General features: G+C 42.7%; 5 protein-coding genes across 6 annotated transcripts; 1 reads left to right on the forward strand and 4 right to left on the reverse strand.

Moving 5' to 3' along the window:
• Positions 1-8,284: 8,284 nt before the first annotated feature.
• pvalb7 (parvalbumin 7) lies at positions 8,285-9,658 on the forward strand (the record flags this gene model as incomplete). Its single annotated transcript, XM_084560168.1, has 4 exons — positions 8,285-8,348; positions 8,480-8,609; positions 8,704-8,813; positions 9,633-9,658. Exons 1-4 carry the CDS (start codon positions 8,288-8,290, stop codon positions 9,656-9,658), a joined length of 327 nt encoding a protein of 108 aa, XP_084416294.1. The 5' UTR covers positions 8,285-8,287.
• A 1,310-nt stretch (positions 9,659-10,968) lies between these two features.
• Positions 10,969-19,484, reverse strand: baiap2l2b (BAR/IMD domain containing adaptor protein 2 like 2b; the record flags this gene model as incomplete). The annotated part of the gene is made up of 14 exons (XM_084572950.1): positions 18,567-19,484; positions 18,247-18,322; positions 17,356-17,442; positions 16,377-16,438; positions 15,725-15,796; positions 15,356-15,445; positions 15,058-15,189; positions 14,481-14,585; positions 13,743-13,845; positions 13,393-13,600; positions 12,768-12,833; positions 12,166-12,517; positions 12,022-12,065; positions 10,969-11,044 (listed from the first exon to the last, which is right to left on the reverse strand). The coding sequence occupies exons 1-14, from the start codon at positions 18,618-18,620 to the stop codon at positions 10,969-10,971; spliced, it is 1,527 nt and encodes a 508-aa protein (XP_084429076.1). The 5' UTR covers positions 18,621-19,484.
• A 730-nt stretch (positions 19,485-20,214) lies between these two features.
• On the reverse strand, positions 20,215-53,631 carry LOC311507671 (extracellular serine/threonine protein kinase FAM20C-like; the record flags this gene model as incomplete). The annotated part of the gene is made up of 10 exons (XM_084572106.1): positions 20,215-20,653; positions 20,925-20,984; positions 21,118-21,199; positions 46,695-46,810; positions 47,094-47,274; positions 47,461-47,576; positions 47,758-47,850; positions 48,077-48,155; positions 51,826-52,001; positions 53,117-53,631. 10 exons carry the CDS (start codon positions 53,629-53,631, stop codon positions 20,380-20,382), a joined length of 1,692 nt encoding a protein of 563 aa, XP_084428232.1. The 3' UTR covers positions 20,215-20,379.
• Positions 21,625-42,822, reverse strand: dnhd1 (dynein heavy chain domain 1). Its single transcript, XM_084568092.1, has 42 exons — positions 42,673-42,822; positions 42,350-42,553; positions 42,138-42,248; positions 41,856-42,012; positions 41,440-41,667; positions 40,924-41,192; positions 40,709-40,782; positions 40,266-40,462; positions 39,927-40,170; positions 39,609-39,811; positions 38,827-39,012; positions 38,407-38,683; positions 38,076-38,203; positions 37,487-37,685; positions 37,310-37,401; positions 36,945-37,173; positions 36,725-36,874; positions 36,512-36,609; positions 33,394-36,421; positions 33,182-33,299; positions 32,894-33,053; positions 32,508-32,790; positions 30,930-32,418; positions 30,399-30,640; positions 29,706-29,870; positions 29,437-29,611; positions 29,030-29,132; positions 28,601-28,729; positions 28,223-28,414; positions 27,593-28,012; positions 27,070-27,493; positions 26,749-26,886; positions 26,489-26,665; positions 26,197-26,375; positions 24,371-25,396; positions 24,101-24,275; positions 23,915-23,989; positions 23,493-23,718; positions 23,306-23,397; positions 23,076-23,225; positions 22,249-22,871; positions 21,625-22,094 (listed from the first exon to the last, which is right to left on the reverse strand). Exons 1-42 carry the CDS (start codon positions 42,807-42,809, stop codon positions 21,672-21,674), a joined length of 13,395 nt encoding a protein of 4,464 aa, XP_084424218.1. The 5' UTR covers positions 42,810-42,822; the 3' UTR covers positions 21,625-21,671.
• A 13,396-nt stretch (positions 53,632-67,027) lies between the features above and the next one.
• Positions 67,028-70,565, reverse strand: LOC311509177 (dynein axonemal light chain 4). Of its 2 annotated transcripts, XM_084574256.1 has the most exons (4): positions 70,487-70,565; positions 69,882-69,961; positions 68,262-68,345; positions 67,028-68,103 (listed from the first exon to the last, which is right to left on the reverse strand). In XM_084574256.1, the coding sequence occupies exons 2-4, from the start codon at positions 69,951-69,953 to the stop codon at positions 67,939-67,941; spliced, it is 321 nt and encodes a 106-aa protein (XP_084430382.1). In that variant the 5' UTR covers positions 69,954-69,961; positions 70,487-70,565; the 3' UTR covers positions 67,028-67,938. The 2 variants fall into 2 exon arrangements, with proteins under 2 accessions (XP_084430382.1, XP_084430383.1); XM_084574257.1 differs by lacking the exon at positions 70,487-70,565 and having other exon boundaries at positions 69,882-70,131.
• Between the last annotated feature and the right edge of the window lie 250 nt (positions 70,566-70,815).

Below are 70,815 nucleotides of genomic sequence, written 5' to 3' on the forward strand. Positions count from 1 at the left end.
CACATTCGAATTCTGTTACCAAGAAATAAAATCACTTCTCACAGGGCACATAAAATAACTCCCAGTGATGTACTCTGTCCTGTCTGCTAAGCGCATTAAACACAGAATATTAAATGTACGTTTAGTATGGTATATGAATATGAATATAGCTGGTAACAAAAAATGACACCAGTGTGTTTAAACAGACTGTGTGGTTTGCCCTGAATTTAAAACCAAAATTTATCCTGTCAGATTTGTTGCACTTGCGAGTTCATTAGTTAGACTACTAGGGAAAATGAATGTACTCTGATATAACAGTCCTGCACTAAATCTAATAATAGCATGAATAATAAAGTGGTGATTTTGCATTTTCTAAAATAAAAACAGACTAGGATTAGGTTGAGATGAATATAGAGATCTAATACTCCAACGTCTACAGTACAGACATATTGCTTGTTATCAACTGCCTCTAAACATTGCACATACTAAACCATCGGCGTGACTTTCATCAGATAACGTGTAAAATCTGGCGTCTCGTTACTTAACACATTGGCTGCGTAACAGGCCAAACTCCCAACAACTTTGGTGCATTCCTTTAAAAACTCACCATCTCCCACACACTCCCACACACACCAGCCGCAATATGACTAAATATAACATGATAACCAACGCCTGTGGTGCTCAATTGGAAATCTGTGGGGCTTCCTTCCACCACTACAGTACTGTATAGCCTACTGTTCAGTTTGCCCTCAGCTGAACTCGTGATGCTGCGAGCGTTTTAGCAGTTAAAACAAATGATTTGCAAAAAATGGCACTTTTAATACAGCCTGATGTCGTTTATTCCAAATTAAGAGCAGCTTTACTTTAACTGCACTGAATGATTTGTTGGGCACTTGTGGGTAGGAGAAGAAGAAGAAGAAGAAGAAGAAGAAGAAGAAGAAGAAGAAGAAGAAAGAAGCTAGGCTAGCTCGTTTTATGTCTGTGAAGGGTCTCAGTCCTCCAGGTCATGGTAAATTCACAAGCATAAAAGAAAGGTAAATGGCCTTGTAGAGTTTCTTGAAGAGGTTTCATCGAGTATCTTCTTCCGTTCTAAAGGATTGGTGGAGGAGTTGAGGTTTAAAGAGGAACATCTGTGGCAACAACTTGTTAACAACCAGATACTTGCCTGTAGTTGAAGGAGACCGTTTGACCCTGTCCTCTTTCTCATATGAATGGCACTCTAAGGACCCATTATTGGTCACAGGCTTGGGGACAGATGTTAATACTGAACTGTAGATACAACAGACACAGTATCTACAGTTCAGTCTTAACATCTGCATTCGAGAAGTTTCATACCCATGCCTCTGACTGTCTGTTAATGGGTCATTACTAGAAATGCTAGTCATTCTAGTTTCTTTTGAGTACACCATACACATAACACCCACAGATGTTTGAATATTTAAACCTCAACTCCCCACCAGTCCTTTAGAACTGAAGAATCTACTTGGACGAAATGTCTTCAAGAAACTCTACAACTTCTCAGAAAAATGGACACTCAAATCTCCATACATCAGTATTATAGTCACTACCTAAAATGACCAAAACTATTTAGTTAAGTAGTTAATTAATTAGTACTTTTGCATTTTAGTTTGGCCCAAGTCCCATCCACTAACATAGAGGGGGTGGAGCTTATGACTTATACTGCAGTCAGTCACCAGGGGGAGCTGCTCTGCCGGCCGTCTTTATACAGTCTATGCTTTCTGCTCGTAACGAACCAAAAAACACGCTTCATGGGTAACTGAGCTGACTGACTCCATGTTGTACAAGAACACGAACGACGTTGCTGCTCTCAACAGAGCCTCCTATGCGTACAAACGCACGGGACCCCTGGGGGTATTTTTAGGGCCAATATCTGCTAATCTTTGAGTGCGCGGACAAGGGATATCCCAGTGATATCAATACCACACACGCACATATGCACACACAGCTGTGGCTTGTAGCTGCCCATGCCATGACTTAATGCTCCACCTGTTGCCCAAATAGCAAGTTGGTCATTAAAAACACATTTTAATTCCTCTCACTCTCTTCCTCCATCTGTCAGTGGCTCTCTCGCTTTACTTTCTGTATTCAGTTTGATTAATGGATCTATTTATGCATATTTACTGTAGGTAATGCTCATTTGTACATTGTCTGTTTTTCATTTTCTCTTCACGGCTATTTAATAATCCGACAACCTTCCGCCACACTCCTTCATTCTTCCCATTAATTGTCTCTGTTGTCTCCAAACTCCTTGTCCCTGTTCTCTTCAATCATCGCAGCATTCTCTTTGCATTAACCCGTCCATGTGTATCTGCTCTCTCTCTCTCTCTCTCTCTCTCTCTCTCTCTCTCTCTCTAGCAACCCTGCTTGAACCTCCTCTCCCTTCACGACAAATCCTTCCAGCATGTTGTCCTCGCCACTCCACCCCCTCCCGCTCCTACTGTTCTACAATGCAGGAAAGTGCTGATGAGGGGTAATTCAATCGAGAGGAGAAGGCTAAGAGAGTCTCAGAACAGGACACTGAGAGAACAGAGGGTCAGTGCAGGACATGAAGGGACAGAGACAAGCGTTTTATTTAGCCTTTTTTGTGCTTGCTGTTGTTGAGGAACACAGTTAGAAAAAAATCTATATGACAGATATGACTGTTTGAAATGTTCACAACCATTACTTTTTTCGTTCTCCCCTTTGGTGACTACTACCGTAGAGTGGTCAACAAAGAAAATTAGGTTTGACCTTGGAAGAACAATGGGGTTTTTTTGAATAACAAAAGTGAATTTTCAAGAAATGACTCCGTATTTCACAATACACAAGACTTTTATGTCTTGGTATCTGCACCGGAGCACCGACGGAGGAGGCTTCATCAAGAGAAACTTCATCTCTGATGGGCAGTTGTGAATTTACTGTTCTGCAGTCAAGGGACCATGAAATAAAACCGAGGAAGCATCCAAGGACGGTTTTTAAAAGCCTCCAGATAAAAAAGGAACTTGCCGTTCAGAAGAAGGAGGCGATCAATATGGCGGCAATCGCGGCTTTTCCAAATCGCTGGAGAGAGCTGAAAGAAGAGAGGGGACTTGGTTCATGTTCATGTTCATGTTATGCACATGCATCGACAGCGTTTGTGTAATTACGCTCACGGCCGAAAGGGGAGACAAATGTTCCAGACGGTAGCTCCAGAACAAGCTACACTCACATTTTCCCGATGAGGAGCTTCTTGTGGCAGTGAGAATAATGGCAGTCCTCTCTGAGGGAGCACAGGGGAGCACAGGTGCAGATATCATGATATTATTATAGTGGTTGGGCTGATGTTTATCAGATCTGTACACTGGACCAGATGTCTCATTGTGCTTCACCAAATAACAGTCGACACAAAAACCATAAGCAAAGAATTAGAGTTAGATTAGAAAACAGCTGTGTATGCAGGTGACTTCCATCTCTCTATCTCTTTCACATCAATATAAGAAATTCTTGATGTTGAATACCAATTACCAAAGCATTGTGTTTTTCAGTGCTCATAATAAAAAGTTTCTCTGTATTAAAAAAAAGATTTTAATATGTTTTGTTCAAATGCCTTCCTTCTATTTGCCTCTCATAAATGAATTCCTGTCTTGGCTTTGACTAACCAAGATGGTCTACGACACTGCTCAACAAAAGACATGTAAATAAAAAGAGGGGAAAAAAAGGGGAGACAAAGACATAAAAGAGACAGTGTTACATAAACTAAATGATAGATACTGATACGTGAATAAAGACGGGGGGACAGGAAGACCTAGACGCAGAGAAAAAGAAGCAAGATTGGTGTCAGAGAAGAAAATTGGAGCCGAGGAGACATGAAATAGAGATCAGGAAAGAGCGATAACAGGAGAGAGGAAGTGACAAGAGGTTGTTTGGGGTAAAATACAACTTCTGGAACACGACGGCCTCAAGAGAGTCAGAAATCCTGGCGGTGGGTCTAAATAAAAATTAAAATTATTTATTCAGAACAATACACACAGTGGGAGTCAATTAAGGTGCTTTACGTAGACTAATTTAATTAGTAATTCTAATACACATCAATCAGCCACAACATTAAAACCACTGACAGGAGAAGTGAATAACACTGACCATCTTGAGACAATACAATGTTCTGCTGGGAAACTTTTGGACCTGGCATTCATTCATGTGGATGTTACTTAGACATGTAGCACCCACCTAGACCAGACCAGGCACCCCCACCCCATAGCAATGACACTCCTTGATGGCAGCAGCCATCCCCAGCAGGATGCAGGAACAACTAAAAAAAAACATGAAGAACAGCACAAGGTGTTGCCCTGGCCTCCAAATTCACTAGATCCCAAACAGATCAAGTATCTGTGAGATGATTCACAGAGGTCCCTCCCCCTCGACCCGTGTTGAGAGAACAGGCTCGTGCAGTAATATATGGATTGCCTAAGCCACTCAAAGTCAAACGAATAAAAGACATAATAGATGTCAAATCCATTTTAAGGAGCCACTTTAGTTTTATAAGATCATATGAAGCTTTTCACGCAGTAGTTGATTTACTATAAGTTTTAGATACCACAGTCTTCACCTAAGAGACCTCGTCTTGTTCAGGTTTATGAAAACTTTCTAACAGAAGAGGTGACGGTCAAAGTGTGTGCAGGTTTTTCTTTTGTCTCTGGGTCACACATCGTATTAACTACAACAAAGATGGACTGATCGAACACAGTCAAACTGCCTTGTCAGTGTTTCCTTTTTGTCTTAAACCCCTCATTTTCCATCTTTTCAAAGCAGTGGCAGCTGGGACAGTCCCAGCAGTAAAAAGAAGAAGTGAGCGCTGAAACAAAAGAAGAGGAAGAGGGGCACACAGATAACGCGAGAACACCTGGGTGGAGATAAGGTCTAAAGGCACTTGGATGAAGCGGTATTATTAATAGGCCTATGTTGCGATTTGTTAATGCTGCAGAGAAAGCAAACACGCTCCTCCTGGGCCAACAGTGTCTGCGTCATGTCTTGACAGCCTCCCCACCCTTCTGAAAATAGAGAGATTACTGAGAGGAGGGGATGTGGTTGGTGCATGGGGGGGGGGTACGTGGGGTAAGTGTTTATGCATTTGGAGGCAGCTATAAAAGTCTTATTGTGTCCTACCCCTCAACTTGCTCCTCTCATCTTCCATCTCCAACCCTTCTCTCGGCTCCAGTTTCCCCTCCATAACCTTGCCTCCTTTGTCTTCTCTTATTTCTGCATTCATCCACCCCTTCATTCAGGTAAGACGGAAAAAACATGAAGTGAGAATAGTCGTTTGGAGAAGAAAATAGGGTTTAAGTCACTGTGAACTGATTACAGTAATTGCAGGTATTATGCGTGGCATTATATGTGCTGCAACCCAACGAAACACCTGTGCTGGTGTGTAAATAATAAAGAGGGATGCACTGTGCTGACATATTTTATAGCTGTGTAGAAAGTACAGTAGGAGTGCTTCTGTTTAACTTCTGGGTGAACGCGCAGAAACTCGACTGACTCAGAAAATCCATCAGGGGTATCATTGATTTAAATTCTGCAAGACCTCAAAAACAAACTTAAAATGCACCCACTACATCATATAATGTCAGAGTGCACCATGCTCACAGTATTAGAATAGGTATGTGTGTTTAATCTCTCGTGAAATGGAGGAATGGACGTTAAAATACAGCGTCAACAGAAATACAACCACTCAAAGTGGTCTCTTGGTTCGTTTGAGGCGTTTTGGGAGGTTAAAAATTTGCTCCAACGATGATTTTGTAGATGTGCCATCTCCCCCTTTATTGTTTTTGTCTCTTGTGTCAACTAAAAGGTGACGTTCAGGAGGCAGGTTTTGGTTTTCCTGGCTCGTGTGTCACCAAGAACAGGTGTCTGTGCACAGAACCGTGGCACAGTGGCACAGTGGCACAGTGGCAGTGACTTCAAGTTACTTTTGTAATACACGTTTGGGATGTTGTTCGTTGCTGCTCTTCACATGGGAGGGGGCCCAGGTGCTCAACGAGACTACCTGTTTCAATAAAATCTACTTTGTGAATAATACACATGCTGTGTCCAAGTCAGAGTTACCAGAACGACCATATTTTAACTTGTAGGATTTTGTTTTTGTTGAGCTGCTCTTCTTTCTTCCTCAGACAAAAAAAAAAATAATAGGGAGCATAAAATTGAAACTTAACACACGACTGCTGCTGTTTATTTATAGCACACTTACAGGCGAGAATTGTTTGCTGTCTCCAGCGAAAGTCTGTCGTTTGATGAACACAGCACTGAAGAATTACATCACTCATCCATGACTGAGGTCATATTTTTCAGTGCAGAATAAACAGCGGCGGTGTTGTGTCAGCAGTGCAGCTTTTTATTTTTTTATTTTACGGGGGGGAAGGATGCAAGGACCCTTAGGTTGCTGTGGAGATGATTTAGACTTTGGCTTTTCGATTACAAGGCAGTTTCTCTGACCAGAACTGTCATCTCCAAATGTCAAAGTCAAGACTATTAAAAACTCAAAAAGTGTGAACTTTAAATCAAGCTGAAGGAATGAGTGAATGCCAGGGATGACTGACTGAGACGGCTCCTTGCGAACTTTTACCTGTAACGACTCTGACAGTACATATGGCAGACTCTAATAAATATCTGAACCTTTCTGTCTTCAGCAAATAAAAAACACTTAAGACGTCTTACACAGAGGTCACCACGGCCTTCCATTTACACCATCTCATAGGTGAGAACTATTTTGAACATGTCAAGACGTCTCAGAACCACAAATAGATGCTCAGTAATTGGCGTTTGCTGCCAAAAGTCGGAGATGTAACAGGTGTCGAGAAAGTCGAGAAGATGTAGATTAGACAGAAAAAAAGCTTTCTGTTTATACTTCTGTCGTTCTGTCCTTCAGTCAGAGGAGGGTAGTATCATGTTGGGGTCAAGACGGCACGACCTGCAGAGAGGGATTAATGAAACTACACGGACAGACACAGTCCCACCTCTCGCAGATACACATGGGGCCTCGGTTTTCTTACAGACACAAAAACACATTCATCAAACATCTGAGTTGACGACTCAACACTCGTTCCCAGTGCTCTGAACTGGTAAACAAGGAGACTGGGATCATTCAGCACAGTGGCGACACCTACTGACATCTATAAGTTACTGCAGTGTTGACAGGACAGTGGACTCATGGCAACATGTTTCATTGACATACAAAAGTCTCCTCTTAGGGATGTGGAGTTTTGTCTCTGGAATGTTTCATGGATCAAACACAGGATTTGTTTTTGTATTAATCCTTCATTCATTAATTTTCTGTAACTGCTTGTCACAGGGAGGCTGGAGCCTATCCCAGCTGTAATTGGATGAGAGGCGGGGTACACCCTGGACAGGTCGCCAGTCTATCACAGGGCTAATGCAGAGAGACAGACAACCATTCACACTCACACCTAAGGCCAATTTAGAATCACCTAATGAAAATGTCTTTGGACGATGGGAGGAAGTACCCGGAGAGAACCCACGCAGACACAGGGAGAACATGCAGACTCCACACAGATAGGCACCACTCGACCTAATTCTTTGCATCCAAATACCATCGAATGACCCCAAAAGGCCAAAACTCATGTTACCTCTGAATGTTAACTACACAAAATGTGTTAAATTAGGAAATTATTTTCAAAAAGCACTCAGATATTGTTGTTTGGGGTTTCTACTGTGTGTCGTCAAAGAGAAACATCCCAGTCTTAATATGTACTCTACACATTGTGTGTAAAAAAAAAGGCCGGTGATAATCTGGTAAATGATGTGCAAATGCCTGCATCTTGTATGCATTATTATGTGCATTATTAAGATACAGTGTTTGTCCAAGAGAGAGAGGTAAGAGTAAGGTGGACATATGGTTCTAAACATATGTATTAGGATGAAAGAACAGATGAAAGTCTGTGTGGGTGTATGTCAGACTGTATTCATCTTAAATTCTAAGCCACAGCCTTTGATCAACCCCCTCCTCCCCCGTTGTGCCAAGTCTCACAGGAGTCGTCTCTTGAATACTTTAAGGATATCCTACAAGCCTCGTCAAGCTCAAACTTTTCCTTGTGTTCGTTTGTGTGCATCACCACCTCTTATGAACAAACTGTATTCGTTTACCTTGATTTACAGCAGTCACCGACACATGGGAACGTAAAGAGGTTCCGTTTGGGTTTTATCTTTTGCGCCAAGTGCTCCCCTGCTGTCGTCACTCACCTTTTGGAAATATTGCTCTTTAATTTCTCACTTTGTGTCTTTTATGTCCTCTCTGTCCCTCTCTGCAGCTGACAGGATGGCAATGACAGATCTCTTAAAAGCTGATGAGATCAAGAAAGCTCTTGATGCCTTTGCAGGTCTGTAGCCTCCATGTTAGCCTCAGTAGAAACAAACCTACAAAGAAAGAGATGTTAACCTTATGTTTACTATACACAGAGTTAATGTGAGGGGGAAAAAAATACTCTACCTTTTATTTTTCCTTTTACAGCGGACACATTTGATCCTAAAAAGTTCTTTGAAATGGTGGGGATGAAGGCCATGTCAGCCGAAAACGTCAAGAAGGTGTTCCTGGTTCTGGATGTGGACGGCAGCGGGTTCATAGAGGAGGAGGAGCTCAAGTAAGGGACTCACACACACACACACACGGGAAATATTCCCTCCTCTGCCGCGCGCTCCTTAACACCGTCACACAGATGCCTTCTTCTGTAACAGGTTTGTGCTGAAGGGCTTCTCCAAGGACGGCAGAGATCTGACTGACGCCGAGACAAAAGATTTCCTCAACGCCGCGGACAAAGACGGAGATGGCAAGATCGGCATTGACGGTGAGAGAGGGAAAGACATAAAAACATGTCTCGAAGCGTGACAAAGCTCCTGTTTAGAAAAGAAGAGGTTGAGGGAGAGACAAATAAGTGGAACGTGCAGTTCAGCGTGAGGACAGGATAAAAGCTCGGTGAAAAGAGTGGGTTCTGTCTCTCAGAATGCTGCTTTATAGTAAAACTGCATCCTGAAGAGTTAGGCTACTATGAAAGGATGCAGGTTTAACAGTATACATGAACGTTGGCTCATTCGTTTAAGGAAATTAAAATGTCTTAAAACAAATATGTTAATACATTTAAGCTTGAGATAGTTTTAAGTTTAAAACAAATCCAGCAATATGAACAGATTTTAATTTAAAAATTATAAGCACCAGCAATGCTCCAGCCCATCTCTTAATATTTCCAAACTTTCCACTCCAAGCTATTTATTTAGTGCTCATTATGATAAACTCTTTAGTCTCAAATACTGTATATAGTTTACTTTCATTTAAAGCTAAATCATATCCTAAAACAACTACAGTTATTAGCAAACATTATTTAAAGTATCCTGCATTAATTAGAACCTACTTTTAGAAGGGATTAGTATTTACAGAAGCAGCATGGTCCATATTGGGTTGACTCGAAATAGTAGAAATATGTCACCCAGGGCTAACTAATGCATTTTTAACAATGTTTGGGCAATGATGGAGCTCTATGGCACAGAATAAGTAGATACACCAGGCTGTGATTATACTTTAAGGGCAATACATTATTTTGTTGCTGGCCTCAAAATTGAAGTCTACATGTCGGCCTGCTTGCCTCATCATCTCGTTTTTGTTTTCCCAGAGTTCGAAGCCCTGGTGCATGAGTAAAGAAGGGGCAGCTGAACGCCCCCTCTGCTTCTTCTTCTTCTTCTTCCTGCTCCTCCTCTTCGTCCCTGCATTCATATTTTGTACCTGCCACCTTCAAACTCGTCTTACCTCCCTCTGGACCCCACGGAGTCGGACGTGGCCTGCTCTCTGCAAAACACTACCACAAACAGGCCAGCGGGGGAGTCGACATGAGGCGAAACATACAGGCATTAACAGGCACCAGTTTTGTTTTTGATTTTTCATTATTATTTTTTTTTATATGTATTTAACCACACATGCTGTAGGGATTTCAGAATCATTCTTAATGGTTTCATGAGGATAGTTTGTGGTCTAAAAAAAAAAACAGGTGGTACTAGTGTTGTAGATGGTGTAGATGTTATAAAGACTTCCTCCTTAAATCTTAATTTCCTTTCCTATGTGTATTTCAGGTAGTGCATTTTGTCTTTTTATTTCTGGATGTTCACCTATCAGTGCACTTCCCTCCCACGCCTATTCTCTCATCCACCTTCCTTCACCTCACCTCACCTCCTCTCCTGTATCCCCTCCTCCTCCACCACCTCCTCCTCCTCCTCCTCCTCACTCCCTGCCTCTGATGAGATGATGTAGTAAATAAAGTCATATATAAGGAACCCTGAGAAGAGAGACAAGATTCTCAGTAAGAAATGATAATAATAATAATAATTAAAAAAAAAAAAACTTGAGTAACTGTCTCTTTACTTATTCTTACTCACAGGGAACACACAACATCGAACTCAAAACATAACACACACTGGGCACATGGCAAAACATGTCAACCACAGGACGGTGATTACAAATTTACATCCAACACTTTAGGAAATGTGTTTTTCTTGCCTGTATTTAAATGAGAAAGTTAATACGACTCACATATGTGGAGGAATCAGGTAGCTTAGCGTTAAAAAAAAATGAATGAAAACATTAGGCGTAACTCTTTATGCTAAGCTTATCTTCTAACTCCTGGAAATGAGCGTCCAAAATGTTTAAACATTCATTTGACTACAAGACACAACATCTATTAAAATAAAAACTTAAATACTGTACAAAGTGTTATTAAAAGAAATCTTTTCGTTTATGGTTTTAAATATTCTACAATTTGTATTTTGTACAAGAAATGCCTCATCTTATCTAACACTGTACAAAACTCCCTTCTGGCTCAGATCCTTCACATTTTAAAGATGTCATAGCGCACTTCTGAAACAAAAAAAAACAAAACAAAAAGAAAGTGTATCCTGCCTTCCCCTGACGATCTCAAAGCCTCAGCTACAAAGCTTGCCTGCAGGAGTGCGAACGGATCAGGGGATCCGAGGAGAAGATCTGTCATTGGTCGTTGTGGGGCGAAGCTTGACGGTGGCGAAGGGGTTTGTGCCTCTGAAACGAGAGTATGATGGAAAATGTTACACAATACCTGACGTGCTCAACTGCTTCCTGCCAACACATATAAACTACACACACACAGACAGCGACACACGCACACTCTATCTCTCTCTAGGTTTGGAAACTAACACTAGAGACCAGTGTGAGGGTGATCACATTGACTGTGAGTAGGTTTAGCATCATTTAAAGGAAATTTTTCTAAAACTCAAAGTTCACTCAGGTTTATAGTTCAGGGTTCAGTCAAGATACACCTCATTTTAGATGCATAATACCCTCAAAACAAGAAGGTATTTACAAACTACACCTGTGACACACATAAACGTGTTCAACTATTGTTGTATTGCGTTATACACCGATCAGGCATAACATTACGACCACCTTCCCAATTTTGTGTCTGTCTCACTTGTGCCTTTCAATTGCTGCCTACAGAAAAAGACTCATCAGAGAATGGACATGGGCCTTCTGAGGGTGTCCTGTGGTGTTGTTAGTGGGGGGCCTTTGGGTCCTATGGGTTGAGAGGAGGGGCCTCTGTGGATCATCCCACAGATACTTGATCAGTTTGGGATCTAGTGAATTTGGAGGCCAGGTCAACACCTTGTGCTGTTCTTCATGTTTTGAGGGTTAGGGTTAGGGTTAGGGTTGTTCCTAAACTGTTTTTGTGTGTTTGTCTGTGTCAGGCTGCATCCTGCTGGGGATGGCTGCTCCCATCAAGGAGTGTCATTGCTATGGGGTGGGGGTGCCTGGTCTGGTCTAGGTGGGTGCTACATGTCTAAGTAACATCCACATGAATGAATGCCAGGTCTAAAAGTTTCCCAGCAGAACACTGAACTGTCACAAGATGGTCAATGTTATTTAGTTCTCCTCACCGTGGTTTTAATGTTGTGGCTGATCGGTGTATGGCCCCATAAAATGTTAAAAAAGTGAAATGAATCACACACTGAATTTTGTGAAAACAGATTTTGAGGAATTACCTGGGAAACAGTGGGTTTTCAGGTGGCCCGTGAGGTGATAACGTCTAAGAGGAACAAAAACAAATTGAAGTAGAAGTAGTGTACAATTAGTATTTTCTTTAGGAGAGAAAATAATGTAATATTTCCTTAGAATTGCTATATTACCTGGACGTCGGACGCTGATTCACCCTTCTTGTCAGGGAGGGGAGAGACTGGTCGAAAATCTACTGACGCCCTTCTGAGATTCAGACTTTGCGGAGGGGGAGGTGGTGGTGGTGGGGCAGGAGGTGGAGGAGGGTTATCGTTGTGGCTCTTCGTCTGACTGGGCTTTGCCTCCATGGGTGGCTCCGCCTTCTTCTCAGGGAGCGGAGAGATCGGCCGCAGGTCTACAGAGGCCCTGCGGTTGGGCGTGGCCGGCGGCGGGATGTCGCCGTAACTCTTGCTCTCCGACTGGTCGGTGTAGGTGTCGGTGGAGTCGAGCAGATTGTTCACACTGTGGCGTCTGAGAGAAACTCCGCTGTGGAGAAAAAGCAGGAAGTTTTAGTGACTCAGAACAATGATTTGTAATATTTTGTTGAAAGATAAGAGAATACATTTTCTTCTTACAAAGCAGAAACTATATACGGGACGTTCTTTAGATAACAGTACAGACGTTCTGTGGAGGGATATTTGTAAAACGGTTCAGTCTGAAATATGAAGGCAATAAAAGGAACATCAGCTGGTGAGATTAGTTTCTAACGTGTGCGGTCTTTATCAGAAACACCTACCTTGTTGCTAAAGTGTTAGATAAATCCTCGACAGGTGCCACATATGCTGCAGGGAACCAGCCCTGACTGAAGGAGATAAGACAGTATGGTTTAGGTAACAGCAAACTCCACATATCCTTCATCTTTCAAATAATACATAATCATTTTCGGACATAGCAGTAGTCTGTCTGTGTTCCTGCCAAACAGAAACCTATGTAAAATACTGGACATTTTAGATTTCTTCTAATAATTTAATGAACAGCTTTACCACTTGTTGAAGAAATTGCTGGTCAATACCATGAGTCATCTGTTGCATATAAGTTTTTGCTAACATTTTTGTTCTTTACAAGGTCATCAACCTACTGCCCATACGCATGAGTAATCAGCATTGTGAGACATTTGGTTTCAATGATAAATTAACAGTATTGTTAGCATTTCTTCTAAAAGTCTTTTGTCTAAAAGTTTATTCAGCTCCGCTCTGAAAAGGAGGAGAAAGAGGGTGCCACAGTCACAGGAATGAACTCATTCTGGTTAGTCATGCACACACAGCAGAGCATTTAATTTAAAAATCTGGTGAGAAATCATAAAACCGTGGCGTCTGCCTCTGCATACATGCACATGAATCTAACTGTTTTCAGCCACCCACCGCAGGCTGCTGTCAGTACGACCATACAGCCAGCCGTTGCGTGGCTCCTGAACCAGCACAGTGACGGTCTCTCCCCTGTTGAAAGGCAGCAGCTTTGGGTTGGATGAGGAGGGGTGAGAAACCAGGGCTCTCATGGCTCTCCCTCCTCCAAGACCCAGAGATTCTCCGACTGAACTGGAGCGAGAGCGACTAGGGAGGGGAGACGGTGCTGGAGGGAGGGGGGGAAATATTTTAGGCATGAAAAAATTAATGCACGTTCGAAAGCAAAAATTAGCACGGTTGATCTTATTTGGCTTCAAATTATTACATACTAATAAGCAACAGTTGTAATAAGTACAACAACATCCCACCTCTCGAGGGTACTCCGCCCAGCGCCTGCTGCTCCCTCCGGGCCCAGGACATATCTTCATCTCTGGCTACTGTCTGCAGCAGGGAGCTCACTGAGCCTCGAAGCTGAGTAGACACAACATACCCATAATAAATAAACTGCTGTATCCATCTGTTTAATTGGGAATATTATATTTATAGCAGCTGGTGGACCATAAACAATCTGGAGCTTGTGCTGGAGACTTCAGTAGGACGATGTGTCCGGAGCTACATTGACTAGAATCAAAACCATGAAAACATGCAATTTACTGCAAAAAAACTGCTCTCATTTAATAATGACATTCAGTTGTGACAAAATCAATTAAATCAAAACCGTCCTGTGGGAGGTTTTCAGTGAAAAAACTTCAGCTTAAATTAACATATTAAGCACCTTGTATTGTGTATTTACGCATGGAAGATTAGCAGCATTAGCAAAGACGATATTTAAGAGACAAATAAAGTTGACTGACTCGACCTGTGACACCGTTAACAATACAGACACTTCTTTGGATGCAGCAGAGGAACTTTCCGTACCCAAATTCCAAATTTGCAGCCCATAGCGAGGTGTGCAGCTTTTCATAAATCATGTCACCGAGTCTGAGTACAGACAGTGCTGCAGTAACCTCAGCTTCCTTGCAGCCAGTCTAGTGCATGGAATACCAAGAGTAATTTTCGTTAACTAGACAAAAAAGAATTGACTGAACCAGATAAAACATTGATACCTGTGCCTCTTGGTCTAAATGAGTGGGAGTCCGAGCTCTGGACCCCCGGGTCTCGTTCACTTTATCCTTCCACCCATCTGCCTTTTGCTGAAGAGATGCACCGGTCTGAAAGCAGATGAGCGAAGGTGAGCCACCTCATTACATCTCAACCCGATCAGGCAGCAACGAGATTAACATGTACGCTTCAGTAAACGAGATAATGGACACTGAGACGTGAGCTTCATCAGATAATCAAGCAATTAACATCCCATCACACGGATGGAATAAAAATGCGGTGCGGCCCAGTGTTTTCGCTGGCATGATGAATCACAAACTGAATGCTACACTTGGCTTTACCTTCGCTGCACCTTCACCCGCCGGTTAAATGTGCCGTGGAGTAATAATGTGAAGCGTGAACCGCGGTCGGGAGCATGCCAGCTTTGCGCCACGTTACTATGGTGACCGAACCATTTTAAACAAAAACAATTTCAAACTGATCCAGCATTACAACACCTACAGGGCACAGATAAGCCCCGAGTTCACCTAGCCTGAGGAATTAAAGTGGGTAAACTTTAGATGGCTGTCGATGTGCACATACCTTGTTTATGAGGAACAGTAGTGACTGGGTGAGGCCGCAGTGTTTCTCTGCTAGGAAGCGATACCTCCTCTCCTCCTCCTTCAGGATCTCCTGCTGGCTCTGCCTCAGGTACAACATGTACTCACTATTCTCCTAAAAACACACACAAACACAGAGAAGTACGAAGACATACACATGAAACAAATAAAATTGTACAAAAGTAGTGCTACTGCAATCTGTATATGCATGTTCATCATTTATAACAATATATCTGTGTGTGTGTGTGTGTGGGTGTGGGCATTTATGTTTACATAAGTACCAGAGAGTCTCTGAAGGTTCCTCGTCTGAGCTGTTTCTCTAAAGCCTCTGCCTGGTTTCTCACCTCCAGCTCATACACTCTGCGACTGCCCTGCAGAGCACAGACGAGACGCTCGTCTTACAGTGTAGTTCTTTACACTAATAACTACTATAGCATACTGTATTGATTGCCAAACTCATTCATTCATCTTCTGTAACCGCTTATTCCTGTTAAGGATCGCGGGGTCTGCTGGAGCCCATCCCAGCTGTCATCGGGCGAGAGGCGGGGGTACACCCTGGACAGGTTGCCAGTCTATCGCTGGGCTGCCAGACTCTTACTTTAAAACTTTAAACAATAAACCTAAAAAGAACAACGCTTCTGTAAACTCACTTCAATGTACTCCTCATCCAGCTTGATATTCTTCTCCATCGCCTGCAACACTTCTATCTGGAACCATCGAAACTGTGGCAAGAAGAGAGACAATGCCCCCAGTGATGTAGCCAGACCATTATGGAAACAGTTCCCTTGTTCAAACAGTAATTTTCATTACCAGGTTGACTGTATTGTTTGATCAAATTTATATGCAAATGTGCTCCTTCCTCGGGCCAACTTATTTAATCAGAGGCCATTGCTTTGGTTATTCACATGACTGAAAGCCACTACAGCTCAAGTACAAGGGTTTGTGTAGCGGTATGAATGTCAAACAAGCAGTGGAAGGGGAAAGGACAAACTGGTGTCCCTAAAAGCTTTTCACCTGTTTGTTATAGTGAAAGATGGAAGGTGATTCGATCAGGACCCCACACAAACTGAGCTTTTTTTAAGATTTTGGGAGGTTGGTGAAGTTGGGGAGTGGAGGAAAATGCTACTCGTTAATAGCAAGGCTTACTTCTAATTATTCCTTATGAAATATGGCTTAACCACCGCCAAGCATAATTACAAAAACACATAATACATTTACACGTTTTACTTTTCCATCATTAACATTTTAAAGACTTAGCTCACGGCTTCAGAAATCGTGTATTTATTGAGGAAATGCACTGACCACTCCCTCCATCTCCGCTGTGAGTCTCCTCTGTGTTTCTGAAATCTGGATCAAGACATCCCCTGTTTGAAGAAAAAGTTTTGACTCACATCAACACACACACACGTCAAAAATCAACAACAACGTATACTTTGACACAGTATATCATGGTTATAATTATGTAGTACTGCAAAAAATAGCCAGCTGGAGAAACTGAATCCTTTCATTTCATTCGTACAAGTGAATATGTGACATGTGACCATTTATGTAATGCTTTCATACAATTTGTGTGATTTTACATTTCATAGTGGGAATAAGAGTCATTAGATACAAGACTTTAACACAGTTCATCTCATCAGTGACTACTCAAGTAGTCGTCAAGAGAATCCTTTGATCCAACTAGCTGAACTGCTAAAATGATATAAGCCAAGCCTCTGGACTCGCCTATTATCACAGAATGTGGTTGAGCTAATGAAGTGAGTGCGGCTGAAAGACTGTCCTCATCTATAATTCAAGGGCCGCCACTTAATAGGGTTCCTGGTCACGCTGTGGCTCCCTGACATTCTCGGTTAGCCAGCCTAGCAGAACCACGTGTGCCGTGCCGCGCCGCGCCGCGCTAGCAGGCGATGCACGAGCCCACGCACTCTTAGCGGGGCACGTGCTAGCACAATGCTAATTACCACTAACAATGCTATGACGCATCCCCAGGGTCAGAGCGAAAGTGACACTCGTGAGATAGAGACGCGATCATGCATGGTCTAGTGCTGCACACACGGGAGAATGCACAAACACACACCAGGAAGAGAGGATGACAGAGAGCGGGGGTGACAAAATTTTAAGGTCAGTGGAGTGTACGTGGTATTTGATAATCTGAGATGCGTCAGTATGATTGATGGTATGATACTTGGCCATCGCTAGACTACAGTTTGTACTGAATGCAGTAAATTGTGGAGGAAACCTGAAATCACAAACTTAAACACACAATGACACACAGACTTACCAAATGAACGAGATGAAAGAGTGTGAAGTGCCTGGTCACCCATCTTCGCCACAGCGCTGAAGTAGGCTTCACTGCAAACGGCTAAGGCTGCGATACACACAAAAACACACACACATATACACATGTCAACATTATAACATCAGTAAGGCAGCCAAAATGCTCCCAACTGGGTCAACCAGTGTTCTGCTTTTATTGACCACAAGTCTCTCAGTGCTGACATGCGATACGTGATTTTGGTCTAGGAATAGCCCCATGCTAGTGGGGATAGTTTTACCACACTGCCCTGTTACCCTGTGACCGACGACCGGCTCTTGTTTTATTAGGCACATTTGAGAGGCACGTTAATTATGCATGCATCCTCACCCAATTACCAGTCTAACATATATGGTAAAGATTAGAGAAACACAGAACGTAGAGGAAGGATTTGCGATTCATTCCACATTAACTCATCCTCAATAACATTGTTTCATAACGTTATCAGCACTGAAATATTAACTAGACAGGATGATGCCAAATTAAATTTCAGCCGACTCCTCATGACAGAAAACCAGAAGACCAATTACTTCAAGCTTAAGGACGAATAAACTATGATTGGCTGGTGGATTAAAAAAAACAACAATCTATATTTGAAAAAACAAAACTCTTAAGGTCTTCAATTGAATTTACTCAATTTGTATCTCAATAATAGCTGTAATATCCTTCTCTAATATCTGCGCCACTAAATCCTTCTAGCCATCCACAATAATATCTCTGCTAATTGTTGTTGATAAAGTACATTAAATGGGTCAGTTTCTACTTTTGTGATGCCAAACACTCGGACTACTACGAGACACTGCAAACATCAAATATGCATAAGACACACTCTACCCAGCCACTCACTCGCTCACTCACCTTGGAAAGCCTTTACATAGCTGTTTCCTAGAGCAACAAGCTTCTGAAGGCCTGGGTTGAAGTGCTCCATCAAGTTCTACATTAACATACAAAACAGAAAGCAGGCAACACACATTTATGAAACTCAGCAGCAACTTTAAACGAGATTAAACCCAATAAGAGCTAAAATCCGGTTCATACTCACCTCCAGGTCACATAATAATACGGTGCTGATTAAAATTCTTCTTTCCGTTTTAAAATATTGCATCAAAGCCCACATTTTCACACCATGAACAGAAGCCACAGAGAGAACAGAGAACAAGGACACAAAATACACTCACCGAATAGACGGTTAAAGTTGATTTGTGCAGATGGTCGCTGCTGACTCCAGACATAATGATCAGTTTCAAAGACGAGGTATTAAATTCAAACAGAAAAAGCCTTGAAAAAATATTGTCAGAGACAAAATAAACTTGTGTAAAAAGTCCGTGTTCCCATTAAAACTTCTGAAGAAGTTTCCTCAGGCCTCCTTCCCGTATCAGCGTCTTAAAGGAGTTAAAGTCACCTTCAATGTAGTCCTACTGCTCAAACGACTGATACCACTGATAACACCTGTCTCGAAGAATGATAGCGCTTTCCCCTCTCTGTCTTTTGAAGTCGTTGGTTAATGAGCTCTTTTACCAACCTTGTCATCAGCAGTTTTCATGGAAAGAACGAGCGAGCAAGTTTGGGAAAGAGAAAAGGGAGCAGGTGCCATCGATATGACCGGGCCGAGTAAATTATTGATTGGAGCCCTGAAAGGAAAGGAGAAGAGGGACAGCCAGCTGCCTAACTAGCTGTGACGTAAACTCACACGTAAGGGAGGACCTCGCCAAAGTTGAAAGAAAACAGGAACAGTAGCTCAACTCAAGAGGAGACATAAAACAAAATCTAGTCTCAGCCAGTCATACACACGGGTGCAGATAGACATTAAATATCTGTGACTAATATACTGCAAATACATCTACAAGGTCACACTGAGGGCTCTTTGGGTCCTATGGGTTGAGGGGAGGGGCCTCTGTGGATCATCCCACAGATATTTGACCAGTTGGGGATCTAGTGAATTTGGAGGCCAGGTCAACACCTTGTGATGTTATTCATGTTTTTTTTTTTAGTTGTTCCTAAAGTGTTTTTGTGTGTGTGCCTGTGTCAGGCTGCATCCTGCTGGGGATGGCTGCTGCCATCAAGGAGTGTCATTGCTATGGGGTGGTGGTGCCTGGTCTAGTCTAGGTGGGTGGTACATGTCTAAGTAACATCCACATGAATGAATGCCAGGTCCAGAAGTTTCCCAGCAGAACACTGAATTGTCACAATATGGTCAGTGCTATTTACTTCTGCTGTTAGCGGTCATAATGTTATGGCTGATTTGTGTGGTAACTGGATATGTATTAAATTTTGCTTGCATTTTCTCTAAAAGGCATTTGAACTAAATCAGTCCAGATGAAAATGATTTAAACGATTTGTTAACACTGAAGAAGATTCTAACCGTCCCTGATAAAAGAAAAAAAACTAAAATATTGTCTGGCGTCAAAGTAACCTGGACGTCTGACATGTACACAGAAACCTCTCAACACACACAGACCCAAAATTTGAACATGTTTTTTAATATAGGAGATGAATACTGTGATAATAGTCAGTGTCATGGAGAAATAGACCCAGTGAGTGAAGAGGAAATATCCACGGCCAGGCTGTCAGTCAGATTGTGTCAGTCAGATTGTGGGTAGCTGTGTCAGAATAGTTTGCAAATGGCTTGCTTCAAATGAGCGAGGTCTCCTGGTCTGATTGTTTTTAACTGAAAGGAAATAGACTTTTTGTCTACATCTTTAACTTCTGACAGTCTGATTGAACCATCTGGCACAAGTTTAATTTAAAGTGTATGTTTGGATTCTAGCAGTGGCACCTTAAAGAACAATGTTCCCTTTTCCAACATCACCATATTACATCCTCATGTTGTGTCCTGCTTACACATGCTGGTTTTACTGTAACTGTGAATACTGTCAAGACAGGAATTAGGTTTCTGTGACGATTCATTTGGCATCAACTTCCTGCTATCACGTTGCAGGAGCTCGTGCTATCATGAACGTAGAAACCACATGATGAGGCGGTGCGGCCGCGTTACCCAGAAAGAGTGACCTCGTCTTTCAAATAGGCAAGGTCGTCATAAATGACCTCTTCACCGCCGCCGTCCTGCCTTTGTTGTTTCTGGCAACGACTTACGGTGTCCAGCACAGTTTTCAACCGGCGATTCAGAGCAGCGAGGTGGGGCTCTGCCAGCAGCGGGGCCACCTTGTGAAGGGGGTCACGGGAAAGTGAGGCCCTCATGACGTCGCTAATGCGATACTGCGGCAAAGACAGGAGGCGCAGGCGTAGCCAAGTGGACCGGCGGATTCTGGAGAAAGAAGTGGAGAAAGGACACGGCGTGGTGGTTAGGACGGGAGAAACGAATGGCAAACACACAATAGATGAACGAAGAAGAATGAAGCATGTTTATATTGGATGTTTGCTTTCACTTCTTGAACTAAGGCGAGGAACGCCCTTCTTGTATAATATCAGATGTGTGTGATATAAAACTGATGATCCATGTTTGACAATATACTTGAAGAAAAAAAAATAGGGTTAAGAAGTCCAGTAAAATAAGGTACATTTACACTTCTCTTTACCTGCAGCACTGCTCCAGTGGAGCCAAGATAGAAGGCTCATCTTTGGAGTGACGCCCGAATCTACAGTGAGGAGGAACCCAAATTAAGTCGAGCACAATGAAAGTCGTACCGTCTTCAGAATTTAGACAACTTTGGCACATACTGGCAACACATACTGCACAAAGACACACAGAAACACAACAGAAATACTCACGCCCGCCCGTTGTCAAGGTGTAGTAGAGACGTATCGTTGCCAAACTTCTCAAAAGTTTCATAGTGGTGCCTGTCCATGTTACCTGGAGGAAGAGAAAGATGGATTTCGGTGCCATGCTTTGAATATATACTTTGAACCTTAAACATATTAGATAATGTGTAAACATATTATATATATTCTTACATAAACATCTACAGGTTTTAAAGCCTGTGGATAGAAGATGTGTAATTCTTCTGAATCTGTGCTGATCTAACACCAACATTGAGTCACACTACATCCATTGTTGAATACTACCTGCACATCCAGACAGCACTTTCCAGACTTATATGAAACCCCGCTGCATTAGACAAAATACTACAAACTGCCATGAGGACATTGTGTGACAAATTTAATGTAAAACGAAATGTCAAAATGCACGGGAAAAACAAACACAGTGGAACTGAAAAATCATTTGAAGGTTCACATAAATTCATCTGAGCACAAATGATGTACTCCACCTCTCCGTAGGACAGTCAATAAGATGCATCACAGCAGGTGAAAGCAGCTCAGTACAGTCAGAGAGTACTCACTAGCCTCACCCTTCTCAAACTACACAGAACAGGGTTTAACTTGGCACGAAGTGGGACCTTAGTGATAATGTTAACATCGGCCAGTCCCCAGTTTCCACTCTCCTGCTCTTCGTCCAGATAGAGCGGACAGTGGTAGATCGGTAACTGAGGGGCGGGCAATGAAGAGGCACCCGCGGCTTGAACATTTCCAGTATCCGTTAAATATGAACTTTTACAAGCATCCTGAGTAGCGCCTGCGTTCCTGACTTGAGCTTTGACACAAAGAAGCGGCAGTGAACACGGCTGAGGGGAAGGTGTGTCCTGTAGGGCTTCTAGCTCTGGATCCCACGATGCTCCTTTCAGCTCCAAGCCACACAAATAAACAGCATCCGTAGGAAGTGGCGTTGAGTTGCTGCTATCACACAGAACCTGGAGGGGACATTAATAGTTAACATCCCATATGAACTGTAAATATTGATGAGTACAAAATGTATTTGCTTCCATTAAGCATTAGGCTAATTTAAAGTTGAACTAAGCTTCAACTTCAAATTAATTTGATCATAATTTCATTTGTATGCATCACCTGGAAATGCAGCGTTATATCGCTGATATATTTGCGATTTACTTGAGCGGCCTCTCTCATCACTGCCACCAGGAAGCCTCTTGCATTTTTGAAAGCAGAGAGTCGATATGCACCGGGTGGATCTGAGATATTGTGGTGGCAGAGATAAGCACCGAGCAACTCTGCCCTCCTCTCCAGGCGAGACAAGTCAGTGAAACTGAGGAGAGAAGTGAAGGTCGCCGCGTATTGAACGGGCCGTTGAAGCTGTGAGAGGAGCACGGACACCAAATCAATGAGATGGTCCCACTCAGCCTGGAGTAGGTCACGTACGGGACTGGGAGACACAGGTTCTGCATTGGTAGCTGTGCTGTTACTCTTGTGTGAGAGATAACTCTTCAGAGCCTGCAGTCTGTCTCTGGCTTGGCCGTAGGTTGGCAGTACGGCAGGTTGGTTCAGTTTGGTGCTAAAGCTTCTGACTGCTCCTAGAGGAGTTTGGGAGGCCTGCAGTAGCATGTTCAGGTTGTGGCTATTGATTTTAGTTATCTCAGCTGCCACATCCACACTGAAGCCCAGCGCAACAGGGTCACTGATGTTTGCTGATTCCATAAAACCCTGCTCCAAAGCCTGCAATAGTCTTGACGAATCTGCAGACATAAAATAAACCAAGAATAAATACACAGAAATAACAGAGGCTTAAATGTATTTACTCCTTACTAACTGTTTATAGTGATTTAGGATTTAATCTAGTTTCATGTATGTTTCTTTGGGCAGAATAAGAGCTGTACGGAAAAATCATAGCTCTCTCCTGATAGCCTGTACAATACATTGGGAGAAAGGTGTTTAATTACCAAAGTGGCCGGAATTGCTGATAATCTTTGAAAGCACGCGTGGCCCACTGCCCATCAGAGGTGACATTGTGCTGAAGCAAACCTTGGCAACGCTCTCCACCACCTCCAAATCTGCAGAGTCCATCACATGGGCGCCATGCACCAGATTGACTAGGAGTGGAAAGTACAACACGGTCATAGTGTACAGTAAATTAATTAGTGAGTCATTTTATCTATTTATACGGCCTCACCTGCTATATATTGCAAAGCCTTAGTCTTGTCGTGGCAGAGACTGGCAATGTGAATGTGTGCATCCACTAAAGCGAGAAGATCCTCCTGAGTCCTTCAAAGGAAATCAACATGCATGCATGCACATAGTATTAACCTAAACAGCATAGACAAAAAAGCACTAATATTTCGGAAAGTCCAGTTCCTCACCAGTAATAGATTCTTCCCTGGCCTAAATATTTATACGTTTGTCTCTGCATCAAGACAGAATGGAAGATGGCACAGCGGTGGAGCAACCCCACGTTGTCGTCTGTGACAGCTGACCACGACTGAGGCTGACTCACGGACAACAGCTGCTGCAAGGAACAGCTCAGCTCCTCCTTCAGGTCCCAGGGGGAGTCACAGACCAGTGGCAGAGCGCACATTCGCACTGCTGCTGTTTAATAGTAAATATGGAAAATGAGTCATCTCAATCACTAAGACACAATCATTCATTTTATTCTAAAGATTGTGAGATTGCATTAACAGAGAAACATGTATATACTTTCCTGTGCCTGTTAAATAATGCCCTGAGTAGATCTGTGAAAAGAAATACTGAATACAGCAAAAATGGATATATACATTATGTCTACCTGGTATGGAGCATGATGCATTTTCTTGGGTTATGAACCAAAGTCGAAAGCTCGGGTGAATCAGGCATTGCTGCTCTGTGTTATGTGAGTAGGAGGGCACGTAAGCAGGTTGAGAAACGAATACACAAATAACAAGATTGAGTTGTAAGTTAAGTTTAAAACAAATGATAAAAGATCGTCACCTACCTTTGAAAGTGGAGATTAACCGCCTGAGGTGAGCCACTACTTTGTCGTCCCAATGATCCAACAGATGACAATTGTTAAAAACCAACCAGTGCCCAGCATTAACAGCTTTGTCCAGCGACGGGAGGATGAGCTCCTTGTCGCACAGTGATCCAAAAGAAATGACTTTCACCTGAACCTAAACATGAGGAAAATGAAGGAAAACATCAAGCTCTACATTAGAGATACTGAGTTGAAAAATTGTGTTGTGTGTGTGTGTGTGTGTATGGTCACCTCATTCGTTTCAGCTACACAGTGGGCCAATTGGTTTATGAAATGAAGAGGCTGAATGCTTATCCGTGCATCTCCATTTAGATTTGGTAATGTAAGAATGATGGGTCCCTCGTGCTTGATAAAATACTGAAAGAGTGCTGTCGGGTTACCAGTGTAAGGAGCCTCAGTTCCTGTGGTCTTTACAGGCGGGCAGATGTGGCAGGAATCTATGGCATGTGCTAGACCCTCCAGGCAGTTTGGGATCATGGTCTTCCAGAGGAGAGCCCGCTGCACCAAGGACAGATGGGAGTGAGAGCGACAGGGAACAGTGCCCACCACAGTGGAGGAAGGGAAGCGTAAGTACTCCTGCCACTGTTTAGACAAGGCACAGAGTGAAGCAATCAGTCCTTTGAAGGAAGGGATATTCTCCAAGCAGAAAAGCTCAGAGTGGATTTGAGGGGATATCCAGCTTGGCAGAGCGCTGGCAGAATGTGGAACAGCGTGAGAAGAGGGGAAGCGTTTTACAATGTGTACAACGTCTTCAAGGCCCCTGAGGAAGGCCAGCCTCTCGGCCTCAGAGCAAAGTTGATTGTGCTGCAGCAGAGCAAAGGACACCAGCAGCTTCAGAACAGCAACATGGCTCCTGAAGAGACAAGGCCTGTATTGAGCCAGGAGCTGGACTACCATCGTGTTCGTGATCTCTAGGATAATGCTCCCCGACACTTTCCCAGTTGCGTATGATACTAATGGCCTGCCCCTTTTTATGAAAGTCTCCATCATTACCGAGATAAATTTATGTAACGAAAAGTAGTAGGAAGGGGAAAGACGGGACACCGCCTGCAGTGCCTGGTACAAGTCAGCAGCCAGCCTCACTAACTGGCGGGGAGCAGCCAGCAGGGAGTCATGGTGCGCTCGCTCCTCACGTAGCTGCTTGAGCTCAGCCTGCAGATTTCTCAGAGCTTCTTGGCAAACAGTCACACGGGGAAGAAAACCTGAGTCTTGCAGCAGCACGGTGTCAGACTGCAGGATGTAGTCCATCAGAGCGTCCTAAAACGAGATTGCTTACAGTTACTGTATGTACAGCAAGTATGAATAAGGCATAACTGTGCAAATGTTTATCAGGTAATCTAGCAGGAAGCCACTGGATGAATATAAAGTGTCATTAAGTCCCATCTACACGATAGCTCATCTTAAGATAACAATGATGGGTAAACATCAATTCAGCAGGAAGAACAGGAAAAACGTTGAATCCTGATTCTCAGTATGTCAACATGCTGCTCTGAATAATATCCAAATGTCAGATTTAGGCTACTAGAGTGTTTCTGTGAGGTAAACTAGATGCAAATTTGTTTCTTTAGCTATATCGGTTTACCACTAACTTATAACATAATGACATCTAATGTTCTACAGGAAGTTTGCTAACACATGTGACCTTGATTGTTTTCCTGCACTGTGGTTTTAAGAATATGACCCATTATGCCCTGACTAAGATAAGATAAGATAATCCTTTAATTTATCCCACACTGGGGACAAATGCTTAAAAGATAAAGTCCACACAATACACAAACCGAATGTCAACAGGAATTGAGAACTAAAAGTCAGAGTTGTGCCATTTCGATGAGTTTAAAATACATTTTAAGAAAAACAATGACAGAAATGTAGATTCTCAGACATTCAGTGTGTATCTAAAACTAAGCTAAAACAAAGGCAGTTCTAAAGAATTTCAATTCTTGAAGAAGACATTTGAATAAGTGGTGAAATGTCTTGTAACAGGTTTTAAAATAGTTTCAAAAACATAGTGTTTGGTTAAGGATAAGAGAAATGTAGCTGAAGGATGGGGAAGTCACCTCCTCTGTGAACTGTTTCTCTCGCAGCAGCTGATTGTAATTCTGAAATTGCAGGTGTTGAATCAGCAGCTCTCTACACTCAGACTGCAGCATCTGTGTCAGCATGAGCTCCTGGATCTCCTCCGAGCTCAGAGAGAGGTCAACCACATGTACCTGAGCCAAGATGGATGCATGGATCTCTACAGAACAACGGTAAAGACACCTTAGAGCAACTACTTTGAACTAAGTACATTTGCCCATAAATTTATTGTACTGAGATCAGACAAATAGTAGTAAGACACATTACTCTTACCACTGCTAAGTAGTTTGACAGGCAGATGGGTGCTGAGGAAGAGGCGGAACTCAGGATGGACCGGTTGAAGAGGCTGATTAAATCCTGGAAAGCAACTTCCAGTAGGGCGTGCTAATTTGGCCAGAAACTGAGGACTAGGGACTGAACGTTCCACGTGAGTAACCAGGACTCTCAAACCTGCAAAAACAAAAGGTCAGAATATGTATAAGGCTGTGTATTTATTATATGTATGTTTCACTTTGTAACCTCTAATATTTGACCTTTTTCAGCAGCCTGGTCGAGCTTGTCTAGCAGCTCCAGATCATCTGCAGAGACCACCATCTCAAACCCGATGTCCTTCACAAGCTTCTCCTTCTGTCCTGTAGAGCAGACATTTAACATCCACTGGTTGGAAGCCTCTTCAACACAATTATAATTCAGATTATATCTTATATGACGGCAATAGAGAGCAATGTAAAACCATTGGTTTGATTATAAATTAGAAAGGCATGCAGCATATAACTGTGTGATTGTGGGAGTGACTATGCTATTTATCTAATGTTTCATATGGTTTCATACGTTTTCTAAATGTGAGTACTTACCTGTGAGGAGCCAGTTTTGAGAGCTTATCTCTAGATGTTGCTGGGTGTCTGATAGTAGAGGCCAACATTGGACCCACTCACGCCTGTAGCCCCAAAGCAACAGCTTAACCACCAGTCTGGCAGACTGAGTCTCCTCAACCTGCCACTCTTTCATCCCTAACACCTGACCCAGAGGAAGCTGCAGCCTCTCAGTCAGAGGAATGGGAAAGCCAACAGAGGGGGGAAGAGGTGCAGTGTCTGAGAGTGTGAACAGAGAGGTTCTGGGGTCATTGGGGTTGACGTTGATGCTTCCTGTCTGACAGAGCTGCTTCCACTTGCTCAACAGTTCTGAGCGTGTATCAGGTCCAAAGGGGCCTAAATATGAGATGATAGCAGCCAGGATAAGGGCATCACCTGGTACATTCTGATTACGTACGTCTGCCTCCTGAAGGAGAAATGGGGAAAATCACAGTCATTTAAATAACAATAAAGGGAAAAATTAGGCTATGTGTGCATGTATAGTAATTTGCAAACTCTGCATTACCTGAGCAGCAGCCGTCCAGTCTCTGACATGCATGTCCAACAGCTCAGCACATGAAGTAGCTTCTTCTTCTAAGCTCTCTGCTTCGTGCAGCTCCAGAAGTTGCTCTTCCAGGTCCTCTTGTACAAACTGGAGCTGAAGCGTAACATCCTCTAGACGACGGAATGCCTCCGTCTTGTGCTGCACAGCCAGGTGCAGTTGACCTCTCACCTCTTTAGCCAGCTTCTCCAACTGCTGCTTGACCACCAGTTGGTGTTGCATACAGCAGCACTCGTACACAGCCTGAATCCATCGGCACAGGGACTCGCAGGCCTTGCTGACCTCTCGGACAGACTCTGGCACAAAGTGGGGGCTGTGGACTATCTGTCTAAGCTGCAGCAGCTGTTCGTTTGTCAGGCTGTAGCGGTCAAAAAATTCCATTTCCTGGTTAAGGTAAATACAGCATCAGAGTAAACCCCCAAAAAAGGCTCTCACTTTACAAAGATTCAAATCACGGTAACTGGTACATCACTATACACGATGTTGATAAATGATGACTCAACTCTAGAACCCTAGACTACTTTATTTGTTCAATGCACTGATCTTTGAAATTGTTGTAACACCGAGAGGTTTTATTTAAAATGTTTCACACACCTGGAAAAAGTTGGATTGTCCAAGAAGTTGTTTTGCGCTCTCCCAGCCTGGGGGATGATTAAACAGCAAGCAAATGGCATCCATGATTTTCACCACTCCATCAGGAGGATCTCTATAGTGGCGCACCTCCTCCATGTCAGATGGATTCAAACACTCAAGAATCTTGACGCTTGACAGGAACACAGGTTTTACCTGGAAAAACAATATTATATATAAGAAAGAAGTTAATTTGGAGGCACTGTTGAATGTAAGCTGATATAACAAATGAGATGAATTTTGTAATAGGATCTGTTCACAAATGTGTTTGGCTGCTTCTAAATATATATTATGTTATTTACAGTATATTATTCTGGATGCAGGTATTAAAAAACACTTTACCTGTTTCTCAGAATGATTAATCTGCTCCTCTAGATGATACAGTTTGTTCTCCGCTTCGATACATTTCTCACAGACTTCTTCAAGCAGGTTTTTCTGATCACCTACGGCTATAAGGAGCTCTTTCTCATGCTGCAGCATAAAGAGGAGGGATATCTAAATGAGTAATATCCACTAATACATTATGAACATTAACTCAGCCCCCTACATAGGGTAACTACACTACAATCTTCTAAATTTAAAAATAAATTGCTTAAGAATTGTTGAACAGTATTCTTTTTTGCACAGTGGATTCTCCAGCTTCCATAAGCCTCTTAAGTGCACTTACAAGGTTGTTTAAATAATTTTTGATTATGGAAAATAACTTCATGCAATATATAAACAGAAGAGTGATCCCACTGTTATTGCAAACACTAAAGCGTTTAACATTACCTGCTGTGTCTCTGCAACCTTTGTTCGCAGTCTTATTAAGTTCTGCTGATATTGCACAGCTGCGTTGTTCAAGACCTCCCAATGAGAGAGAACAGTGGCAGCTCTGAAAAATACAATTGTGCTATTGTATAAAAGCATGTATATCTCAAGTTAAAACATAATACGGTGTCGAGTAAACACCATTTGGCTCTGTACAGTCACCTCAAAGGGTTACAATGTGTAATTAGTGTTGAGTTGTGTCAGATATTGTATAAGAATGTAGTGCGTTAGGAACCATGATTTACAGTGTAAGCACAGCATAATGTCAATTTGCAAGATAAAACTAGCTCACACACTCACAAAGTGTTGGTACATATACCCTGGGACATTATATATTTGAGACACATGTAGAAAAAGAAGACAACTACCTGTTGGTTTTAATCTGCATTTGCATGTGCAGGTCATTGTACACGTAACCAAAGTGGGCAATAAACTCCACATACGTCCGTGGGCTGAAAGGCTGGGCTCTTAGAAGGACAGAAGCATACTGACATGCAGACTGATGGATTCCTGCCATAGCTGCTGACAGGCTGGTTTTTGTCACTTAATAAAAAGGTAAGAAAGATTAATATTGCTTCATAAAGATTGAAAAAAATAAAAATATTCATTGGAAGCAATAAAGTGTGGATAAACTAACGTTGTTGGTGTGACTCCTTTTCATGATGAATGGCTTCAAGACCTTGAGCGGCAACTTCCACTAAAGACTGTCTGGACCACGGCTGGTACACCTCCACACAGCAACTGAGCTTCAGAGCCTTGGCCATTTGTGCCTGGATCATAAAACATAAACTGAGATCAGAAATGTATCATGCTTTATGGTGCAACGTGCACTCAATATGCACAGCTACTGTGTATTCAACCGTAGCGCTCACTGATTATCTGTGATGAGACAGTTTGGTATGAGAACTTGATGTGGAGGTGGCAGTACCCAAACAAGCCAAGCTGTGCCTCCTGACATCCAACTGAGTTCAGCTCCTTCTCTTTTTGAAACACAGCCAGCTTTAACACTTTTTGACTGACACCTCTGCAGCACCGAATCGAGCACCATGAAAACTGTTGCTACATTTGTGTTTTCAGCTAATTCTGACGTTTTCTAGCATGTTGAGTAAACTAGTACAGAGACATTGTAATCTGGCTGCCCAATTTTAAAGAAGGGGCAGGACAATCAATGTTTTATGAACTTTCAATAAATCGATTATTTTGAAGTTATTATAAGATGTATTACAGTAGTTTACAATTATTATTACTCCAAAGACTTAGTATGGTCTGTGGAAAGCCGCTCACCCATAGCTAACACCCTAAATGAGGAAGAGCTTTCTCTTATCCTGACAAATCCCAACCAAGTTCCACGGCCCAGTCAAAAGTTGTGTCCTTAAGCGGTCATGCTTAGGCAGCTTGACACCTGGCTTCTTGGTGACTTGAATACGGTCAGAAAAGACTGTGTTTAGTTGTAATATGTAAGCAGACAATAATTCGGTAAATGTACTTACAGAAGGTATTTCAGTGTCTTTTGACATGGGGAAAGGCATCAACAGGAACACATGGACATTTCTGTGGACATGGCTCAAGCACCTGTGAAGGTTGTGAACAGCAACAGACCAAATGTGGTTTACAACGTACATGCTTCATATTTCCAAAAATGGAAGTATACATTTCTGGAATAATTTTGCACTATTATCATTTTACCTAAAGTACTGCTACACGTCAACGTAATGTTAATCATGAATGCCAACATCGCATACAATAACATTAGCATTGCATGCTGTACATAATTTTGAAATGGTAATGAATTTAGTGAATATATTTCCAGCTTTTCAATAAAAGTATGGGCCCTATTGATAAAATCTACCAGTTTTCTTACTTCTCAAACATCCAGCTGTCCATGAGGTATCTTCTTGAGTTTTTCAAAGCAGTCACTCTACAAATGAGGTTCCTCAGCTCGTCCTCCGTGTACAGTGGTGGGTACGTTCTCTGGGCCATTGCCAACAGTAGTTCTTCTCTGACAGGCTGACTGATTTCCTCGTGGACCAGTATGGTAACACTAACTCCATCCTCTCTAGCTTGATTCCCGGCTTCTTTTAGGATTTCATGCAACTTATTCTCGTTACCAGAGTGCACCTCCACCAGCTGATGACCTGTGAGGTAGGCAGCTGATCGCACAGTGGTTTTACGGCCTGTTCCTCTGTCTGAGCCCAACAGCACCCCGTGACCTCCTGGTATGAGCAGAGCCCTAAGGACATGCAACAGCTGACTAACACACTGCCTGTGCATCATGTATCTGGTGGTAATGATGCTGTCATTATCAGCTTTCTGTCCTTTGTCTTTTCTGTCGACAAGTGCACGCAGCTCTTGAAGTAGCATGTCAAGGTCTCGTCCCTGATAAGAACAGCTACACTTAAAACTCCATTGCTTATTCATTGTCTTCGGTGACTCAGAGAGCTCAGGACCATATAAAAGCCCAGCCATTATGTCCTCCATTTGCTTAAGCATTTGGGGTTGCAGAAGGAGGAATTTAAGGCATGCCTCTTGTGAGCACATGTTTTCAGACGCAGGGTAAGTTTCAGTCAAGGTGTAGCCTTTCTTAATCTCTGAGTGGTCAGATGGTTTTGCCTCTTGATGATTCAGTGTATCAGGACTTTGATCTACAGGCTGATGGGTGCATGCTTTGTCCATTGGTACTGTGTGAATAGTGTATGTGACAGCAGGCGGGTGATGTAAACGTTCAAGTTGGGTTTCATCAGCCAGTTTAATGCCATAGTGTGTTTCAACTGTCTTGGCTATGAGTGACACAAGAGTTTCTTTTTCAGAGTCAGAACCTAACCTATCACCAAATGTTCGCATGCACTCATGCATCCAGAGATGTACTATGTTAAGAACAGATGGTGGAGGCTCTGTGTTTGAGTCAGACTGCCACAGACACATCCCCAGAAACACCTTCTGAAGGTCATGATAGGAGAATACAAAATGTGGCCTCTGCATTGTAGGCTGGAATAGGTCACATACTGCATCATACAAATGCTTAGTAGCAGTGATGATACACTGTGACATATGCTCACTACTGAGCTCCAGCGGCATTTCCTGGAGCCACATTTGTAGCCAAGGAGAATGGATAGACAATATGACGTCTAAAGATCGGCCAGGGAGCACAAAGATCGTAAACAGGCGCCTGAGCCGCGAAGTTACCGCATTACTGTGGTGATCACGCAGTCTAGAGACACAACACGTGGCCATGTAGCTGATGGAACGAGAACTCAAAAATTTCAAGTGATAGGTATCAAATGTGAGAATCTCTCCCTTGGAAATACTCTGCCGTAGAGTCTCCAAAGCCTTTGACATCTTCCCAAAGACATCTGTCAACAGCAATGACAACATTAAGGTTCACACAGTGAAAAATCAGATTCCAATTTAATTACATTAGTTCTTACTAGTACTTACTCACCACAGGGAGCCTCGTGTAAATCATCCACAAACAGTAGCAGGCCCGGTTGTTTTGTCATGGGACCCATAGTGCCTTTACAGTTCCTCTGGCTGCTGATGGTATTCAGTATAGTGCGCAGGTCTCTTGGTCTCAGTAGTGGACTGGCTGGTAGACTAATGTGTGGCTTGTCAAAGCTTAGCAGGGTTTTGCACAGGGTGGTTTTTCCAGAACCGGGCTCTCCTGCAAGCAACACTGGCTGATTTGCCTCCAACATGAGGTTCAGGAGGTATGTGTATTTCCGATACTGTGCAAATAGATTTAAAACATTGATAATATGAGATATGCAAATTAATAATTACCATGTTTAACAGATTTTCATTACACTGGGAAAAATAACTGGGACAAACCTTAGGAATGATGGAATTTGTCAGCAGTGGATTTTTGGGGAACATCTTACAGTCTACGCTAAAGAAGTGTTCAAATACACTTTCCTCTTCAGGAACCACAATCTTGTACCTGCAAGTAAACAGCACTTGGCGGACCAACAGGTCAAACTGTGGCCAGTGGCTAAAGTTGAAACATAAACACATAAAGAACATAGGTAGGATATTATTGCTGATCGCAAGTACGCATATACTGCAAATCTGTGATCATCTGCAGAATGTGACCACATTAAAAACAAAATATTTTCTTACCAAGAATGCAGATGTCCGCCAAATCCCCATATATAAGCCACAAGAAAAAGGTTTCTGGCAAGCAGCTCTTGTTTACTTTTGCTATATGTGCCTTGTGTGTTCGCTCCATGTGGTACATCTGGTGAAAGAGTTTGTGATGCAGTTGAAATACAAGTAACCAAACAGCACTATTGCCTTAATGTGATACGTTTGTTTAGGAGTAACGGTTATACCTGTTTTGTCTATTTGTGGTAATGCTTCAGGTTTTTCCATTTCCTTCCCAAAATGTTGCAGGAGGGCATGCAGGATGCTAACAAATGACATGATTTCTTGCAGTCCGTGCACAGGGCTTTTATAAGATTCTGTTTCAGTGTGGACAGCAGAGGTTAAAGTTTTTTGCCCAAGCAAATCAAGAGACCTTGAGAAAAGGTCTTCAGCCAGACAATTCCACATTTTCACAATTCTTTGGTCCAGTTTGTATTTAAAAGAGAGAGTGTCTATTTCACTCTTCCACACAGCCTTCCACAGATCAGTACCTGTGAAATAAACAAGGCTGCAGTGGGTCACTGCAGAGGGACCTGCATCACGTAGGTCAGTGATCTCCATTAGCAGCTTGAGGTGAGTTTGAGGTTGCAACCTTTCCCCTGATGACAGGCTCTGAAACGGATCCCGAGAATTGCACAGCGTGGTTAGGTAATCTAACCAGCCAGGCTGCCCCAGTGGCTCTCCATCCATTACCAGCCACTTCACTATTTGCATCTCATCACTTTTCTTCTTATGGTTGTAGGTTTCATAACATGTCCGTTCACGTCGCTGTGAATCTCTCAGCACCTTTGCAACAGCTCCATCCTGCCATCCTCTCTTTTCACAGAAATAACCAAATATTTCATCATGGGACATGGCATTAGGAAATATGACCACAGTGTCAACAGAGCTCCAGTTTGTAGTAGTGATCTGTAGATCTGCCTTCGGAGTGTCTTTTTTATCAGTATTGTCATGTTCCAGTGCCTTGGCAGCCAGACCATTTAATGCTCCAGCTAATACACTGTAACACGTTGTTTTTCCACTACCTGGAGGGCCTATAAGCATAACTGCTTGGGAGAATTTCATGGTCTGGTAGAGTGTAAGAGCACTGCTAATTATTTCTGGGTCACAACAAAACATTTTTTGTTGTAATTCTTCTGTAACTGCATCTTGAAGTGGGTTGTTTTCTGCTCCGTCTTCATGTTGCTGGAAAAATGGAAACTGACATGCTAAAGGGAATGTGTCCTTGAAAATTGTGTAGAACTGTGAGGCTTCCTTGTGCTCAGGAATCAAGACAGACAGAACCGCTTTGATAATGGCTGTCTCTTCCATTAAGACCTGAACAACTGACAAATGAGAACTGCAAAACTTGAAATGTTTTTCAGTTTCTTTTCTCTCTTGAAAAAGTTGGTCACGCATTTTTTGTGAAGACGCAGCTTGTTGTAGGTGTTTTTCAGAAGCTGAGATGATCTTTTGCAAGACACCAAGAAAGCAGCTCTGAACATCCGTGAAAAATCCATGTAGACAGCGGGAATCGTTGGCCAGGCTGATGAAAGACACCAGACGCTGACTTAAAGGCATGGCCTCTGAGAATCCAATGGAAGTCAGCATTACTTCTGCAATAATCCTGTAATCTGGATGTGTTAATGCAACGGGTCTGGTTGAAAAACGTAGACTCTCGGGAATCTTGGAAGCATAACCCTTTGATGAGATGAGGACACATCCGTAGCTTGGACTGGCAGAAACGCTCTTCCCTGCAAATACCATATGGCATTCTGGATCAACCAGGTTTTGTCTCATTCCAAGATTCTTATTTGTTCTTAACTCAGAGAAAAAATGGTGTATGTCTACTAGATGCTGTCCCAGTAATGAAAGGACATGTTGTGTTAGCAAGTCCACAGAATCCAGAAGAAGCAATGCTCCTGTCTGGAGGGCACCCAGCAGCATCTGCTGAACAACCCCAAGCCTCATGTTTGAAAAGCACTGTATTACAACAACCTGTTGTCCCAGCGCTCTTCCTAGCTGGACAACGGTACTTTTCTTTCCAGACATGCAAGGCCCACTCACAAACCCACATCTGTAGCTTGCCAGAGCAAGGAGAATCCCCAGTGCTGCCTGGTCTGTGGAAGGAGTATTCACCATCACCCAGTCTTCTGGACCATAATACTCAAATCCATATTGGAAGCGATGTCCCAGAACATCCACATAACAAGCTTGATCATCACTGCTTTTCAGATTCTGATTTTCTGAGTCGATGCGGTACTTCATCAAACTTAGCCACTCAAAAGATGAATCCAGCACACACTGTACCTCCATGAGTCGAGACAACTGCTGTGCTTGCTTCATTGTAAGCTGCACTAAGGCTCGCAGACACATCATTGTGTACTTGGAAACCAGAGGCACACTTTTAGATCCTGTTATGCCATCCCTTATAAAATGGCCAAGGTTGTTTAGCTTTGTGGAGTTGTTTGCCTTAATGTTTCTCAACACCACCGGACTTGATTCCTGGAAAGCTTGTAGAACAACACTGCACCATACTGCCTCCTCAGCTACCAGTAGACACTGAAGAGGATATTCCGAAATCAGATCTAGCACAGATTGTCCATATTTTGTCCTATCAGCAATATAAAGCAGGACATCTCTATCTATCTTGTCACATGCCAAATCTTTACTTGACTGGTTTTGGACAACAGCACATCGTTTGATGAGGCGTACCATGGTCAACTTCAGTCGTTTCTCAAAGCCACAAAGCCAAACCAAGGCATCGGGATTTGGTTCCACAGGAGACTGGAATGCAACGTGTTCCTGGAGGCTACCAAAAACACCCAGCACTTTCAACTGTTTGTGGCTTTCATATGTAGCCTCACAGCTCTTTGGATCACTTGTATTAGATGGTATTTCACAATCCACTTCAAGCCAGTGTACTGGTTTAAAGCATCTGCGTACAAAGGGTTGCAGCATAAGAGGTGATGGAGGAACAGAGAGTAGCTGCATCACTTCTCTGTCACTCAAGAACCAGAGTCTTGGATACTGTCCACAGATGGTATCATGGACTTCTGCCATTTGGTTTGAAATAGCTTCCATTGCAGACAAACCATCAAGGAGAATCTGCTGAAGGCTATTACCATGAAATCTGTCATTTGTCTCTTTGGAAACAAAGTTCAGCACATGAGGGTCAGTTGATATAGAGTCCATCATTTCCTTGAATGTCTTATTGACTGATTGGAAGCATTGCAGCTACAAAAAATACAAAAATCAACATTAATCTAACAGAAATTTACAGCAAATCTTTAATTTAATTTAATTTGTGACGGGACAGTGACGTACCAGATCTACTCTTCGATCACTAAAGGATGTTTCACCAAACACCTTGGCCAGGAAGGCCCACATGTTCTGATATCTTTCAAGTAGAACAAGCTGTTTCTCTAAAAATGTTAAGAAAAAGCAATGTGATGTATTTTCACAAGTCTGTTTGATCGCTTTCTGCACTGGATGAAAATCACTGAAAATCTTTTGTAATTATTTATTTAACTTCTTTACCAAGTTCTTGTAATGATTGAATCCATTCCTCCAACCGCAGCCTGAACTCAACACTGTATGGGGATTTCAGCATGGTGGACAAAGTCATCAGATGGTTCCCAATTTCAGAAAAGTGTATTTCCAGATCTGAGTGAAATAACACATGGCAAATTACCATCTTGTATTACTTTCACACATCTCCCATAAATTATAAATGTGCGAGTTATTTATTTTGTCTCACCGATAATGGTGACTCTGGCATCATTACAGGACTGCTGACAGGCAGTTTGGACATTTGAAGTGGTGTCTCCTGTGGTTTTCTCTCTCTCTGTGAACCCATTTTGTGGCTCACAGTACTGCCAAACAGGGAGACTAACTTTGTCCAGCTGAAACGATCTGTCATCCCATTCCTGTCGAAGCTTTTGAAACATCTGCTCCATCTTACACTCCATTAATGCATCCCTGCATATCTGACAGAGTAACAGCTACCGTTAGTGTATCAAGTCAGTTTCTTAGTCAGTCAACACCTAATAATTCGATTAATCTCTAGGTAGCACTTCGGTACCATCTTCTACCTTACAGTACAACTTCTTACTTGTAACTCACCTTGTTAATTTGTTTCTGGTGAATTTCCAGTTGTTGAGACATGATATCTGCAACAGTAACCTTCTTCTCTGGGGCATGCAGTAGACCCATATCTGTGAGACAAAACACTTTGATCACATCAGACAGGCTGTGGTTCACAAAGAATAGATGGGTTAAAACATGGGCAGAGCCTCTGACCTCGGAAAATAGCTCTGTGGTGCTTTTCTTTAAGTGTGGGGTTCTGCAGCTTGACCATGATTTGTAGCTGATGGCTTAAGCTTTCCAAGATTCTCAAAGTTTCTTCCAGCACTGGATCGCGCGGAGGTATGATGTGGGCCAAACACTGAGCTTGCTCCTTCCACTGAGTGATTTTTTCCTGAGCTCGTGACACCACAACCTGACATGAAAATACTTCAGATGATTAGTGGTGTCAATAATGCAGACAATCCAACAAATAGGTGGAGACAAAGAGATTTGTTTTCTGTTTTTTTGTTTGTTTTAAATAATGAGGTGCATAGCTACATATTGACATGACGCATTAGGGGAATTAACACATGGGTTAATTGTCTGCTGGTTCAGAGCATACGGACAATACTGAAGACTGACGGTTAACAAGCAATGCAAATTATCCATGTACATATGTGGGGTTGGTTGCAATTGTCAATACCCCAGCACCAGACTGCATTTTTTGTAAAGGAAATAAAAGATGGCAGCTCAACTAAGGTGAGGGAACACTCACTTATCATCGTGTCATTTTGCAAAAAAAGAAAGTGATTTGACATGTTACCTCACTGAAAGGCAGCTGTTTCCATTCTTCCAACCATGTAGTGTACACAGCTATCAGCTCCCACAACTCTTTACGGGCTATAACCTTCTGAACATAAGTTGTCGAAATGGTCAAATCCAGTGCATTTTCTAATGGGAAGCAACAGAACAGTCTGATTAAAATTTATATAAATATTTTTAATTATTTATTTCATTCCAGTTCTAAATTACTTTAAAAAATACAGATTATTTTCCCTTTTATTTCTTGGTTTAATCTATGAGGGATCAAAATGCTGAGAAACAACTACTTCCAAGCCGAAAGTAATTCATAGAAACAATTTATATAATTTTACCTTGCATGTTCTCACTGCTCTTACTAAGCTGTTGCAGCTTTCCCGTGAGAGTGTGTACATGTGTGCACATGTAGCTCAGTTTGGAGACCATCTCATTAGCATTCTGGCTGGGGTTAAGGAAGGGTCCAGATGTAGCATCGAAAACCACATTTTGAAGGTCACAGATCACAAATGAAAACATTGTGTCCAACGCATTAGTCACTGAAGGAAGACGGCGACACACGAGGCCATCAGCTTGCTTCAAGAGGGGAATAAAGCAATCCCACAAGTCCATCACCTAGATACAGAACACAAATAGAAGTGCACACAATGGAGTGAAACAACAAACTTTGTTTCAGACAGCTCTGTTGTTCAGAAATCACGTGCAAAGCTAAAGTATAAAACTATTATGGCATAATTTCCACTTCTATGCGTGCAAACCTGTTGCTCCAAAGTCAGCTCCTGCTCTGTCATCTTCCTATAGTTCATGCAAATGGTGTTACGGAGGGAGTGAATGTACTCCAAACGTTTCTGTGTGTCAGCCAACATATTCACAGATTCCCTCACCTGCACAGAGAAGAAACAATTTGCTTCTCTATCAGTTACATGAATTACTAATTCATAATACTGTATGTGGTATAACATACTATGTAATAAATATTATCTGCAGGGGAGACTCTGTTTCAGTGTGTGATTAAAGGTGATGAAGCCACAAAGTACAGTACTCAGGTTTATCTCCCATTAATACAGTTAAACGCTACTATACTACTGTGAAATAAAAGAAACAGTCTTGTGCCTGCAGGTTGGGAGAAAACTAGGTGATACACATATAAACTGATAAGTCATTATCACAAAGTGTCACTGCGTACTTACTAATGGCACTTACAAAAGCAGAGGCAAGGGTTCTTCACTTTGCACTTTCAAACAACAGCACTGCAGGCGTTAATGTACTGGACATTACCTGATCTTAGATAATGGAATCTAAATTCAGAACACATTTACTCTGACAAGGCAGAGTCTTAGGGATGAATAATTCAGTTAAAGTGAATTTGGGACCAGAATGAGAGTCTCAAAAAGATGTGAAAGTTCCATCAACCCTTGTTAGGGTAAAACACAGGAAACTAGGGCATTGTGTTTTAGTAGATCTTTTTTCATTACACTTTAACTGCATAACCAGCTAACTATTCCCCTTCAATACGTTACATATGTTTCTTCTTTTACACGTGTTCATTTTGCACGAAAATTATGTCATTAAAGTGTTTCTGTACCGTAAGAGCGTATTCTGAGAGGTCGTGTAAGTCTCGCGGTTCAGTCTTGAGTTCAGCAGTATCCCTCTCCAGGTCTGATCTGAGGCTTTCAGAGTGCAGCTTTAACTGTTCAACCAGATGCTCTCGTGTTTCCTCCTCAATCAGCCCCAGCTGTCGCCCTGGAGAAACAAAAGCAACGGGGAGAAAAGATATATATGAAATGTATCATTATACAAAGTAATTCATAGGATTTTATTTGAGTCTTCTGGTGACGTTCATACAGTGGAGACGTACGTAAGGTTTCCTTTGTGTGGGAGAGGTGGATGACGAACATTTGGTTGGAGGTGGAGAGCGATGAGTCAGCCGTGTTGATTCTTTCAGCCCAGTCGCGCACCCTCTTAATGTGCTCCTCATACAGTGACACTGGCTGATCCCTCATGGACTCCAAAGAGGCTCTTCTCCACTGACCGACAAACAAATGGATGTCCACCAACCACGCATATCTCTCACACAGCTTCTGGATTTCGAATTCAGTTTCCTGTCCAGAAAACACGGACAATTCACGACCATTCACACGATTACAGATTACGAATTAACACCGGCTTGTAATGGATTTGAATTTGACAGTCTTGCCTGCATGATCCTGGTCTGCTCCTTCTCAACTTGTTTTGTTACGTCGTTGATGCTGATCTGCCACTCTAACTGTGATTTGGAGAGAGGATAGTAGCAGCCATGCACCATGTTGCCTTGCACCATTTGAAAAGTCTCTTTAGGCAGCAGCTCCATGTCTCTGAGCGCCCGACCAGGCATCACATCATTCTTTGTTTCGCCTAAGAATAAAAGAAAATCTGTCTTCAAATGGAATAAATGAAAAAAAATTAAATTAACATATAATTAATCTGATTCTGGAACCACTGCTGTCCTGAGGGCACCTTGACAATTTTTAACAACAACTGTGAACCAGGATCGGGCACATTTTCACATGGCTGATACGAGTTAACATCAGGAGAAGCTTAATTCAACAAACAGCAAAAGGTTTTAAGCCAGCAGCAACAATTTCAGCTTAATTATCATACCTGTAGTTAAAGAACCGCCAATACAGCTGAATTCAGAGGTTAAATCCTGCGCAGAGCCAAGTACGCTGCTGTTGCTGATCTCCAGAAACAATCCACAATTGTGGCACATCTATCGGGGATGAAAGGTGTGGTGAGACTTGTTATGAATTCAAGATCATTGCTTGCATGAACACAGATAATAAACATATACAACTGGCAAAATCAAGATCATGAACTAGTCGTTTCTTTTCACCACAACAAGACGCCAAACTAACATTATCTGGTGGCAGCAGATGAAAAATATATTCTGATGTAAGTGCATCTCTATTTGCAACTGTGGGAGTGTAAAAAGTACCTGAACAACAGAGTTGCCAGCAGTCAGAAGTGCTTCACTCACTGCTGCTTGGAACAGATGTACTGGTGGCTCCAGAGTCAGCTGACTGTTAGCGCTGAAACAGAGCTCAGTGTGGAAGAGACAGTGCTGCTGAGAGTTCCTCCTCTGATGAAGAAAAATACATCAGATATCATTATTTTATAATCAGTGGTTTTTCATACTGACTGCAGTTTCTATCCACATTGTCCTGGTTATAGACTGAGAGCAAGTTGCAACTATCAGAAAATACTTTGTGTTAAAGACAAACATCTAGGCCTCTATGCTTTAAATCTAGTATCTGTGTGATTGTAGCGGGACACTGCAACATAAAAAGGGTTTTGTTAAACGCTGACACCTTTAAAACGCTGAGAAAAGAAACGGCATCTTGTTGGACGATCGTGACGAGAGTCTGCACAATCATTTGATGAATGAGCGCAGCAAATTTTCCCAGTTTCTGCAAGTTGCTTTCAGAGCGGGTCAACTCCTTCTTCAGCTTGTGCTGGTGAGCCAGAAGCAGGTGAATGGGTTCGCGACAACTATTTTGCCTTTTAGCAAGTTGTATCTGCAGCTGCAGCTCTTGGTGTGTTTTATAGCAGTCTTCTTTCACCTGAGGATATAAAAGTATGATTTTAGATGATCCTAGAAAAAGACAGAGTTCTTACTTAGATGAAATTATAAAAGTTATTTGTAAATCTCTTATAATGTACTTGTGAAACAGAAATGTCATGATCTCAGTTGTTAAATAATTAATACTAGTTTTTACAAAAGGTTGTTAGAGTGAAGACAAAGAAGTACCAGATTTAGGATGACAGTGCGATACTGCGACAACTTCTTCAGAATCTGCAGACACTCTTGATTCTTGGATATCAGGACATTTTTGAATTCCAGCAGTGTGTAGGTTTTAGAGTCATCCAGAGGCATCCAGTGTGTCCCTTTTAGTTCTTCTATCACTCTGTAAAATATTCCGTTTACATGTTTTATTATTAATAATAATCAGAAGCTGAACTGTAGGTTACGGTTTAGATCCAATCGCTTAAGAAATAAAGCGTCACTGTCAAGTCTGATCGTCTTAAATACCCTGTGAACAGATGAAGAGCACTTCTGAACTGAGGTACAACCATAAGCAGCGTATCCTGCAGTTTCTTGCACTTGCGCTGAAAAAATATGCTGCACACATTTTTATGCCACCTGTCAGAAAAGAGTGTGGGACAAATGTAAAGTTAAAAAGACAGAAATTATACCTAACTGGTGATATACAGTAGAGATAGATAACATCTAATATGTATTACCGGGCAAAAGCTTTCCGCAATCTGAACCCCCTGAAAAAGCGTATTTCTTGCAAAGCAGTCCACAACAAACACTCTCTGTACCACTCTGCCAGACTGACAGCTCCGCCATAACTCGTCTCTGTCACACGTAGTACAGCGTTAGAGGAAAAGATATAATGCTCGGAACCAGCGTCACTGGAATCGACCACTCGCAAGTCATAAGGTCTGTAAACAAAGAGGACAAGTGACTGAGCCTTTCAGTTGAATTACATTACTGTATGAGAAACATCGACAGAGGTCTGAGGTGTGTACAGTACGTGGTAAATATCCTCTTTGAATTCTACCTGTATGCATCTCCATCCACTTCTTTCAGGTAATAAATCTCAAAGTCTCCCAGGTCTCTTTTCTGGGCCAAGATATGAACAACCTCTGTGCCAGTGAGAGGACTTTTATTTGTCGATTTCCCGTCTTTCACAGTCATTATCTTTTTATCCTTGCACGGTGTGACTTTTGTTGATTCATCCTTCTCTGTATGACTGAAACAAAAAAATCAGCATTAATGACAGAGAAATTCCTTTAAGACATTCATACCCAAAAACTTATATCATAGAAAATGTGTAAATGTAAGGCTAAACTGAGCTTCAGTAATTGTGACTATTACTCTGTACCTCTGTGCCATCGACTGAGTAATTCTGATGGGGATGTCAGTCCCTAGTCGAGGTCCTTCTGTCCATTTTGTGTCACTTATGGCAGTCTCTGCTCCTACCTGGGCGACAAGACGAGGAAGTGCCACCAGTGACAGTCGTCTATCAGAGGAGGGACTCTTGAAGACGGAGGAACGACTGAACAGAGACCTGGCCACAGAGCCTGCTGAGAGAAAACATGGCTCCGGGCACAGAGGCGGTAAAGTCACTTCAGGAGAGTGGCTCTTCTTTTTGACCTTGGATGCAGGCCTCGTAACGTCTTTATCACAGGTCTGGGACGACCCGTAACGGGACCTCTCCTTTGAATGGGCAGCAAACATGCTGCTGATCTATCCACGAATACCATCAGCAGGTTTGTGTGTCTCAAAATACAGCTTGCCAGTCTACATTTGGACTTGGACTTTCTGGAGGGGAAAAACAAGGAGGTTAATTTAGCCTGAATTATCCACCACACCGTATCACGCTATAATACACTGCAGCTAGCGACACTATACGACCAATGCTGAACTTTATAACTTGAGTAAATGAAACTGGCAAGCTTCCTATACATAAACAAGACGCATCATATAACATTTGGTATGAAAAACTATTATCACAACTATTGTCAAGAATAATAACTTATATTACGTCACGGCCATTGTCCGTGTCAGTGTCCCAAATAAATTAGGAAAAGTCATTAAATATTAAGCAAAACAAAAATAAAAGAATTATGTTAACCATATATTTAGAGACATTAAACATTGAATGGGGTCAAAATGACCCCAAAGTCTTTTCCAACGTAGCTTAGATAAAAGTATGCAAGGATAATATACATAAAGTATAAGAGTATTAACCAAAATGGGCTCTGACACTATTATATCAGGCACAGACATCATTTTAACATTGTACCAGACTAAGGTAATGTTATTTTACTAATTGTACATACCGCCAGGTGACTTTACTTACATCATGATAGGACCTAGTCTACTGTAAAGTAACTAGTACTGCTGTCAATGAAATGTAGTCCAGTAAAAAGTACATATATTTACATCAAAATGGCCAAAGTGGAGTCAAAGCAGTTTACAATACTCGTGTGAAGTATTGTATGTATTTTAGAATAGTACATCATCTACCGAGATTTAGCATGAATTAAATCAGGTCTATAGGTAAATATAAAAACAAATATTATTATTTTAACTTGAAAAACGTCTAAAAAAAACGGTGACTTGCCTTGATTTAAAGGCAATAATCTACATAGTAGAGATAAATAAAGTTGTTTCACGTTGTCCCCACCATGCTACGGCTAGACTTAGCAGTGTGTCGTTAGCTAGTTATGCTAACCCCGTTTTAAACAGCTAGATAACTAAACCAAAGTTTACTTACCGAAGTTAAACACCTGTTTTTTTAAAAAACTGCTGGAGTTCAGACGCCGAGAGAATTGCAGATAATAAAGCGGCGCTTACAGCACTGTTAAACAAACTTACGTTTAAGCAACTTACTAGCTACACTTCATCTAATAACTTTATGAGAAACTAAACTAAACTTCGGTGACTTTTCTTACCTGCCTGGGAACAAGTTGTCGGCGCAACCACGGCGACGGCTCGTTGCCACGGTAACGCAGAGTAACGCCAGTTGGTCCGTAAAGCTGGTCGGTCCGGTGGTGAAGGTCAAGTATGCCTATAGAGCTTTAACTGCTCACAGTCTTTCTTTATTTTGACTATAAAGGCTTGTTAAGACCTTCACAAACAACATAAAACTTATTCTAGTAGTTTTTTATCACTCGTGAGGTGTGGTTGTAGTGGGCAAAGCGTAGCTATACTGTGACACAGAAGTTTTATGTTTTGTTTTTTCCTATTTAGATGCGGATTTGATCCAATATTATGCACATTTCAATCTTTTTTTAAGCCTGCATACACTATATTACCAAAAGTATTCGCTCATCTGCCTTTACATGCATATGAACTTAAGTGACATCCCATTCTTAATCCATAGGGTTTAATATGACGTCGGCCCACCCTTTCTATAACAGCTTCAACTCTTCTAGGAAGGCTGTCCACAAGGTTTAGGAGTGTGTTTATGGGAATTTTTGACCATTCTTCCAGAAGCGCATTTGTGAGGTCAGACACTGATGTTGGACGAGAAGGCCTGGCTCGCAGTCTTCGCTCTAAGTCATCCCAAAGGTGTTCTGTCGGGTTGAGGTCAGGAGTCTGTGCAGGCCAGTCATGTTCTTCCACACCAAACTCGCTCATCCATGTCTTTATGGACCTTGCTTTATGCGCTGGTGCGCAGTCATGTTGGAACAGGAAGAATTGTTCAAAATCTCTTAGTATGCTGAAGCATTCAGAGTTCCTTTCACTGGAACTAAGGGGCCAAGCCCAGCTCCTGGAAAACAACCTCACACCATAATCCCCCCTCAACCAAACTGCACACTTGGCACAATGCAGTCAGACAAGTACCGTTCTCCTGGCAACCGCCAAACCCAGATTCGGGCATCAGATTGCCAGATGGAGAAGCGGCATGTTTTACACCACTGCATCCGACGCTTTGCATTGCACTTGGTGATGTATGGCTTGGATCCAGCTGCTCGCCATGGAAGCAGCGACTGACTCTGCGGAAAGTTGGCGACCTCTGTGCACTATGTGCTCACTATGTGAATATTTATTAGCGAGGAAACTTCATGACTGGACTTGTTGCACAGGTGGCATCCTATCACAGTACCACACTGGAATTCCCTGAGCTCTTGAGAGCAACCCATTCTTTCACAAATGTTTGTAGAAGCAGCCTGCATCTCTAGGTGCTTGATTTTATACACCTGTGGCCATGGAAGTGATTGGAACACCTGAATTCAATTATTTGGATGGGCGAGTGAGTACCTTTGGCATTGTAGTGTATGGGTAGTCAATAAAATGAATGATGGCTGAATTTTATTTAGATTAAAACAGCCAATGTTTATGTTATTCTGCCCTTTTCCTACTTGCTTTTAAACATTAATCCTGAAGTTTCTGGTGAGTCAGAACACACAGTGCAATGACTTCAGTGCACCGATGAGACATAACCTTAAACTCACCACACCAGTAAATCTGAGCATTGCCGCAGACCAAGCACACCCCCACTGCAACGGCAAGCACAGTGTGTTCTGACACCTTTCTGTCAGACCCAGCATTGCCCTTTTCAGGATTTGCTTCCCATGTGCATCAATAAGTCGTGTTGCCGTTTTATCTTTTTTTCCTCCCTTGGACCATTTTTGATGGGTACTGGCCACTGCAGACCAGAAACAAAACACTGGAGCTGCAGTTTTGGACCCAGTCATAAAGCCATTTCAGTCTGGCCCTTGTAGAAGTTGCTCACCTTCTTCCACTTCCACATTTTTCCTGCTTAAAACGCATCAACTATGAGGACAAAATGTTCAGTAACTGTCAGATATATATCGCGCTAAACTAAAAATGTGTATCAATTACTTGACCAGTGATTAAGACCAAGTGGTCATAATGTTATGGCTGGCCGGTGTATCTTCCTGCTATGGTGTGTCACCAGGCCCGTCACCACTGGAAAACATCTGTAAGCCAGTCTTTTCTGCTGTGCGTCCAGGTGATAACTGATCACCAAGTTTCAAGAAAGCTTTTCGCCCGACACATGGCAACTGTAACTCTTAATTTGAAGCTTGAATCTGAATTCTTAAATACACATACTCATCAGGAAGTCCAGTACGACCATATCTATGAAGTCCACCAGCCTTGTGCCTTTGTCGTACGGCGGAGTCTTTTTCACCGTCGAACAGTAGTCAGGTTCTGTCTCCCACCTGAAACAGACACACAACGTCTTATATCATGACCTCTTATAATGGTCATTCTCGTTTGTTCTTTGTCATAATCTACAAACAAAAATCTACCAAGATATAAGACTAGTGCATACAGTAGACTGTAATTAATTTTCAGCACTGCAGCACCCCAGTGCACATCATGGGATAGGGGTTAGAGTTAGGGTAGATGTTCCCACATGTCCCACTACAAAGCAGCGACTTCTAATCTTGCTCCCTAAACTCTTTCTGCAAATTCTGACTAAACACTGTCGCGTCCACTGACTTTGCCAGCTTGCTGCGGCTGTAAGAGCGTCTCCACGGGGATCTCCAGGTCCTGCGGGCCGCCAGGGAGAGATCTGGGAGCATGACGGCTAAAGAGGCCTCCAGGTCCCGGGGCCGGCCGCACACGGCATGCTCGGTGGAGCAGTAGTATGAACACTGGCCGTAGAAGCAAACGTTTCCCACTAGGGGGAGCCACAGGAAGGAGAAAAGAGACAAGTAAGAGGAGAAAAATCACAGAGGGAAAAAATGGCATAAAAGATGTTTTTGGACGGATGTGACTTGTGGGAATTAGAAGACAGGAATATTATTCATAGATTTATAATCATCTGATATACAAGGACTGGGTAAATTAATAACAGAGTGTGTACCAGCGGAGGAGAAAAAGGTTCGGGCCAGCTTGCGATCGGTGGTGACGTCTTTGATCTCCTTGACCACATCCACCAGCCTCCCAACCACAGGAGGGATTCTCCTGTAGCCCAGAATCCTGCAGAGAAGGTGGGGGGAAAAAGCATGACGTGAGGATACAGTCAAGAGTTGAAATAAAAGACAGAAGGAAAAAAAGAAAGCCAGAAGGGAGAAAAGAAAATATAACACAATGTTATATAACATGCATTCATTATGTCACTCATGGTGCTTGCTGTAGCAGTAAAACATGGACTCGGTACCTGTCCAGGTGAAAAGCTGCAATTTCTGCATTGTGTCTCTCGAAGTCAGAGAAGTAGTAGAGGTTGTAGTTGGTCTCGTCGTCTCTCTCCTGCCTGCGGGAGAAAGAGGAAAGGTCAACGACACGTGCCTCGATGCACATACAGGACGTTAAAGTTTCTGTTAAACATAAAGGGGGAGCTAATCTTTAAACCAGCATTTGAGATTATGACACTTTTCTCTGTAGTATTTACCTAAAGAGTTGTTTTTTATTTTTGTTTTTTACACATTATGTAATGTGACCCGTGCTTTAATTAGTTTTTTTCCATTTGCACATCTTACTTCATGGGTTTGAACATGGCTTGTCCGTAGTTGGGAAATGATATCACCAGCTTCAGTTGCGTCCCACCAGACTTCTGCACTGGAAAGAAAAAAGAAACACACACACACAGAGCGAATGTTACCATGGGAACAATGCACACAGTAGCACACACATAACAAGGCATGCTGTAACCACACTCATTTGGGGCACACACACATAAACGCACCGTTTAGCAAAGAAAATGTGTGCGTCATCAGCAAATTAAATTAATCTGAGGAGTTTCTCTCACACACGTAATCACAGGACTATTGCTATATATTCTTGGGATATTGTATGTTTTTTTTTTGTTTTATTTTACCTTTACGTGATTTTCATATATGTGTATATAGTATATCACTGCTTTTTTTGTTTGTGGCTTCTGCACTTTACTCTTTTTTCCCTTAATGTTTACTCTGGAGTTTACCGTCGAGAAGTCAGAGTAATATAAACCTCAGTGATACTGAGTTTGACTTTGGTATGCATCACACTGCGCTTCTGTTGCTAAAAGGTGGCCATTGTGAAACTGGAACATTAAAATGATTAACAGAGAAGGAATGTGAGGCCGTGTGCTGTTAAACTGTGCTGTCATCATCAAATGAAATGTCAACCACATGTCACCACACACAAACATCCGTTAACCAGCCGTTCCTCAAAGCAAGGTTGTATCTTTCAAAGATGAAATACCGCATCAAACTGAAAGCCGAATCGATGAAAAGCCTCCTCTTTCAGGTCAGTAAACGGAGAGATTTTCTGCCTCAGCTGTCTAGGTCAGGGTCAAGGTCAAAGAGGCTTTCATTGTAACAGTAGACGCTCAACAAACCTCCTCTCTTTTTGTAAGACCCATTCGTTGTTGTTGTTTTTTTAACATTAGGCTACACTTCATCTAATAACTTTATGCAGAGAGATTATAGCGACATCACGCAAAAGTCATGTAATATGATGATAGTATGACCAAAAAAGCAGATAAACGCATTTTATAGTCTAGTAAATTGTGTTTCAGCATTCACGGTGTGCATCTCCATGGGCACCGCCATTGTTCTGTGACGTCAGGCTGTTGCATCTCAGTGAAGTCGGGGTAGATTGATTTGCCCCGACTTCGCTAGTAGGACCTCCGGCTTTAAGTGGCATTCCAGAGCATTTTTTCTGGTAGAAGGTTGGAAATTTCAGACCATCCAGTTTTCTGGAACGCAGCATAAGTACAATACAAGGGACTGAGCATAAAGTGCATATGTGCAAGCTTAAGCAGACAATACAAACATAATTCGGCATAATTGGACCGGTCTCCTGTGGAACCAGTTTGGGTTCGGGAGGCAGACGCCCTCTCTACTTTTAACGTCAGGCTTAAGACTTTCCTTTTTGATGAAGCTTATAGTTAGGGCTGGACTGAACCATCTCTTAGTTATGCTATAATAGGCCTAGGCTGATGGGGGGGACGATGCACTGAGCACATGTCCTCTACTCTCTTCTCTCTTGCACCAAGCTCCTATCCTCTATTTTCTTTTCTCTGGGACCAAGCTCCTATCCTCTACTTTCTTTTCTAATGGGACCAAGCTCCTATCCTCTTCTTTCTTTTCTCTGGGACCAAACTCCTATCCTCTACTTTCTTTTCTCTGGGACCGAGCTCCTGTCCTCTAATTTCTTATCTAATTCCCTATCCAGTATAGCATGTTAACTGCTGTGGGTTCTGCTCAAGGTTTCTTCCTGTTAAAAGGGAGTTTTTCCTTGCTACCACTGCCTTCAGGCTTGCCCTGGGGGTTTCGGATGTTGTAAAGCATCTTGAGACAATTTGTATTGTCACTGTCGCTATATAAATAAAATTGAATTGAATTGAATAATGTGTGCAAAGGGCTGAAGACAAGTTATGATTTGACTGTGAATGAGTCAATGACTGTGTGTATTTCGTCCGTGCTTGTTGATTGTGATTGTGTGTGTTGTGTGCATGTTCAGCCCAGTTTCAGTGAGTTTAAGAGTCTAGTTGGTTGTGACCAGTGACTGTAGAGCTATTGCTATTGATTGGGGTGGTGGATTAGCCAAAGTGCAACTGCATTTCTTTGCAGAACAAACTGGCAATACATAATTTAGAGCAGGCTCTCGTCAGCAGCCTGGCGTCCTGCATAGATGACAGCAATGTAAACACTTAAAACAAACTAATAACTCTTTTCTCAGAAAGCTGCTGTGCCATCATTTCCACCTACAGTAAATCCTTTTAGTAGGACTAGGATAAAATAATTGAAAGGATGTGCTGTGTTGTGTGGGTGGGTGCACGTTGAGTTTGGAAGGAAGCATGTGTATGTAAAGGAGGTAAAGAGAGAGAGAAAAAAGTAAATAAACACGTGAAAGAGAGACAGAAAAAGAGAATGAAAAGCTGAAATATAGTGAGTGTCAAGAAGGGAGAACAGACAAAGGTGTGTTGGCAGCTGCACCAGTCATTTGCCAGCGTGTGAAATGAGTCATTTGTGTTACGTCAGCCTTTTTTCATTTGAACTGACAAGAATTTTGTATTAACACCTGCAGCTTTATGCCAGTGGCACAGGTGCTTGACAGAAAGAAGGTTTTTATCTTAGCCTTCTGTAATGCACTGTACATCATACAAGGACTAGGTTGTGGAGGGTAGTATCCAGTAGTTAAGCTACTGGTTGGGGATAAAGACTAGGCTGATCAGGTGGAGTGCTGAATCCTGGTGGTCCACCTTCACCTACAGAACAAAGGACAATCCTTTGAGGGCAACAACCTCCACATTTTAGCCGGAGAAGACAGATGGTTTCAAAAGAGGAGAAAAGGAAGCCACAACTTGACACTGGAGCCTCTGGCCGTTGATGGGTCATTGGAGTAGCATTCATTGGTGAAAGAAAACAGGATCAAAATAGTTTCCTCCATCTACAGGTAAGTATCTGTTGTTCACAGACCCCAGTCATGCAATTTTCTGATGGGCATTACCCACAGATGTTCCTCTTTAAACTCCCCCACCCAGTCTTTTAGAACTGAAGAAGCTACTTGGATGAAACGTCTTCAAGAAACTCTACAAGTCCAGTTGCCTTTGATTCGGCTTATTTTATTTTTGGATACACGATGGCCCGGATGACTGAGAAACTTCACAGACACCAGCCACACTGTCAAAACCCAAAGGAGAACGCTCAGTGAAAATGTTCAAAAAGAAGTTGTGCTACGTGGCCAGTGGCTCGTGCGTTCCTGTCTTGCTCCTGTTGAATCTTCAACGTCTCCCAAAAGCTTCACAATAACCTTCATTTCAAAAGAATTTTTCGAAAGGAATCTACATTTGAAAGACAAGTTTGAGACCTCAGGTGTCGCACAATCACAGCAACCCTCCTCTTTACTCTGTCTTCACCCTCACTGTAGCCCACACACCCTAACCGCCAAGGGTTTGGGGGTAGTTTTAATGTTGGTTCTCTTGGATCTGTCCCCTTTTTAACACACCATTTTGCTCAGATTATAGTCTGAGAGAAGCTGTTAACATATATTTTTTTATAATTTCCATTACTCAGATGCTGTTGTACTCGAGAATCATCTCGCCCTTTGCTCGTCTGACACCTCAGCTGTGATGCACGATCAGTGTTTTCGTCGGTGTAACAGTGTGAGGCTCTGTGCTCTGATTTTACCACACTGCTGCGGCAGTGGAGTAAAATTTTTGAATAACTAGAAAATGAAAACACTCCACCCAGGCATGTAGATAACTCAGATAAAAACACAACTCAGGCGCTGCATGTCATACCTGCACTGACGATGCGGTGAGTGGAGAGCTGCTGGGTCAGAAGCTCCATGTTGGGGTCACGATGGGAGTAGAGCTGCCAGCGGGAGATACCCAGGTGGAAGCGCAGCCACGGAGGGTGGCTGTTAGTGCTGCTGTTCCACTGGATATCCTCATAGCCTTCCTGGCTGGCGCTCACCCTGTAAATTGACAGCAGTTGTTAAAGAGCAACGACAGTGAGCTATTAGATGAAGAGCTGCAGGGGTGGTCAGGCTGCACACCTACAACTTCTGATCTGGTAATGGTATCTACAACTATAGATCTGGTCAATAACAGACCAGACTAGACATATGAGTTTCTGATGGGCAAGACCCACAGACGTTCTTATTTCCCACTCACCAGTCCTTTAGAACTGAAGAAGCTACTTGGATGAAACGTCTTTCAAGAAATCCCAAAATGACAATAGTTTGTCCTCTCCAAATTCTGCAAGCTGTAGTCTCAACCAAGTCAAATCAAACCAGGACTGAAATTGGGGAAATACTTTTTGTACAGTGATCAAGCATAACATTATGACCACCTTCCTAATATTGTGTAGGTCTCTCTTGTCCCTCTAAAACGGCTCCAGTTCTGGTAGTAGGTACCAACTTTATTGACAACAATGAATTCTCTAAGTAGAAAAGATGGCCGGTCTGTTGACTGAAGGTGGTTACATGAGGCATCTTCATTCTGATCAGACTAATATTTAGATTATTAACGTAAATCTGGTGTCCATGCAAATATGGCAGATGTACTAATCCTAGTAGCAGCCGATCAGAAATAACATTATGACCACGTTCCTAATATTGTGTATGTCTCCCTTGTACCTCCAAAACACTTGTGACTCATCAGAGAATGGACATGGGCCTTCTGAGGGTGTCTTGTGTTGTCTAGCAACAGAATGTTGATAGTGGGGGGCCTTTTGGTCCTATGGGTTGAGGGGAGGGACCTCTGTGGATCATCCCACAGATACTTGATCAGTTTGGGATCTAATTAATTTGGAGGCCAGGTCAACACCTTGTGCTGTTTTTCATGTTTTTTTTTTTTTGTTGTTGTTTTTTTTTTTGTGTGCCTAGCCCCTTACCCTAACCCTAACCATCTCAGCTAAGTGTCTAACCCTAACCCTAACCATAACCTAAGTGTTGCCTTTACCCTAAAACCCAAGTCAAATAATCTTGTAAAGAAGTGAGGACCGGCCAAAATGTCCTCACTTTGCACAAATGTCCTCAGTCTGTGCACACACACACACACACGGAGTCTTCTACACTTTAGTACTGACCACATCTGGGAGCTCTTCTCACTAGCCTTAATCTTCGGTTTCATTCTCAGCAACCAGTCGTCCTCAGGGATAGGAGGGATGGGTATGTTGTAAAGTGGATGGTCAAACAGCGCCTCCAGCTTTGACAAATCGGACTCCAAAGTCTCATCTTGGCTGGCACCAGAACGGCCGATGCTGGCCGCCACGTGGAGCGAGGCATTTTTATCTCCTTCCCCCGCTGAGCCTCTGTCAGAAATTGGTTGCAGGTGACCTTTGGCATCCATTTTGGCACCTTCAATGGAAGAATCTCTTCGTATGGCATCGGTTGGTGGCTCAGCCGGCCCTGTGATCCCCACGGGGGTGTAGTTGGTGCGTGCCAGGTCTCTCAAGATGTGTGTCCTGGGTGGCAGCGGGGCACCGCAGGGCTGCTGGTAAAGGGAAAGCGAGACAAACGCCAGGAGGAGGTGGAGGAAAATAGTGATGAAGGCCAAGGACAGACAGATTGTCCTGGAGCGACGACGTGTACACCACATCATCCTGCTGAAAAGAGAGAGGGTCAACAGGGGGTGAACGCATAAAGGGAAGATAAACAGAATGTGGAAAGTGCTGTGAAAGATTTTAAAACATTTTGAGAGAAGACAAGTGGAGCAATAAAAACCGACCGAAGTAAACATACTGAAGAACACGTCCTTGATAAAGGCATTTATCAAACAACACTTCTTCCCGTTCCCATTTACACGTGTCACTATAAAAAACACTTTATGGAGAGAAAGGGTAAGCAGAAAAAAGAGACTTACATACAGTGTAAGTTCCTGAGACCTCTCTACTGCTGCTGCTGCAGTTTGTTCTAGCAGAGTACGAAGAGATTCTATTCATTACCCAGTCAGTTTTTTACTCAGTTATTTGTACTTTTCTCTACTCTCTACTTCAGGCTCAGATAGGGAACGGTGCCAGGTTACCGTGATCTGGACACAAATCAATGAGCTTGTTCATCTCTTTGAAACTAGGGCCTTTATCTGACACTGTGTTTGTTTTTTGTGCGGGGCTTGGCTTTTAAATGAAGTATGTCAGGGATATCATTTAGTACAGAAGGATTCACAAAAATCACCACCTACCTGATTTCCATACAAAAATCAATGCAGACTAAGATATATATATAAAAAAGACAGTTATCCTTTCAGTAATGCTTAAGTTTTGTAAAGCAAATCATTACCAAATAATATTTTACCGAGCCCCTGTGGCTGCTGCTGTAGACTGACTGCAGTCCTTGATTTTTAACATTTTCTGTTTTCTGTAGAGTGGATTTATTTAAGCTGAAATATTTAGTTCTGTTCCCAGTGTAGAGGTGAAAAAAACTATTCACAGTCTCACCCACAGTGTCACAGTTATTAATGGGACTGATACAAGTCTGTTCAAACCATATAGACACACACAAAGATAAGATGAACCTCAGTTACTGAAAGCAGATATGTCTTGTATCTTGCAAAACAGTGTTAAGTTATCTGCATTTGTGCTTTGGTTGAAAAATAAAGCTTGGTTTATTGTCGTAGCCGATGTAAATAGCTCATACTGATGTAAGCATTTATAGTTGTGCGCCAGTGTGTCAGCTTTGTTTTATAATAACCTAAGTGGATGAGTTATTTTTGCTCTGCCATGTTGAGTTTCTTTGTGTACATCAAACAATAGCGACGACAACTGAGCGGATCATGTTGAACAACAGTTACTTATACAGAAATCACTCAAATTCATTTTTTATCCAATTTTATTTATCTAGCGTCAAAACAATCCCAATTGTCTCAAGATGCTTTGCAGACAAACCCCCAAGCCTGAAACCTGCAGAGCAAGCACTAACGGTGGCAAGGTGAGCAGAAAGGAAATGTGAAGGAGAAGGAAGATGGACAGAGGGACACGGTTAAGACAGAGTTAATGGCATGCTGTGCAAACAAAGAAGCAAACAAATTGTAGCACACCAATGCATGGACAGTGAGAGAGAAGAAAGTAGAGGACAGGTGCTCAGTGCATCATGTGAAGTCCCCTAACAACCTAGGCCTGTAGCAGCATAACTAAGAGATAATTCAGGGCCATCTGAATCAGCCCTAACTATAGGCTTTAACAAAAAGGAAAGATTTAAGACATTAAAAGTAGAGAGAGTGTCTACCTCCCGAACCCAAACTGGAAGCGTTTCCACGGGAGAGGGGACTGGTAGCTGAAGGCTCTAGATTCAAGATTCAAGTTTCTGGCTGTGTGTCACTTCCACAGTACGTGATAACATACAGAACATCCCTCCCATTATACTTGTGAAAACTTTGAAAGTGAAGCAATCTATTGAGATCTTTGACATACACTGGAGATTGCTATTTGAGGGCCTTGTAATCAAGGAGAAGGATTTTAAATTCAATTTTGGATCTTACAAGGAACCACTGAAGAGAAGCTAAAATTGGAGAAATGTGATTTCTCACTGAAGAATTACAGCAATCTAGTCAGGGGAAAAAACATGTGCATGAACACGTTTTTCAGAAGGCTGTCCTTGTCAGTTGTTTTATGTGAGAGTTGAAGTACATGGTTGACCCCAGAGTTTAATTAAGTTTTATTTATGTAGCATCCATAACAATACAAATTGTCTCAAGGCACTTTACAAAACCTGGCCTGAAACTCCCAGAGCAAGCACGTAGGTGATGGTGGCAAGGAAAAAATGCTTTTTGAACCATATGGTGTGTGGGGGGGACATGCAGTAGTTATTAAACAGTAGTAGCAAACAAAGCATGAGTAGTAAGATAATTGAGAAATTAGAGGAGAGGTGCTCAGTGCAAGAGAGGAGAAAGTGGAGGATAGGTGCTCAGTGCAAGAGAGAACAAAGTAGAGGATAGGTGTTCAGTGCAAGAGAGAAGAAAGAAGAGGATAGGTACTCAGTGCAAGAGAGAAGAAAGAAGAGGATAGGTGTTCAGTGCAAGAGAGAAGAAAGTAGAGGATAGGTGTTCAGTGCAAGAGAGAAGAAAGTAGAGGATAGGTGTTCAGTGCAAGAGAGAAGAAAGAAGAGGATAGGTGCTCAGTGCAAGGGAGAAGAAATAAGAGGATAGGTGCTCAGTGCACGAGAGAAGAAATTAGAGGATAGGTGCTCAGTGCAAGAGAGAAGAAAGAAGAGGATAGGTGCTCAGTGTAAGAGAGAAGAAATTAGAGGATAGGCGCTCAGTGCAAGAGAGAAGAAAGAAGAGGATAGGTACTCAGTGCAAAAGAGAACAAGGTAGAGGATAGGTGTTCAGTGCAAGAGAGAAGAAAGAAGAGGATAGGTGTTCAGTGCAAGAGAGAAGAAAGTAGAGGATAGGTGCTCAGTGCATCATCCCCCCAGCAGCCTAGGCCTATAGCAGCGTAACTAAGGGATGGTTCAGTGTCACCTGAGCCAGCCCTAACTATAAGCTTTACCAAAGAGGAAATTCTTGAGCCTAACTTTCAAAGTACAAAGGGTGTCTACCTGCCAAAGCCAAACTGGGAGCTTGTTCCATGGGAGAGGGTTCTGGTATGTTCTTTGCAGTAGTACTAGAGAACAAGGTAAAGTCGTCCAGAATGAAAACATGATTAGTGCATTAACGCAGGAAAGAGAAAGAGAAAAAACGTCAGATTTGAGTAGATGTAGGTTTGTGTGACGGATTGAGGCAAAACATACTAACGATGAACTTTCTGTGCTGTAAAGACCAGTCACAGTGAGCGCTTTGATGTGTAATTAAGCCTGGAGGGCTACAACGTAGGGTTTAAATCTCACCTAATTAAACCAGAGACAGACTTTTGGTTAGTTGAAAATTCTGTTTACGCCACTTAAAGGACCACGGTGTAGAGTTTAGTGGCGTCGAGATGTGTAGGAGAACTCACTTGAGACAGAGATGTCCATTCTGGGTTACCGTGGAGACGTGTCTGGCACCATAGAAGAAGACCCACTCCCTCTGTAGGTATATCACATGTTATTATAAAGACATCAAAATATAATTATGAACATTTCATTCCATATCTCCTCTAATAGAAGTTGGCTTTGGAACACTTTGGTCTGAAAATGACTGAAAAAGTAATAAAAAAAAAGAAAAAAGCACACACAGAGACAGGCAGGAACTACACTTTGAACATACAGAGTAAATTATCTTCTCTTGGGTGAGACAGATGTTTCATATTCTGGGCGTGTGTTTGCACTGAGACTTTGATTCAGGCACCTCAGGCCTCGTGGAGAGTCCCGCTGGAGACGATGTTTCTGTGAAGTATGACTCTTTAAAGTCTGTGTGTGTGTGTGTGTGTGTGTGTGTGTGTGTGTGTGTGGGTGTGTGTGTGTGTGTGTGCTCACGCTGAGCGCACGCCACGTGAACGATGTGAGAGAGTTCAGCAAAATGCATCTGTATCGTACACGTTAACATAAAGTGACAGCGTGGCTCATCTGTATCGGCTTAATAGAGTGGGTTGAAAAGATTCTGTTGAAGCCTTTTCCTGTATTCTCCCAGGTACTTATTTATTATTCATCAGTGCTCAAACATCACTGAACCTTTTTTTTTTTTTTTTGGATAACAAGAGCAAAATACTAATTAACAAAAACCACAGAGGGATTGAAAGCTGATGAGACTGCACGGAGGAATTCTATTAAATGTTTTGCATGAGGGTAGTGCACATTGTCTTCGATAATAAGCCCCTGCTAATGAGTTACTACTGGGTGATTTCTTTGAAAACAGCAAAGCGCCAAGTCAAAGGACTCTTCTGGCTGTCAGAGTTGCAAAGGATTCAAACCAAAGGGAAGGAAAATGAGGGGAAAATTAGAATATGTACATTTATAACTAATTTTAAAGGAATGTTTTTAGGTTTTACCATCCTAACATTTGTTAATTGGTTGTGAAAAAGTGTATAGCTGGGACAGGTGAGAAGTTCTCATAAATTTAAGATTAAGATTAGGGTTATTTTAGGGTCGAGATTAGGTTGAGGGTGAAGGCTGCCGATGGTCGGCTGTGGCAGGCATGAGGTGAAGACAGGTAGGAAGCAAACTGAAAAATGGCAGACTGGAAGTATAAAATTGCACATATGTGTTTCTATGCATGTGCTCATTTATCTGCACGTTACACTACGTACTCTGACTGAACTGAACTTTGGTAATTGATGTGTGTGCATAGAGTACGTTGTTTTCACCTTTCGGTCAGATATATTCATTCCAGTTTCCACTGTGCAAAGGTACTGTGCATAACATTTATGTTTGTTGGACCACTTCTTACCCTTAAGCTGCACCAGTTCTCCAAGGCACACTTGCATACAATCTTTTCACGGTTCCAGACAGGTCTCCAGTCTATCACAGGGTTAACACAGAGAGACAGACAACCATTCACACTCACACCTACGGCCAATTTAGAATCAGTTAACCTAATGAGCATGTCTTTTGATGGTGGGAGGAAGCTGGAGTACCTGGAGAGAACCCACGCAAACACAGGGAGAACATGCAAACTCCACACAGAAAGGCCCCAGTCGACCTGAATTCGCCCCATAGCCATAGTACTTCTTAGGATTTACTCTCCTGTCTTAGTGTGTAATCCAGACTACACGGTTTTAAGATCAAGGTTCCATAGGGGTCACACCATCGGCGGTAGCACTCCTTGTTCAGGCTCTGGCTGGATGTTTGGGTTCGCCGTCATGCTGCAGAATGAATCTCAGATGGATCAGACGTCATCCTGACGTTACAGCGAGACGGAGAAGGATCTAAAACGTTTGCGCATCGCTGTACCTTTGCAAATGTTTCCCAAACACACTCGCATTCACGCACGCTTCTCCGCTAAAGCCAAGCCAAGTGGCACTACGAAATATGTGGAGTGGTGCTGCTGAGCTGGGCTGAAGATCTGGAAGCAGAGGGGACAAGTAAAGGCTGAAAGCATCGTGTTACAAAAAGCGCGGAGACAAAATCTGGACAGGAAGGTGTCACACGGGCAGACACAACAAACTTTTGAGGAGTGGATGAAAGAACGGGGTAGATGCAAGGCTTGATGGGTGGATATACAGTGTAAGTGTCAGGTGAGCAGGCTGGCTGGATTGCCACACCTGGGCCCGATCTAAAATGCCAAGTATTAACAAGTATTATTAACAAATAGACCCAAAAGCAGCTTTTACCCCTGGGCCATCCGTAGAGTGAATGCTGCTAATTCTTACATAAGAGCAATATCTTGTCTTTTAAATAGCACTGTACTGTTTATCGCCCTCATGGCTGTATGATTGTGAATAATAGTGACTGTGTGAATGGTTGTCTTTTCATGTTTTTAATCTTTTGCACTGTTCAGATATGACATGTTAAACTCACAATAAAGCTTTCAGTTCAATTAATACGACTGTTCTGAACTAAATCACAGCTTCATGAAGGTTATGGCATTCAGCAATAGTTTAACCGCTGAATCGATATGTTTCTATTATTTTGACAACCTCCTTTTAGTCAGCGGGCCAGGCTGAATAACAGAAACACTTTGTATTTTATTTCAATCCAGCTTAACAGCACCACAAACTACATCCTCCGTAATGATCGTTCAGTTGAATCCCCACCTTTCTGACGCCGTTTCAACATGAATGCATTACTAGTGTACCTAATGTTTGGGGAATTTAATGCATGTGTGCCTGTGTGCATAAAACCCATAAGGGTGTGTGCGCTGTATGTATAATACAAGAAAGAAAGCAAAAGGTTCACCCAGCTGTTATTGGTGCAGGTGCTCCGGTTTGAATTATGCAAATCACTGAACTGCAACACATTTAAATTAAAATCACTCCGTGCTCGAACTCTTTGCCGCCCTGTTTATTTAATTATTTAAAAGTCTCGCAGCTTCTGAAGCTGTTTCATATTTTACGCGGTTTTCAAGGTCGCCAGCATCATGTAGGATTAAACTGCGCCTCGCATTTCACAACCCCCCGCGCCGAGGTGCAATTAGTACTTTCGTGACTGTCTCGCTTTAGTCGGCACATTTTGCAGGTAGAGCAGAAAACTTTTTCAGCCATAACCCCGGACACGTGGCGGGGTTATGGCAGCCGTCGTTTCTCGCCTTCGCCTCCGATGTTCAGCTCGTCCTAGAAGCCGCTTTGCTCAGTGACTGATGCAGAGTCTCTGTCTCTCAGTGATGTATTATAAACAAGCTGTTTTAGGACTGGTGCGCACGTCCACAGGCTCCACTCATCTTCTATCCCCTCCTCCATCTCTTTAGTCTCATTTCAAAGCCCTCCTCCATTTTCCCAAAACTCTTGCCCTCCTTTTTTTTTTTTTTTCTCTTTCTCTGGGTATGAAGAAAGGCTAATGAAATACACAGCCACCAGCTGCTGATGGTCAAAAACGGGAGCCGGGTCGCACGAAACACTTACCGAGAAACACATTAATATTGGATTGTGTTTCTCATTTCTCAATAAAAAAATAAATAGAAAAAAAGCCCACAAGCAATGTTGAGATGAAAGATTCATCTCTCCCCTCCCTCCATCTCTCCTCCCTCCTCTCCCTCTCTCTTTTGCTGTCCTCTGTCGCCCTCCCCTCTCTTAACTGCTGGCTGCCTGCCACACTCTCCTTCTCTCACGCTTCAACCCTCCAACTCTCTGCATCTTTTGAAACGCCCGTTGAAGTCTGTGAATTCCCAGTCTCTGAACTCTCTTCTTCTCTACCACTAAGTCTCATGAAGCCTGTGTCTTGTCAGTCACTACTGAATGCCGCCTCTTTTACCTCCCATGCCTTCCACCGTTACTTACACACACACACACACACACCCAGGGATGCTCCAACCTTCCACTCATCATCACAGGTGGCGAGGAGGTTGCTAAGATACCGCACTGAGCTTTTTCCGACGCACACACACGCAGAGAGATGCTTTCGAACGAGGGCGCAGCGTGAAGCCACCTGTTTGAGGTTTCGACATCAGCGGCTACGCTCCTAAAACAAACATTTGATTCAAGAAGAAAATGTCTTTTCCTTCAGAATTCTTGTATTTTATCTTTCATTTTTTTTAAAAATAGTGTCTGAGTGATGCTGAGAAGCCTGAATCTTAAGTCTAAAAAACAAACTATGGTGGAAATTCATTACACGCACTTTAAACCCATTTTTTTCAACAAATTTAGCTAGAAGAATGAATAGAATATAAACCTGCAGGGAGTATCTTTCTACAGTAGCTTTGTTTTAGCTTCATGGTCACATCTCTCAGCCTCGTTTCCAGCCACAACTCCAGCATGAATCGGAAATATTTTTGCATTGTATTTCATTTAATCAGAGTCTAAGGAGTTGGATATTAAAGGGGAACTACTGTTTTTTACAACCTGGACCTTATTTCTGGCATAAAATACGTTTATTCACCCATATAACTTTGTTGTCATTTGGAGTCATTCGGAAGATATTTAGGTCAGCGTATATCCATATAGTGGGAGTGACTGGGGCACCGAAACGCAGCCTCTAAATAACGCATCATCTGCCACGAAACTCGATCATTTCACCAAGATTTTGTTATGATACACTAGTGCTATTCCCCGTTGAGTCTGGAGTTACCTGTTATCATCATCCGGGGTCTGTAGATTGACTAACCTCTGACCTGGATGATGTTGTCTCTGAGCGCCACACGCTACTGCTAGTTTTTTGCAACATGGCTGAATATATTTCCGATTCTGAGGTTGTGGAAGTCGACTTTGTTTATGATGGATGTCCTTACTGTTTTGAGCCAGAGTATACGGATGAGGAGCTGGTTGAGAGGAGGATACGGAGGCAGAGAGAGGAACAGCTGGCCAAAGAACAACAAACCGCAGCAACGTCGGCAAATAGATAACAGGTAACTCTGGACTCAACGGAGAATAACACTAGCATATCATAACCAAATATTGGTGAAATCAACGAGTTTCGCGGCAGATAATGTGTTATTTAGAGGCTGCATTTCGGTGCCCCATTCACTTCCACTATATGGATATATGCAGATCTTAATATCTGACAAACAACTCCAAATAACACCAAAGTTATATGGGTGAGTAAATGGTCATATTTTATGCCAGAAATAAGGTCAAGGTTGTCTTCTCAAATGCACCCCAACCCTTTTCAATGAATGCACATTTCACATTAAAAGAAAACAACAGCCATAGCTGGTGTAGAGTTCTATCTACAGACACTTGCTGTACATTTAATTTCCCGTAGTCAACGTCATTTTTAAATTTGGCATGTGAATCGGCACTCAGCAAACAATCTGGTAAAAGGGTTAAATCATTTCTGTGTCATTGCAGAGACGCATGAATGGCATTTAACATTTTCCCAGTGTAGTACTATGTCCACAGCTCCAGGAACAGCTCCAAAGAGCATCCTGCAGGATAATTAGCTGTCTCTCCCCTGCAGCGCGGAGAGCTTTTCAGTGTCGAAACAAAGAAACTAGCGGATCTTCAGAGCGACTCTGTGGCTCTTTGTATGAATATTTAACAACAGCGAGGAGACACAATGAGAGGGAGGAGATATATATATAAAGAGCGTCTGAGGTGAATAATGAATTAGGAGCATCGCAGTCTGGGACCACGCTCACCGACACAAGACCCGGCAGATTAATCGGGGCGCTGTTATAATGATTGCAGGCTGCACAGGTCAGCCAGGTGAATCACACTGGTGTCAGCTCAAACAAATCCAGATGCATGAATCCTTCACAGTGGCTATAGTTCTAAAATAAGGGTTCTTCAGTCAGCGATTCTCAAACGGGGACCGTCTAAGTCACAATTGATGTAAATTGAATTCATGTTGTTGGCCGGGAGAGATCTTTTAATCTTTTTTTAGTCATCTCGTACGCTGTGTTATCCGGTCACCATGCATTTTCAAACAGCCACTCTGCACAGCCGGTATCTGTGGTTTTCACACTCACGCTGTTCACATCAACTGAGTAATGAGGCATCATGACTCCCATTAGCAGCACATCTCATAACAGAAGCTGAGGCCGACGCTAAATTTAGCAAGAGGCGACCAATTTGATGCTAAAATCGGGCTAGAGTTGTTCAGTGTCTGCCCGGCTCAAGAGCAACTGTTACAGAAACAAGCACCAACCCTAACCAGTCAGTGGTGTACGTGTGTGCAACTCATCAGCTATAAATAGCAGGAGAAACACAATGGGAACATAACAACAACAGATATTTTCAACATGAAATGACGTCTGCAGATTAAATGCACTGAACATGTTAGAGAAAGCCACTCTGAACTTTAATTTTAGGGCTGTTTATAGTCTTCAGATTTTCAGAAAATCTGGATGATAGTCCATTCAGAATAAAAATAACTTGTGTAAACACCTCGATCAGATATATGTAAGTTTGACTCATGTGCGGCAAACATCATCTCTTGAAGGGACAGAAACACGGACGTAGCAAAAGATGGGTCCACCTCAGTCATCTTCTTCTTCTATAGGTCCGCGACTTAATGAATGTCAAAAAGAGGAATATGTATTTAATGTTTCAGGGCATTTTTAGAACTCTACACCTACACAATATTAGAAATATCGTTTTCTTGTTGTTGTCTAAATTATCCAGTTGCCAGAATAAATGGAGATCACCTCCAAGAGCTAAAACTAAAATTGTGGACCACAATACAAACCAGTGGAGGACATGGATCAGTCTGAACGTCTCCCTAAAATCAGGTTCAGGAGAGTTTCAAAATAAAACGCCTTTCAAAAGTAAACAGTTGACATGTTGCTATGGAAACGACCAACACTCGATCGGCTTGCTCGTTGATGACGTCATCGTGATGTCATCATGCCGAATGGCCACGGAGGAACCAAGGTTTTAAATGGTCCTCTGACAGTCATCTGACAGAATCCAGCATCCTAATGGATGCGTGAGGACCCCCCCAACGACTGTATGGAGGGGTCCGGGTCTCTGCAGCTGGACAAAAGCGACAACAGATCAGCTGTCCGCCAACTGAGACACCCGATGGATGTGGAGACTCCGCAGGCGCCGTGGAGTCTCTGCCAGCACCCATCGGGTCTCTCTACTGGTGGACGGCAGACCTCCGTTCGCATCGTCCGACCGGGAGACCCCGTAGGAGGAGACGCCCTCAAGGCGTCCCTACCGTCCACCATCCTAAGGTGTGGACATCACGCTACATGCGAGCCTACGTTATCACCTCATTCATTGGGTACGAGTGTGATGGTGTTGAGTAGAACAGTCTTGCTGCATGCTGACATGTGAGACTACACACTGATCAGCCATAACATTATGACCAGGGGAGGATAACAGCTTGTCACTGAATGAGCTTCTGTGCCTGACTATGGTGTCTTGTAGAGGGTGGTGGACATTGTTCATGATGGACCACCTAGACCAGACCAGGCACCTCCACCCCATAGCAAAGACACTTCTTGATTGCAGCAGCCATCACACACGGACACACACACAAAGATGCTTTAGGAACAACTAAAAAACAAACATGAAAAACAGTAGGCTACAAGGCGTTGACCTGGCCTCCAAATTCACTAGATCAAAAATTGATCAAGTATCTGTGGGATGATCCAAAGAGGCCCCTCCCCTCAACCCATAGGACACCCCCAGAAGGCCCATGTCCATTCTCTGATGAGTTTGTTTTTGGAGGCACAAGGGAGACCTACACAATATTAGGAATATTAGGTCATAATGTTATGTCTGATCGGTGTATACGTAACAAGTGGCAACACTAAAGCCATCAAGGAGACTTGCTTTGGTTGTGCCCCAAATTATTACAATTTTGGGGCACAATTATTGCTTCTAACATACTGCAGGTCCCAGCTGGCTGCGCTCTGTCAACCTCCAAGTGGAGGCCCTCGTCCAGGAGGCGTCCCAACTAGATATCCGATCCATCTCAAATGGCCCCTTTTGATGCAAAGGACCAACGGCTCTACTCCGAGCTCCCTCTACATGTCCGGGCTCCTTCTCTTGCAGAAACCCTACAGAGGAACCTCCACAGGACGGCTGTGTGGTATTTATAGAATCAATAAACTAAATAAAATGACCTATTTTATTTCTCAGCTGGATCATCCAATGTGTTACTCAACCCTTGGGACAAACAGACAAGATGAAATGTTCACTTTCCCGCCTCCAGTGTATGGTGGTGAGAGTACACAAGTGGTGAGAAGGCAGGTTGGCAGGAGCCACATCATATCAGTGGGGCCTGAGAGCAGGCTGACCTGTCGTGCAAATTTGGGTACACAAACGCTAAAGAAGCTGCCAGGTTCTGCCAATCTGTCAATAACAAAGGCCGGCCCATGCCTCCACCGCTGGGTCATGATGCCCTCTGTCCCTCTCAAGCAGATATGTCACATGTTCCTATCAGCCCCTAAAAGCTGCACTGCTGATATTAAGATTTTTTTCCATAAACTGGAGATCTGCCGTAACATTATGATATTGTAGGTCTCTCTTGTGTCTCCAAAACAGCTGTGACTCATCAGAGAATGGACATGGGCCTTCTGGGGGTGCCCTGTGGTGTCTGTTAGTGGGGGCCCTTGGGTCCCATGGGTTGAGGGGAGGGGCCTCCGTGGATCAACCTACAGATACTTGATCAGTTTGGGATCTAGTGAATTTGGAGGCCAGGTCAACACCTTGTGCTGTTCTTTTTAGTTGTTCCTAAGGTGCTTTTGTGTGTGTGTCTGTGTCAGGCTGCATCCTGCTGCTGCCATCAAGGAGTGTCATTGCTGTGTGGTGGTGGTGCCTGGTCTGGTCTAGGTGGGTGCCACATGTCTAAGTAACATCCACATGAATGCCAGGTCCAGAAGTTTCACATTGTCACAAGACAGTCAATGTTTTTACTTCTCCTGTCAGTGGTCATAATGTTATGGCTAATCTGTGTTCACTGATGACGTATTGAACCATTCAGAAGAGATTAAATGAACTGAAGGGTCCTTCAACAAAAGCACAGAAAAGGAACTAATAGAAAAAGAAAATCTATTCATGAATGTTTCAATAAAAACTCTACGAGGACATTTACACACAAAAAAAGTTTCAGAAACCTCTTGAAAAGATACGTCCCCAAAATATATCAATTACTTTTAGAAGAAGCCGACGTTTAAACAGTAAAGCAGCATCCTTTCAAACAACCTTCTCCAGTTTCACCGGGGAAAACCTGTCTTACTCAGTCTCCGTCATCGTCTCTGACAAGTCCCCAGCGCTCCGTCATTTACTTTTTATTTTTATTTTGCTTTTCCTGTGAACACTTTTGTCAGGTATTTTTAGAAGCATCTTTGTTAGTCTCCGCTGTGTATTTCCTGTTTTTAAAAAAAGGACCCGTAGAAAGCGGGCTGCTGGCGTGTTAGTCCTCTGAGTGGGGAAGGTTTCCTTTTCTTAAAGTCAGGCGTTCGGCTTCAGTTTCGCTCGTACATGAGACAAACGTGTGATTTGACGGTTGGCAGCGCTGTCACTATTGTGTGTAGAAACGCATGACAGGTCTTCAAGGGCAAATCATAACCCCCCCCCCACGTTCGCCTGTTTGTTCTCAACACAAAACAAACCCAAATCTTTCCACTGCAGCTATAATATATATTTTTACACAGTATTATATATTTAATATAAGACAGGTTTTTATTGTCACATGCAGTTCTACATAGTACAATGTATTTTTGTACCTGCAGCCGGTAGTAAAAAAGTACTACAGTAAAACAGTAATAATTGCACATAACTATCTTATATATCTTACAACTACATATCTTATATATCTCACTATATGCTGTATTGTATCTAAATATCCATATTACTGCATATATATATATTTTTTGACCATTTTGCTGACTGTAACTCCTTCTGTCTCTGTGTAATGATGCTACTGGATACCAAATTTCCCACAGGATAGATAAAGTATGTTGCTATCTATAATTTACATTTGCTTATAGTATATTTAACCTAAAACGTCTCGACTGAAATAATAATAAATGTAATCATAAACCTTCAGACACTATAAACCACCGTGAAGACAAAAAGAAAAAACAGTTTAGCTTTCTATTTCACCACATCTCAGTTTATTGTACAATCAGGTCAGTTCACACATAACGATCCATTGCACTGGATCATTAAAACTGGCATCAACAAGAAACAATCACATTGCTATTATCACCCAGCGGGGCGATCTTATTCGGGATTATTACAAACACCTTTACAAGGAGGAAAGGTGGATCGGGTTCTGTGTTTGGCTCAGGAGACTCTGAGCCTTCAGTTGTAAGAAGATGACACTGGTCTTTAAAAAGAAGTTTTGTTTTGCTTTTTTTTTTTTCAAGTCGCTTAAAAATATGTACACATAAAAAATATTACAAATTTTATTGAAAGACTTAGTGCGGTTGGAGAGAGAGAGAGAGAAAGACACGCGTGAAAAGTTACAGATGGACGGCTTAGTGTTGCACAGATTCTGCTCAGTCGGCCGAGGAAGGTGACAATGTGATGTGTTGTTTCAAAAAACAGTGTGTGTCCAGCACACACAAACATATGAACTCACTTACACGCACGCACGCACACGCACTCCCTGAAGAGGAATGAGGATAAAGGACTTTGGAGACCCTGGCTGGCTGTTAATTCTTGTCAAAGTTTTTCGCCCAGGCACGCCAACAAATGTTTGTGGACAGAGAGACAGATGGAGGGGTTATAACAAAGAGAAGAAGAAGAACAGTGACAGACGAGGCAAGGAGCTGTTTTTAGGTCGACCAGCCACAGTGGCTCTGGCATTCAAGAATTCCCTTTCAACCACTTCCCCTGCCAACTACATCTTTGAGCTGGAGAGGAACTTTATTGTCTGCCACAGTGGCCGGCGGTGTGGACAAACAAAAGTGTGTCCAGCGTCTGGCCGGTAGCTGGTGTTTCGTTCCCAGCCCAGTGGCCGCGTCAGAGAGGAGGAGGAGGAGGAGGGACGGGGCGAGAAGGAGGTGCTACGAGCACTTCCACACACACACCGCCAGGCTCCCTCCGAAGAACATGTAGAGCAGGTTCTTCACTTCGTGCGTGACCTCAAAGCCGAAGCCCTCGCCGATCACCACGTGCCACGAGCTGCCAAACTTCTTGTCCATGGACTCCTTGATCATCTTCGCTGCGCTCTGGGTAAGACAGCAGGGCAAAAGATATCAACCAACAACCACTTGAACTTTTAAAACCCAAGTTCTGACACAATGCGCTTATTTACAGTAATTCCCTTATCATAATAATTTGTGACCAGTGTCGCTAATAAAAACGACTCAGAGCACAACATACACACCTCATTGTTGGTCGCAAACTTTTCGCACGCTGTAACACACAGCTCCATGGTCTCAACCCTCATTTCCTCTGGCATGTCTGTGTGCTGAGGACAAACAAAACTGTGAGGGGTTTTATTTATTTTCCTGCTCCACTCTCTGTGCTCAGTCACACACACACACACACGAGTCAGCTACAGACAAACAATAATCAAATAAACTGGTTTAAAATGTTATTAAAATATCACAAGTTTGAACTGATTTCAAAAACAGAGTTAAAGCATGAAAGGTCATTGCACACACAATTTAATTTCATCACTTGATGCCTGCTGGACGCTTGGAATGTATCATACAGTCATGATTCATTAGCAAACAGGTACAAATCAAAATCAGAACGTCCCTCCAGTTGTTTTTAAATCTGCTACATAACTACTTATCTTTATCTTTTCCTGCAACACTGAATGGATTCACAGAGTTGTTGGGAGTGTATCCACACATTCAAACAATATCGCTTCTCCCACTTCTCCAAGTCAGACAGTTTTTACGTCACACTTTTCTGTGGCCGTATGAAGCAACTGAGCAACTGTGAACTATTCCCGATGTGATCAGGCAGCTATAAATTAGCTCACGTGGGTCACATCTGGTTTGCAGTGCCCATGACGTTTCCACATTCCCAATTAAATGCACACAAAAGCACTGAAATCGGAAAAAGAGCTTCCCAATTTGGGAAGATGATCATGTGAGGCTGATAATCCAGTAGTAAACTAATCCTTGTGACAAGTAAAAAAAAAAAAAAAGAAGAGAGATTTACAAACCTACTCTGTCAGCTTTTGTGATGCCAGTATTTAGTCAACTGACCAACTGTATGACAGAAGACACAAAATGTCAACACAGCGACTTGGTTGCAGGCCTTGCACTGAGGTTCATTGTGCCGCCTCACAGCTCAGCAGTGTCAGAAAACACTGCTGTGCGCTGTGGGGTTGCAAATCTTAAGAGAAGATAACGCCTGAAGTTGGACCCACTGAAAGATTTGTACTACTTTATTATCCCTTACAGGGAATTTAGTTTTTTTACACAAAAGCAGTGAGCAGCCAAGGGAGCCGTCTGATCAAGGCCTCTCGGCATAGAAGGGATTCAAACTAGCAACATTACAGGTCCATTACGGTGCATCTCTAACCACTATCCCACAGGACCCCTCTATTTCTACCACATGTTGTGTCTGCACTGCACTCACACATAGTTAATCGTCTTGTTTCCTGGCAGTAAAAGGAGGAAGAACAAGTTTAAAGTGAATAAAATAACTCATAGGAGTCTTAATAATGTGTGACGACGCTTAACTGGCATCCCAACTATGGCTTACGACAAGACACCTGATCAATGCGAGGGTCCTTAAGAGATGGGTTGGTAGCACTTGTGTTTGCCTGCACCTAGTTTGAGTCAAAGTGAAGTTTTCTTAAATGTCAAACAGGCTAATTTCTATGTTCTTCTCCAAATCCTGGTTGAGTCACATTGCAGATCACTTGCAGCCTGCTCACACATCTTCCTACTAAAACCCTCAGCAGCATACAATAATAAAAAATGATTAGTTTGATCAGGACGATCTTGTCCAGCACCCAGATTGCACTGTGTCACTCCTGTCCTACCCTGATGAGAGGGAAGCTGTGCAGTCTTTTATAGTCGGCCTCTTCTTTCTTCCCCTCGCCTGTCCCAGCCATTCCGACTCCTGCAAAACAACATTTTCCAACATGTCAAACGCCAAATCCAGCGGAATACAAGGTCTCACTGGACGTGTAGTCTAGGAAGCATTTCGCCAGGAGCACGGACAATGCCATTTCCATGGAGCAAGCTCACATCTGTGGCTAGCAACGCTGTAACATGACCCGACTGGGGACGAGTTAGCTAGCATCACTTAGCCACATCTAGCTAGCTACAAGTATCGCCTTCCTGCTGACACAAAAAAAAAAAAAAGACGACATCCCGGTTTAGCTGTGCAGGCGGATATCATGCATAACGGCCGGTTTGCTAGCGTGACCGGCAGTTATTTTATTAGCAACGGCAACCGGCGAACCAACAGTCTCTAGCTAGCTAATTAGCTTAGCTTGTTTTAACAGCAAAACAGCTGATGCTCCTGGTTGAATGTTTTCTCCACTAAAGTCAACTTATTTAAGTCCACCGGGGTGCTATTACGAGTTAGTGCGTGTTGTCGTTAGTTAATAGAGGGAGAGCGACGCGGAGGCGTGTTACTTACGAAGCCTTTGTCCAGCGAAAACTTCTGCTGTTTGGCTCTCAGTTCGGTTGTTAAGGAGACATTTTAAACAAGAGATATCAGAGGAGGGAAACCCCGCCCACCGCCGCCTAGCTTCACTCCTATTGGTCCAGGGGCTGTCAATCAAACGAAAGAATGACTTAATGGGACCGACCCCCTTTTCACAAGAAGGCCAAAATGTTAAACAGACCATACATCTTTCTTTCTTTCTTTCTTTCTTTCTTTCTTTCTTAATTTATTTAATTTAATTATTTATTTCATTATTTAATTTCTTTGTTTTCGTTTTTAATTTCTTTCTTTCTTTCTCTAGT

Source organism: Chelon labrosus (genome assembly GCF_963514085.1).
Source record: "Chelon labrosus genome assembly, chromosome: 2".
Classification (NCBI taxonomy): domain Eukaryota; kingdom Metazoa; phylum Chordata; class Actinopteri; order Mugiliformes; family Mugilidae; genus Chelon; species Chelon labrosus.

Bases quoted from the DNA above. Each gene is read 5' to 3' on its own strand.
- dnhd1 (XM_084568092.1), bottom strand. From the start codon at position 42,809: ATGACTGTGAAAGACGGGAAATCGACAAATAAAAGTCCTCTCACTGGC. The intron at 30,641-30,929 runs GTAAGAAAACTG...CAACCTTCACAG, and splicing joins GACAGCTGGATGTTTGAGAA to GTGCTTGAGCCATGTCCACA. The intron at 29,133-29,436 runs GTAGTTGTCTTC...TGTATTTTTCAG, and splicing joins ATGCAGATTAAAACCAACAG to AGCTGCCACTGTTCTCTCTC.
- LOC311509177 (XM_084574256.1), bottom strand. From the start codon at position 69,953: ATGGCTGGGACAGGCGAGGGGAAGAAAGAAGAGGCCGACTATAAAAGA. The intron at 68,346-69,881 runs GTAGGACAGGAG...GTTTGTCCTCAG, and splicing joins ACAGCTTCCCTCTCATCAGG to CACACAGACATGCCAGAGGA. The intron at 68,104-68,261 runs GTGTGTATGTTG...TGTCTTACCCAG, and splicing joins AGTTTGCGACCAACAATGAG to AGCGCAGCGAAGATGATCAA.